The sequence below is a fragment of the Sorex fumeus genome, unplaced genomic scaffold (genome assembly GCF_029834395.1).
Source record: "Sorex fumeus unplaced genomic scaffold, SorFum_2.1 ptg000054l, whole genome shotgun sequence".
NCBI lineage: Eukaryota > Metazoa > Chordata > Mammalia > Eulipotyphla > Soricidae > Sorex > Sorex fumeus.
In genome coordinates, this window is record NW_026606111.1 from 24,214,485 (window position 1) to 24,286,138 (window position 71,654).

General features: G+C 44.9%; 1 protein-coding gene and 1 non-coding gene across 2 annotated transcripts; one reads left to right on the plus strand and one right to left on the minus strand.

Moving 5' to 3' along the window:
- Positions 1-8,792: 8,792 nt before the first annotated feature.
- On the minus strand, positions 8,793-8,899 carry LOC130033684 (U6 spliceosomal RNA). Its single transcript, XR_008793973.1, has one exon. It is a non-coding gene; the product is annotated as a U6 spliceosomal RNA (small nuclear RNA).
- A 7,792-nt stretch (positions 8,900-16,691) lies between these two features.
- Positions 16,692-40,306, plus strand: PRDM1 (PR/SET domain 1). Its single transcript, XM_056125345.1, has 7 exons — positions 16,692-17,003; positions 18,792-19,034; positions 25,340-25,459; positions 28,860-29,112; positions 34,697-35,805; positions 36,929-37,057; positions 37,352-40,306. Exons 1-7 carry the CDS (start codon positions 16,962-16,964, stop codon positions 37,922-37,924), a joined length of 2,469 nt encoding a protein of 822 aa, XP_055981320.1. The 5' UTR covers positions 16,692-16,961; the 3' UTR covers positions 37,925-40,306.
- The last annotated feature ends 31,348 nt before the right edge of the window (positions 40,307-71,654 follow it).

The following is a 71,654-nucleotide window of genomic DNA, read 5'->3' on the forward strand; positions in this document are numbered from 1 at the left end:
CTTTCTGTCTCTCTGTCTCTCTCTCTCCCTCCCTCCCTCCTTCCTTCTCTCTCTCTCTCTCTCTCTCTCTCTCTCTCTCTCTCTCTCTGAATGTGTGTCTCTATATATATGCTAGACCTGAGGTCAGCTGCATGCAAGACAAACCTACTAACCACCAAAAAATCTCTCTAACCCAGAAAAATGCTATTTAAACGTAGAGAACACCTAAAAGGAAGATATATATGAAGTAAAACAGTTGTTCCGCAAACTTAGCAACACATGAGAATCTTTACAAATTAATGGAACCCCAGCTCCCATGCCAACATGGTGATTTAATAGCTTTGGGCTTGAGCATGGGTATCAAGACAGGGTAAAGCCCCATAGGCCATTTGTATAGGCAGAAAGTTTGAGCAATACTGAACTCTTTTGTGACATGTATTTTAACAATTGGCTATCAGTGTGCTCTATTTGCTGATGCTCTTGCTGGCCCTTCTGCATCTATATCCAGACCAAGATATAATAAATTTACACCTACTGCAAGAAAAGGCCATTTCTTTGGAGCTAGGAAAGAGAAGGAAGGAGCCAACAGACATTCTAATAAATAGCTACAATTCTGCTGTTCCTGTTTGGAAAAACAACATACAGGTCTTAAGCCACTGAGATCACAAATGGGGTTATTCCAAGAATTGTGACCTTGATTCTCTCCACACTGAAGGGCAGCGTACAACCAGGTGTCTCTACCTGAAGCTAAGGTATTTCATATTTCCATTTCCCAAGTCCTCTGTTCATTGTTATATGAACAGGGATCTAACCTGCATATGCGGCAGGTTCGCATACCTATCTCTCTGACCGCATCGTAGGGATTTTTGCTGTTTGTTAGTGGTGACCTCTTGGGGAAGGGAACCAACTCTCATCCTTTGACTATGCCCTTTAGCAACAAAGCTTCCCCTTCCGGGCCCACTGGAGTAAATCTGTGCACAAATCTTCTGGAAAAGCTCAAAGGCCTCCTGGGTGTAAAGTTCCCTCCATATATTGTTGGACCCCCAAGCATTGTGAAATATTGCTGCAGAGCAAGGAGAAGATGGGGGGGGGGGCGGGGGGGGGGACGGGAATGGAGTGAGAAAGTCCCTCTTCCTTCCTGTAATTAGTCCCACAGTCAGTCCTTTCTCTGGAACCCAGCTCTAATACAACAAGAGCAAATAGCTGGATTTCAGCAGGCCCCGTGCGGAAGCCTCAGCCCAGATGTGTGTGTGGCTTCTGCCGTCTGTGTGGGGGAGCTACAGGACAACCTTCCAGCCATTCATGTCGAGAGCTCTGAGTAAACGAGAACAGAAACATGGCGGTGGGGCGGATTTCTCTCTTGGATGGTTTCAATACTCCTCATCCCACACAGACTTCCAGGGGATGCTTTGAAGGGAGCATTACGCCAGCAGGCCTTTGAGCTTTCCCGGAAGAAGGAGCCAGTGTTGTGCACAGATTTACTCCAGTGGGCCAGGAAGGGGAAATTGTGATGCTAAAGGGTGTAGCGGAGGGATGAGAGCTGGTTGTGGGTGGTTCCTTTCACCAAGAGGCCACCACCAACAAGAGCAAACAGCAAAAATCCCTTTGATGGGGCCAGGGAGTTAGAACAGCAGGTAGGACTATTGCTTTGTATGCGGTTCCATCCCTGGCACTGCATATGGTTCCCCAAACCCCATCAACAATGATCCATGAATACAGAGCCAGGAGTGGGTCCTGAGTACCAGCAGGTATGGCCTCATAAAACAAAAGTGTGCATTTGTGTGTGTGGCTGGGGGGGAGTGGGGAGTTAAAAAGGAAACTAGCAATGTGAACTGGATATTGTTGAAATAAAACATGATATGATGTAAGTATACACTTTGAGGTACACTACAACAATTAAAAATTACGTGGACAGGGGAATTGGTAGGTTATAAGATACTAAATTCAACAGGACTTTATTTTGAAAAATGATACTTGGGCAGATGAAAAAAAATGTATACCAAGTGGTTAGCAATAATTGTTTTCTTGGGGGGTTATTTGGTCACAAGGAATTATAATACCATTTAAATTCTATCAGAGATAGACTTTTGTTGAGGATTTACAAAAGTTATACCATAAAAAGTAATTGCTTGTGTATTAAAAATAAAAGTAATTTTTAAAAAAATTTTTGAAAACTGCTAACTTCCAAATAAACACGTCCTTTATCAGTCTTACTACTGGTTAAATTTCAAGTAGAACTTTAAAACCAATTTTGCTTCTGGAAACTGGAGGGATAGTACAGTGGTTGGAACATATGCCTTGCACATGACCCACCTAGATTTGATCCCTACCACCCAACATGGTATCCTGAGAACTTCCGGAAGTAATTCCTGAGTGCAGAGCCAGAAATAACCCCTGAGCATTGTCAGGTGTAGCCAAAAAACCAAAACAACAATAACAACCAACCAAACAAACAAACAAAAACCCCATCTTGCTTCTGACTTGAATTCTGCTGGTAACAAGCTAAATTCAATGAATGCATTGCAGAAAAAAACAATACATGGAAAAAAGTATCTATTATTTTTGTCTGAAATCATCTTAATTAAGAATAGGTTTTACAGCTTTGATCCTTTCCAATTATCTTTTGGGTTAGAATGTTTATTTTATAGAGTGAATCTTTTAAGGTTATTCATAATAATTTTAATGGCATAGAAGAAATGTGGACAATAAGAAATGATAAAGTAATATTTGAACATGCAGCTTCTTCTTGATTCCATATATTATTAACTACTTGAAATTAATGTTATTGGCATTTTTGTTTGTTTTTGTTTGGGACTTCACCCAGCAGTTCTCAGAGTTTACTCCTGGTGGGCTTGGAAGACCATATATGCCATAGTGATAGAATCCAGATCAGTTGTGTGCAAATTATAATTTAAATTTTATAATATAAATTAAAGTCTGGCAAGTAAACCTGCCACAATTTCTCTCTAGCTCAGGTTTTGTTTTGTTTTTATTTTTTATTTTTGGGTCATACCCAATGATACTCCGGAGCCACAACTGGCTCTGTGTTTAGGGGACCATATATGATGCTGGGATTTGAACCAAGGTCATGCCCACAGTCTTATGCAAAGCAAGCGCCTATATCTTTGAACTATCTCTTTGGTCCTAAAAACAATGTTTAACACAGACAGGTAGTTTCTAATTCAGTTATTGGCTGATTACCTTGAAGGGCTTTTACCTGACCTCTGCTTAACCCACTTGCCCTGTTTTTTAATATTCTCCTGCCCTTTGCATAAGACCTAGGCCTTTTACTCATTCCTTTCTAGTATCACTCTAATGCCACCTCCTCTTTAATATTCCTGCATTTCTCTTTGATCAGGATGCTTACCAAGACTTGTTTATTTGTTCCCAAACTTAATTACACTAGTTGTAATTATGTGATTTAATTAAATATTATGTAAACTAGTGAAATGTCAGTACTACGAATTGTTCTACCAAGTAGAACTCTTTGGAAAGACTTGATAAGTACTAGTTGAAAAATCCTGTAATTGAGATAGGCGTGGGATAAACAATTATAAAATATTGAAGCTGGTGATAGAAATCTAGGAGGATTTTGGACTCAGTGTCTTGGACTAAAGGTAATGGATTATGGAAGGGTTTGGGCAGGAAAAACATCATGAATTATAGCAAACAGAGGTTCTTTTTCAGAAGGAGGACTTGCTTCTCCACTCAACACAGAGAACATGGCATTCATGAATATTATTTTAAGTTTCACATTTTTAAGATTAGTACTCACCATTTAACATATCTGTGATTAAACCGGATAATTTAAAGATTGAGATAGGGAGATAGTCAGTGGTCAGGGATGTATGCCTTACTTGTTCAGGGAACCTGATTCAAACTCCAGTCCCAATTTGACCCCTACCCCCACTGGGTGTGGCCCTGGTAGGCCCCTAAGCACCACTGGGGTGTCCTGCTAGTCTTCAGTACTATCAGTCCTCATTGATCAGGGATCCCCAGGATTGGCTCCCAGGTCCCCTGAGCACTGCTTGGGAACCCCTTCCTAGTAATGATAAAATAGCATATTGATCCAAATCACAATGAATAAGAATGCGTCAGTTGTTTTTATTATTTACAAAAATGGAAGAAGGTAATTCTTTCCATCTTAACAAAACTTAATTTTCATAATCAATATTCATCAATAAGACAATCTCTAAAACCAAATCTTTATTAACTGAGCCATATTTTTTAGTTGGTCAGAAGGAGGCCTTCCAAGTGGTACTAACATACTCTGGGACCACTCGTGGTGATTCTTGGTCAACTGGGTGGGAGTTCAGTGCTAGGGCCCACTGATGTGGTGCTATTTGGGTTTGTAGGACTGGGGATCACCCCGGTCACCACGGCTGTGCTCAGGATCAGGAAAAGAACCAGGGTTAGCAACATGCAAAGCAGTATGTGCCTTAACCCCAATACTATCTCTCTGATCCCAGCTATATATTTAAGCAAGGGCATTTTGCTATTTAAAGGAATCCCTTAGTATCATCTTTTCTGAAGTAAGCACATTTCAAAATTCCTCATTTCATGTACTAAAGTAGATTTCTTGAAGCTACAGTGATATTCCAGCTGTGGTTATAGCTGCAGCTTTTCACTCAATCTTTTGAGACAATGAGATTTTTATTTCCAGTGATCTGTGCCACTCAGAACGAGGTTGTAATATTTAACAACAATGGTTTCTTGGGAAACCCGAGAGATGAAAAAATTTTACATGGCCTTACTTAACCAGTGAATGTCACTGGCTCTGTTAAGTCTTTTCCTTGGCCCTGGAAAGCTATTGTGTTTGTTTTCTCGTAGGATTATCCCAGTTTTAACACACTGAGAATTTTATTGCTGTCAGATGTTCATCAGGACTTCTAGTGGGAAGAAGAATGCTTTTAATTGAATGTAGACTTTCTCTTTTCAGGTATAGTTGCAAGAAACTTCTATTTACTTTATTAGCATTGTTATTATTACTAGAAAACCAAAGGAGTTGGCTAAGACTAAGACACAAATCACTCCAGATGAAATCAAGATATAAAATAAACTCCAAATATATATTTGAGAGGTCATGTGGCATTTACTTGTCATATTGAATGATAAACAAAGCATTAGAACTGTATTACTTTTGTTGTTGTAAGAAAGAATTTACAGTGATAGTGACTTGGCAAACTTGGAATCCTAACATTTCGCATGGAAGACATTTGTAACATTGAACGTGTTGATTATGTCTAAGTCAGTCTTACATTTGAAAAACACATAGTGGCTAGGACTGTAGCTCAGCAGCAAAGCACTTACCTGCCTGTGTGAGCTGCTGGGTTCCATCTTAAGCATTATGGAAAAAAAATCAAAGAAATAAAATGACTCACATAGTATAGGGATAGAAGCCGAAAAAAATGTATATATCTCTGAATCATTGGATTCAGAGATAAACTGAGTAACTGTAACATTGGATAGAATGAGCCAATTTAGTTTAGTATAGGAAAATATATTAGTTTGGTGTAGCTGAAATATAATGGTAATTTTAGGTGCATTATTTAAGACTGTTTGCACACACAAACAAATGGATTATATGCAAAGTGGTTGCATAACTTATTTATCTTCGTTTTAAACTGCCTTGCACATCCGAAAACAATTTTGCAATCAGAATTATCAGCTCACTAAGCAGCAAGGAGTTTGTTTTGTTAATTGCTCTTGTTAAAGCTAATTACTGTGGGGTGGGGTGGCTTGTAAAGGGGAGGAAGGCAAAAGACTGGCAGGGGAAATTTTTAGCAAGAGGTCTAATACTGGGAGGTGCACATGTGTGAGAGGACCAAGGCAGGCCTCCTAAATCACTAAATCACTTCTGCTTAGAGAACTTTTGGTTTTGGTGCACAAACTTTCAGGTGCTATTGTCAAATGTAGGTGCCTCCCTTTTATGTCTTTGGCATCTGATACGGAAATTTTTTAGAACTTATCTTCTTTCATATTTTTACTTATTTATCACTCCTGGCAGTGATCAGAGATCATATGTGATCAACGTATGTGATCGTATGTGATTGCCCGGCATCAAACCCTGTACTATCTCTGTGGTCCTGATTGGGATTTTCTTTTTCTTTTTTTAAGTTCTATGAACACAAACAGAATGTCAGTGTCCTTTTGGTAGAAAAGAGAAAATATCTCCTGGAGCCTACCACAATGCTGCTTTCACAGGTGGGACCTGAGAATCATTTTTTAATCTAGCCATTTATCACACATTAATCTACACTAATATAGACCAGGCCAACTGTGCTAAGTGCTGGATTTTTTGAGATGTCTGAGTTTGCTCACAGCTCAGTTAGTAAAAGAACATAAAGAGAGGTCCCTGTTCAGTGTGATGGTAGAGCATGAACAAAAAGAATAAAAAGAAATGAATCCCAGAGGCCCCATCTGGATGGGAAGCCAAATGTCAATGGTTGGGTCGAATACTATTGTCTTTAGCAATGCAGACTCCTCAAGGACCCAGCAGAAACCAAGCAAATGTCACACCCATCTCCACTGGTTGAAACTTCTAAAATGAATGTTTGTTTCAAAGAATGTCCCCAATCACTTATAAACGCAGATGTTCAACATGTACGAGCTTTTGAAAGCTATGTTCTCACACTGACTTCTCGTTTGTCCTAGTATTTTGGAAAAACTCCTGCTAAGGAATAGAGTAACATTATGATCAAGAAACATTTTCTTCCATCTAGAAAATCCCTTTTCTATTTGTGTAACTTACTTGTTAATGAACTAGAGGCCAATAAGGAAATAAACCTTGAAATTGTTTAAATACATCCGGGGTAGACACCAAGATGAATTGGTGTCACTTTTCTGATGAGTGAAAAGCTTTGAGAGAACATTGAGTCGAGCGGTGAGGTACCTATGATTAGACCTTTCTGGCTAGAGGAATATGTTTACTTTTTCCACTGGTATTTATACTAGTTAATGTGTTGCACCAGATAAATCTACTTCCTGAGTCCATCTTTCAGCTTGTTCTCTTCTCTTTGGAGCTGACAAATGGTTTGCCTTTGACAGTTTATCAGTTGAGCCCCTGCTGGGTGCTGCCACCCTCCCTCTCAGACAGACGACTGCAGGGGAAAAGTGAGTTATCTGCAATACTTTGCTTCTAGTTCCTTTCTCTAAAGGAGGATGTGTCTTTCAGGGCGTAGATTGCCATGATTTTGAGGATTTGTATTGCCTTTGCATCTGTGTTTTCTGCTCTTGTATTTTTCCAGCAATGTTCCTAGTTTGTTTTTCAGTAGGGTCGTTGTATCATTAAAAAAAAAGACACAATTTTTAATTTTTCAGAAAGACAAGATTGAACATCTTGGGTGGTTGCTTATCATGGCTGAAGAATACTAAAATTGCTCACATTTGATATACGCTGAAAAAATATGGTCACCCCCCAATTATTATAATTCCAGAGCTGCTTCTTTTGAAGAAGGCACAGGGGAGCAGGCAGATTCCTTCATTTTAGTTAACTGCTTCACAGCTTAACACTCCATTCACACTGAAAGATGAGAAATGTGAGTGGAGAGGGAGAGGAGATGCAAAATGTTTATAAACATGTATATTGACTTATTTTTGGTTTCAGTACCACAGCTCTGCACTCAGGGATTACTCTTAGGAGAAAAATACGTGGTGCTAGGGATCAAGCCAGGGTTGGCTATGTGCAAGGCAAGCACCTTAACCTCTGTTTTGTGTTTTGGGCCCCAGGATGTTTTTATAAGAAAACTTTTAATTATATATACTTTTCATTTTATTTTCAAAGAGTTATTCACAGTAATTGATTATATTCAATATTTCAACACCAATCCCACCACAATTACACCTTCCCACCACCTTTTAATTATATTTTATAGTACTTAAAAAAAAAAAGAGAGAGAGAGAGAATAGTATGATGCCCCCTATTGTCCAGTTCAGCAATTATGAACTTAATAACACCTGGGTTGTTTTGTCTATACACCAATTTCTATGCCAGTGTTTTTGAAACAGATTTGAGAGCACATATTGTGTGTGTATACATATATACATACACACAATATATACATATATATATATGGGGCAGTAGAGAGAATACAGAGGTAAGGTACTTGCCTTGCACCTGACAACCCAGGTTCAATCTCCATTACACATGTGGTCTGTCAAGCACCACCAGGAGTAATTTCTGGGCACAGAATCAGGAGTAAACCCTGAGCACTGCCAGGTGTGGCCCCCAAACCAAAATATAGCAATTATAATAGCAATAAAAATTGATAAAACAGTAGACTTTAAAATATTTAAGTATATATGTGTATATATACATACACACATAGTATTTAATATACACATACAGTATATATATACTATATACATATTGTGTGTAGAGTATATACACACTATATGTGCATAGTATATAGTATATATACTCTCTATACATACATATACATATATGATGTAAGGCTTTTTCTTTTGAAAACAACCAACAACATATTATGATTTATTGTTGAAATTATTATGAATTTCAAGCCTGTATTTACTTATCATTTATTTTGCGGTGCCAGTGTTGGAACCCAGGGCCTCACACATGCAAGGCAAGTGCTCTGCTGCTGAGCTACATCTCTAACCCCCAAGCCTGGATTTTCAATTTTTTTAATTATGTTTACTTTTTTGTCTTGGGGCCCCCACCTGGTGATGTTTCGGGTCTTATCCTGGCTCTGTACTCAAGTATCACTCCTGGTGATACTCAGGGAACCATATGTGGGGCCAGGGATCAAACCTAGGTCAGCTGCCTGTAGGGTAAGTGCATTATCAGCTGCTCTATCTCTCTGGCCCTATATATTTTTTAACATGTCATCCTTATGCAAGGGCCATGCTAATCTTCTCTGTATTGCTCCAATTTTAGTATATGTGCTGCTGAAGTGAGCGCATCCCGTCCTATATATTTTTTAAAGGACAGATTATGTCACACTCTTGGAGTGAGCCAGTGTTTGAAGAGCTGGAGTCTAGAGTAATTTTCCAGCATTAAAAATAGTATACGAGAGGCAAAAATTAATTGCAAAGATGACTTTGCTGAAGAAAGGATGCCCATGAAGACAGGCACCAAATAGGCCATTAAAGCTCTGTTGTTAAGAGAGAATTCTATCCTTTGGGGTGCCGTGTGAGAAGAAACGTTTTGTTCTGAGTAGCTGGTAGCAGTGGCTCTTTGTCTACAGTCAGTTATTCTGAGAGGCTGAGTTTGTCTTTACTCTAATTTATTAACACAGATTCAGGGCAGGAATTGCTGTTTCTACTACAGAATCAGCCAATAGCCTACTGAATAATGTCTATTACAAGCCAATAAGGAAATAACATATCCAAACCAGGGATAGATTAAAGCAAAGGGAAAATAAAGGAACAAAAGTTCAGATTTAGTTGAAGTGAACCTTTCGACCAGGTCTGTTGAGTTGACTTCCCCAACCAAGAGCTGCTGTCCAGCTGCCAGTGAGCCTATCAGATCCCGCTGCAGAGGCACTGTGTGTGACACAGGGACAGTTCCAGGGTTGGTGGATGGGTGAGACAATTTCTTACACGGGCTGCTGCTGGGGCCTTCCCTCTGCTGGAGCTGATGCCCTGTGGTTTTTCAGTGAGCTGTTCGGATCACCTCCAAGTAGCCTTGCCCAAATACTCTCATAAGTTTTTGTAAATACGTGATTCCTCAAGTCCCTTGTCCTAGATCTCCTTCTTAAGTTCATATTGATAAACACCACAGAGCACAACGCCAATGACTCTCCTGGCCAGGTTCTGTGGCTAAGACGGTCCTGGTACCCAGATTCAAAACAATTTCATCAAAACAAGTTATTCAATAGTTCAAACCACAAACAACTAGATCAGAAAAAAAAAGGGATTTGAAATCTTAAGTCACCACACAACTGCAGTATCATCATCTGCAAACAGACTGAGACAGATTCATTTCCCATAAGCACATGCAGACTTGGTTGCTAGCAGTGATCTTATGCTGGATCTTAAGTGTGCCCAGTGCCACTTGTTGAGTCTTAACACAGGCTGTAGTTTTGTTATTGACTGTGCCCAGGAGTGTGACTAGCTCCTCTGATCAAGAACCTGTGTGAGGCCTCAGAATTATTGATTTGAATGGAGCTTTCCATTCCATCGTTCACTTCCCCCACCAATATCTTTGCTTCTCCTCTCCTCAAGCTCTGAGGAATAGAAGAAGAGCACAAAAAGGAAAGGGGGTCCAGATGGGAAGACAAGAATGCTAAAAAGGTTCAGTAGGAAGTAGGTCAGGTATCTTGGAGATTAGAGGAGTGTTTCATCCCTGAAAGCAGGAGCCTGGGACAAGTAGCATTCAATTAGGAGGAATTAGAACAGCAACTAGTAGCTTGGATTTATCAGCCTTAATTGTCTATTGTCAAGCCCAGCTCTCCTCCTGAGGATCATGGTGGCAGTCTACATGCTAATACTTTTAATGGACCTCCATTGTGGGATTATCTATCTCTAGAGACAGTGTCTCTACTTTTGAAAGAAGCTCCTCAGGAGCCAGCCTGAAAAACACAGAGCTGCTGCCTTCCCAGTGATTGGTGCCATTCTAGGGTAATGCCGGGCTGCCCTTCTGCTCCGGGGCACCCTTGAAAGGGGAAGATGCCTATTGAATATTAACTGCTCTGGCCCCGGCTTCCCTGGTGTGTACTGCCCCCCAGAACAATGGGCTGTCGATGGAGACCAGATAAGGCTGGCTGTTGGCCTCTGAATCTCCACACTATCTTCTTGTTAAAAGGTTTCCTGGTTTATTCTTAGTCAACATGAGAGAGTTTTTCAAAAGATAAGGTGTCTATTTAAATGAGGGTTCTCATTGTATTCCCACTAGCTTGTCTTTTCTTCCTCACCTCTCAACCCTTCAGGTGGAACGGAAGGATTCTCAGGGACTCCCTTCAGCAACTCCAATTGGGGCATTGAATTCCACTCGGTCAACACCTACCCTTAAATGTTTTGTTTGGTTTTGTTTTGTTTTGTTTTTCCAGTAGGTGCATAGCTCTAGCCCACTTTAGAAGCCCACCTGCCTGTAGTTTCGGGCTACTGCAGTACAGTAACACTGTACTGAAAATTCTGTATAGAACTCTCTACTGGAAATTCTGGTTCTGCTCTCTGCTCTGAGCAGCAGCATATCTGCGAGCTGCCATCTGCCACGTTCGCTGTGGGATGTGAGGTCCAAGTATCAAAAGGAGGCCGAGCAGATATGACCTTTCTACCTCCTGACCTCTGGCCCTCAACTTCCTCAACAAGAAAATGAAATGTCAGGCTGGATCTTTGGTCTTCAACCCAAGCCACATAAATCCCCTTTGGGGCAGAACAGTAAGATGGGGCATCTTCATGTCTTTAGACAGATGAATTAAGTATATCCCTTGGGACCCTTCTCCCTCTTAAGTGGGCAGTGCAAACACTTGCACGGTAACCCCCTTACAATCCTGTCTTCTCACTCATCCTGAACAATTCAGCCTCTGCTCCTTGAATCCTCTCTGAGAAAGGAGGAAAAGGGTAAGAGTGCCAGCTCAAGGGGCTAGAGCACATGCTTGGTGTGTGGAGGTTAGCATCCGATCTCTGCCACTACAGCGTCAACATGTAGGCCCTGAGCACCAAGTGCGGCTCCCCCCAAAAAAACACAAAAATTGTTTAAAGAAAGGAGAAGCTGTGAGTACCATTTTCAATAAGAAATCATTTTTCCTTGATTCATTGTTCAAAATCTTGCAGTTCTAGGGGAGCACAGAATGGCAGGCCCAAGTTGGGGGATGACACTTTTTTTCTTTTTCCAAGAGGACTGCACCTGCCCCTATAGCTCACCTGACTGACCACTAACCACACAAATGCTCTTCTGGCTCCTGTTTTGTTCCCATTTTAAAGTCAGTACACACACACACACACACACACACACACACACTCAGCATACACACCTTTCCTCTTACTCTAGTAAAACACTTCTATCTATAGCCTTTAAAAAAATTCTCCTAAAATCTCCTTCTCGTCTGTATGACCTCGGGGTCTTCCTTCTCCTGTGTAGAAGCTGTTTTTCCTTTTGCAGACACTAAGAGGTGAGAGAAAACTGCATTTCAGCCTGTACCCCTCTTCTGTCCCTGTCTTTACTGACAGTTCACACTTGACTTCCTGTCCATTCCATTGTCTATACCTTTTCCCTCCAAATTTAAGATTGGGAGATACTTTCTGGGTTCAGATATTCCTTCTCCTTTCCTTCCTCACAGCCTTTTCAGAAACACAAACCCCTTGTCTGAAGAGTCACTAGAAGTATATGTATATATATATATATATATATATATATATATATATATATATCATTAGAAACAACACCAAGTATTGGAAGACTAGCTTGGTTTTCTCACAAAACGTATAAACATGATGTCATTTTCTGGTGTTACTGGTTAAGTTGGTAGCTGTCCAACTCGATACATAATTTAAAAATAAATAGATGGGCCGGAAAGACAGTATAAGAGTTAGGGCACTTGCCTTGCACCTAGCCTACCCAGGTTCTATCCCCAGCACAGCATTTGTTCTCCCAAGCCTCTGCAGTAGTAATCCCTAAGCTCAGAGCCACGAGTAAATCCTGAGCACTGCCAGGTGTAATCCAACTGCGCTCATCAACCATCAATGGTTCAATAGAAACAAGTGACACTGAGATGGGATGCTACAAGACAGTTCTGTAAATACTGAGATTTCAGACATTCCTTGGGTTTAAAAGAGGCCTCTGGATTTTTTCCAGAGTTTAAAGTACTTATCGATCCTTGCTCCAAGGGAGGGATCATCTCTTAACTGGTTCTTCTATTTGCGTAAATTCTGTTTCTCTTACTCATAAAATCCAAACTCTCACCTCACATCCAAACACCCATAGCCCTCGAGGAGGATCCCCCCCCAGTAGAGTTTAGACCCCAGAATTGGGGTGATGAGTTGCGTCACTGGAAGGGAGGCTGTGCTATTTTTAAATTGCTGCAACACATCATCGAAACATATCAGGCACATATCATACCAATGACACACAGGCCGCATTGTAACATGGCATGTGTCATACATACATTCTCTCTCACTCACACACGTACTTGTTCTTCTCGTCCGGCTTTAAAGAAAGAAAGCAGCTAGAAAGCTGAGACGGGGACTGGAGTTGAAAAGCCTGTTAAAGTTTAAAAAGCAAGTGTCCCTCTGGTTCTCAGGCTGGCTTTGAGACATGTGGGAGGGCTTCAAAGCTTTGGTGCCCCTCTTTTAGAGCTCAGGCTTGCAGTTGGTCCCCAAATGTTTACCAGCATGAAGATGCCTAACTTACAGGAAGTGGGAAATGGGTGTGGGGGGTGAGGGTGAGTGGGTGGGTAGGGAGTGGGGAGTAGAGGGTGGGGGGTGTTCTCTTGATGTGGTTAGTCTGTCATTGACCTTGTTTGGGTAGAGCAGACGTTGAATTAGAAAATGAAAACACGTTTCATCTTGGGCACATTTTATTCCTTTTTTTTGAAAAAAAAAAAAACTTTCGTTAGGAAAAAAATTATTTTTCCCCCCTAAGTAGAAGGAGGTGTTTGTTCATTGGGAATTCAATATCTCTTCCCTCTAGCATCATTTTCTTTTCCGACACAGTTACCTGGCTGCCCAGACTGCAGTTCCCAAGACTGGGGGCCTGAGGAAGGGCACAGGGACTCAGGATGGATCCCTCCTTGCAGGGGCTTATGGACCTTGGTGACTAAAAGGGGTGGGAGGTTACTAAGAGGCAAGTTGCTGCCACTGTGAACATGCCCAGTGAGATAAATCCTGAGAAATGATGATTAACAAAGGTAACAGCAGCGGGTTATTTATTTATTTGGAGGGGAGGGAAAATAATACAGTAACTGAAAGTGCACTCAGTTATTCTTTAGAAGCACACATTCGAGACTCAGTGCCAGCCTCCAGAAGCTGTATGTGTACTCAGGGACAAATGTCAACAACGCCTACTTAGTCAGCATTCTAAATGCCATGCTTAGGCCTTGTACAAGGGATGCATAAAATCAGAAAGTTACTCCCTTTTCCTTCTCCTTATCATTTTTGTGCCGGACAATATGTTAATATGATTATATGGTATGTGTGTCCTGATGATGGTGTATATTCCCTATGGTGTGTGGGGGGCAGCAGTCACACTTGTTGCAAGGATCACTCCTTGGGTGCTGGGGACATTCAGCGGCCAAGACTAAACCCACTCAGGACCTCTCATGCACTTTTCTACACTTTGGGTCACATCCCTGGTCACATTCCTTCTTTGGCTTCTGTGCCTTTCATTTTTAATTATATTCCTGCCTTTTCTTGATTGCTATCAATGCAAAAAAAAAGTAGGTTTGGTGTGGTATTTGGGGCTATCATTTTGAGACAAGGAGCATACATGTGGGAGGATTTTATCTTCCAACACCATGTCTCCAAATTTACTTTCTTAAAGTTCTACTCGTGGCCTTGCCCAGCTGGGACAGAACACCTGGAACTAATTTTAGGGTTGCCTGGCTAAGCCCCACACTGGTATTTGAAGTTTGCGTCCTCCCCAGACTCAAGCCCATTTCACCACCTCTGAAGGTGAGTGCAGGCTGATATTAATTAACAGTGAGTTGATTCACTGGCATCTTCCAGTCATTAAAGTAAATATTTAGCTTCAAATAGGCTCTTCCCACCTCAAATCCCCAAACATATTGCCTGCTCCCTTACACCACGGCGGCTGAGTCAGCCGCACCAGGCCGGTGGCTGTGGTCTAGGAGCAGAGTTTGATGCCCAGAAGGACGGGAACAACTCCATCCGCTGTAACATCTGCAGGCGAGACAGTTGAGCAGCAGGCCGGCCTTCAGGATGACTACGTTGTTTTTCTGTCCATGGTGGCGCTGAGTCAGCATCACTTAATAAACCCTCTGGAGGAGCCTGGATTTCTCTCGTTTAATTATCATCTTGGAGCTTTCTGAGAACTCCTGGAGGAAATGTTCATTCAGTTTTCCGCCCAAGCACAGCTGCTCTCTCACAAAGTCCTCGTTTCCCCTCTCGGTGCTAGCATCCCCTCTGGCATCGCTGGCATCCGCAGGTCACCAGGCAGTAGGTAAGCAGTGTGTGTTCCTTATGTTCTCCTGTGCGAACGTCATTGTTCTGGACCAGAGATCCGCGTGGAAGGACTTAGACACAAAGATCATTTCCTGGCAAAAACTCTTTTGCCTCCCACCCACCCACCCCCACCCTGCCCCCCCCAAAAAATTATTTTTTTCCAAAAAAAAAAAAAGGAGAAAAGACCTTCTAAAGATCAACTGACATATTTTTATGATTGAGTTGAACTTTTGTTTTGCTTTGTTTGTGTCTTCCTGTAAACAAATACTCAAATGTCCACTCTGTGCTATGACTAAGTTGGTATCATTAGGTTGGGACTGGGTGTGTGGGTAAGTGGGGGTGTGTGTGTAGAGATGTGGGTGTGTGCGCACACGTGTATTTAAAATGTTAGAAATGACATTGCAGCCTAAGGTTGAAGGAGAGATGAGTTTAAAAACAACCACCTATGTGAGGCAAGCAGGAAAGTGGGGGGACTTGTGTTTCTGTGATCTAAACAGTAATTGTAATGGGGTGCTGGCTATAAATGGACCCTTTGCATCATTGTTTCTCTGAATTAGAGGATTCCTTGCTGAAGGCACAAGACCATTGAAGGAAGTAAAGCATCTGGTTTGTTTTGTAATGAGAAGCAGGAATGCAAGGTCCACGCTCTTAATAATAAACAAACAGGACATTGTATGCCATCATCACAGGATGTCCTTCCTTCAACAGAGGACTGACTGGGGCTGGAGGAAAAGCCGGACAGGGCTCACAAAGAGCCCCACTAATTACTGCCTCTGTCTGCCTTCCACTTGCAGCCTTCGGTCTCCACGTTCTCTTTACACTTCACTCACACACTCCGCGGAAGTCTGGCTGAGGGCCGGGGGAAGGGGGTCGGCAAAGAAAATTTAATCTGTAGGATTACAATTTTTTCCTATTTCCCTATTTACCAAATAGTGGAGGGAGGGAAGTTAAGTTCTGCCAAACGTGAAGGTATTTTAGTTCGCAGGAGCAACGGAAGCTTTCAAGTTCGGGCGAGGGGAAAAACGCGCATTTCATAGGTTTGAGGACTAGACAGCCACCTCTAAAACGCACCAAAAAAAAGAAAAGATCATCCCCGAGGGGGTTGTACAGAGGAGGGGGAGTCACGGCACGCACGTTTTAGGTGCACTTTTTTAGGCTTCCCTTCCCGCCAGGAATGTGTGCGCCCCCCCCACCCCACCCCCCTCCTCATTTAAGCCGCCGCAGGAAGGAGGGCGGTCTGCAGTATTTAGAATACAATACTGTCCGGGTCCACGCCGAGGACTTTCAAGCGCCTTCAAAGGGAAATCAGGAGCTTCCAAGGCAAATGTTGAAATTCACAGGCTCGGAGAGGAAGCTCCCGGGCTGCTGCGGCTGCGGCGGCGGCGGCGGCGGCGGCGGCTGCTGCTGTTGCGGCTCCCCGGTGCGGGAGGGGGAGAGGAGGAGGAGGAGGAGGAGGAGAAGGAGGAGGAGGAAGAGGAGGAGGAGGAAGAGGAGGAGGGGTGGGGGGAAAGCCCTGGGCTGGAGCGCCGCCGCGCTCCCGCGAGTCCAGGTGTGGCCACGCCCCCACCTCGGGCAGCTGTAACAGGCGAATGGGAAATCCGAGGAGGGAGGGGAGGGGAAAGGAGCGCCTCTCGGGTTAATGCAGACTGAAAGTGCTGGGGCGCCGCGCGGCCCTCCAGTGTTGCGGAAAGGCGGCGCAGCGCGCAGCAGCACCTGTCCGCCGCCGGGAGCCGGGAGCGGGCGCGGGAGGGACGCGCGCGGCGGCGGTAGCAGCGGCAGCGGCAGCGGCAGCGGCGGCCGCCGGGGAAGCCGCGGGAGCCGCGGTGCGCGCCCGGACTCAGCCCGCGCGGGGACGCGGAGGGAAGGCGGACTGGGGGAGCGATGCGCTACACTGCTCTCCGATGTTGGATATTTGCTTGGAAAAACGTGTGGGTACGACCTCGGTAAGGAATTGCATCTTTCTTTCCTTTCCTTTTTTTTTTTTCTTTTTTGGAAATTCTGAAATTGATCAGAAAACTTTTTTTTTCTTTTTTTCCCATGTTGAGCTCCGAACCTCGCCAGAAACCAGAAAAGCGTCTGCTTCTAAGGCACTGTCAGACGTTTATAAGACTTTTATTTTTCTTCCCCCCCCCCCAGCTTCTCTTGATGAATCATTAACCCTTTCAGTTCTAGGCGTGATTTGACACAATTCATTATTGAAATTTCATTCCCTGGCTCCTGCCCACCACCACCTCCTCCTCTTCCCATCCCACGGTGGTGAGGGGGAAACGGATCGGGTTAGTTGACTTTTTTGATTTTTTTTTTTTTGCCCCGATGACGGGTTATTGATTTCTCTGGCATCGTGACTTGTATATTGTTGGAGGGAAAAAACAAGCAAGTTGGTTTTGAATCGTGACGGAAGGGGAAAGACAACTCCGCATCTAAGTTTTTTTTTTTAAAGAAGCGCGCCGGGAAGGATTATTTCTCAGATATTAGGGAAGAAATAAGAAATAGAAGGCTCAAAGCTTCCCTAAGGATTTTCATGATTATGTTTACATCTGCAAGAGGACGCCTTCCCTGGAAATGATGCCCGTGTTCCTACTTTTTATCAAACATGACTATCTGGGAAAACATTGCTCAAGCTGTTTACCCTTTTTTTTTTCTCTCTCTTTGGAAAGCACTTTTTCCAAACTGGGGCGCTGGGGTTGGAGTTGCGGGAATATCCTTATCAATATGCCAGTGGATGCATGCGGAGCCCGGCTTCCGGATCCCTCCTAAATTTGTCCTAACTTTAGTTACAGTAAACTGTAGCCCCTCAGTAACTTCTGGGAATTGGTACACTTTCAGATTTAAATGGAAAGTGCTATTTGTAGCTGAGGACTCCGAGACGAATTCTCTCCAGGGAATTCTATTGAACAACTTTATGTTTTGTTGTTTCTTTGGTTCCTTCCAATTTGGCACGAGATGCCCCCAAATCCAAAAAAAAAAAAAAAACCACCCCAACGGCTGGAGCTGTCGGCAGCCCCCACCCCATTTTTTTAATTTTCTTCCTCTTTTCCTGTGGTCCTAACAATTTCTGAAAGGCTGCGGCTCAGTGATGCCCCAGGATGCACCCTTTTTCATTATTGCGTGTGAGAGGATGAAAGAACTCCACAGTAGAGGGGGGGGGTGCGGGGGGGGGGGTGGGGGGGGAGTTGTTTTGAAAGTTGTTTTGCGTAGGGAGCTGGTGGGAAAGTTCAGTCTTCCCCATTTGGAAAAGGCAGGCTGGGTTCCGCTCCTGCACCACACGCGCTTTCCATTTTTAGCTTCATTCAGAGGCAGACAGAGCTCCTTCCTCTTCCTCTCCTTGTTTGTGACACTTTTCTGAGGCAGCTTTTCCACCAGGGCTGAGGGTCTGGCGGCCATGACCCCAGGCGCTCTGGGATCCAGGCTTCAGCGCCCACATTTTTCGACTGTGAGAGGTTAAAAAAAAAAAAACAGGGATTGATCAAAGGTGTGTTTCACCCCCCCCTTTTTTGTTTCTTACCCCCCCCCCCATGAGGTTGCCAGACTTTTTAATTATTTTTTTAAACCCGCATTTTAAATCCTTGCTTGTGGAAGACACTCTTTGTACGGCTTTTTGGCGCTTACTCAACAGGCCCAAGCATTCTGTCCGCATCTGCTTTGAAAGTCCTGGACTCCTGTGTTAGTCATCGGCTCTCTGGAGGGAGCACAGGACAATGGGGATTAAAGGCCTTTCCCTTCTCTTCCAGGCTGCCCCGAAGTGTAGTAGCTCCAGCGCTGTGAGGTTGCAAGCACTGGCCGAGGGGACCATGAAAATGGACATGGAGGACGCCGATATGACTCTGTGGACAGAGGCTGATTTTGAAGAGAAGTGTACGTACATCGTCAATGACCACCAGTGGGATTCTGGTGCCGATGGAAGCACCTCGGTTCAGGCCGAGGCATCTTTACCCAGGAACCTGCTTTTCAAATATGCCACGAACAGCCAAGAGGTAAGCCTCCCTGTGTATGGCGATTCTGGGGTGCCCCATCCCCTTCCTTGCATTGAGGCCTCAGATCTGGGAGACCCTGTTAGAAGCCACCAGTACTGGATCGCTTCATTCTGTTTTCCCTAGATTTCTGCTTCCCTCTCTCAGCCAGGCAGCCTCAGTACATCTCCGTCTCCCAAACTGGGCCACCAGGGCTCAGCTCTTCATTGGGGACAAGTTGACACATCTTGGAGCAGAATTGCTCAGGAACCTTGAGGAAGCCTCCGGCCACTGCTCACCCTGACCCTGGTCCCCTTCTTGTACAATAGCTTATGGAAGGGGGAGAAACTTTTTCTTGGAAAAAGTTTTTCCTGTTTCTTTTGTCTCCTTTTGGGCCGGAGGTGGCTTTACTCTTTTTTAACGAGCTGGCTTTATTAGCTGGGTTTCTAAAATTATTTTTCAAGACCTCAACGTGTTTATGAACTGCAGGCACGGTATAAAGCACACAGGGGTTCATGTAAAAGTGTCCTCTGTCCGATGACTTCAGCGCTAACCACTGTTTATCTGTGGCAGCTTCTTTGCTTGGGCCGGACTGGCAGGCCAATTCCTTTTGGGCCTCTGAAGTGGGTACACTCTTTGTTGTTTCAAAGGGGCTGAAAACCCAAACTTAAAATGAGCAAAGGAATCATGTTTACCCTTTTATAGAACTCTTAGAGCGCGGCGTGATGTTTAGCTGTGAAATAACTCGTAGAACCACCTCTTGTGTGGAGAAATCGGCCACTTCAGCTGCTCTGGCCAGTCCCTGCATGGAAGGAATGGCCCCTCCATAGACATTACCAGGAACCACAGGCCACTGTCAGTGCTGTGAATGCCTTCAGAAAGGGGTGAAAAGGAGATCATTAGCTGTAGAAATCCATAGCTTAATACAGGATTCATTACGGCCTTGTTAAATCACTTTCTTCCTTCCCTGAAGAAACAGCATTTGAAGGAGTCGGGAAGCCTCTTTGGGAAATACTTTGTCTCTTTCCTGTTTGTGTGTCTGAGTTCAGTGTTTTTGGTGAGGGGAAGACACAGCTGTCTAAAATTAAATCAGAACAACTCTGCTTTGAGTTTCATTAAAACGCCACCAGTGTGTGTGTGTGTGTGTGTGGTGTTTGTTTTCTCTGCTGAGAGAGTGGAGGCAGGTTTTATAAAAAGCAAAATTTAAATGGTAGTTGGACGTGAGCATTACCAAAAAATTAACCCTAGAGGTCAGCCTTAATTATACCTCTTCCTGAAAGTAACACTCTCCTGAATACAAAGTCTCTGAATATGTGTGGCCCATGGAAATCAATATAGGATTTGTTTGGGTATTTAAGGTTTAGTGGTGGCTTTAAAAGTACCCCCCCCACACACACACACACCACCACCCTTATATCAAATTCAGCCAAATATTAGTCTATGCCTAGGGGTCATTTGTTTGGTGACCATCCGGTTCATTTGGACTGAAATAAAGATCTCCCTTTGGTGGCTGTTCTTGGCCTCTGTCTTATCAACAATTCAGCTCTGTTAAAAGTTTTTCAGTTTTTACCATTCTATGGAAAGTCACAACTAAATCAGGTCCTGAGTGCCTTTAGATTAGGGAGTGCAAGGTTCAGAGACAGTCACTTACCCCTGGACAGGCGTTCACTCACTTCCTCAGCCAGTGCTACTTGATTGTGCTACAGTGGCCCCTCTTGGTGTCACTGTGGTTTTATTTATCGTCTTCACGTATTTCACACTGATCCTTTATTTAATGTGCATGGTGCTTTCCCTCCGAACCTCAAACTCCCTACTTCAATAGAGGCAGCGTCCCCAAAATATATGTAAATGCCTGTGTTCTGAAGAGAGGGTCTTTTCCAAACTATCTTGGGAGTTCAGATCAGGGTTTTCTTCCATATGTTTCCACATGTGATTTTTTTAGTTGAAATACTTGAAGAGAAATACAGTCTCAGTCCCTACACATAATAGAATCAGGAAACCCATGTAAATGACACTCTAGTGTCTTAAACTTACTCTAGAATCTGTCCCTCATTTTCTGTTTCTGCCTCCTTCCATTTATGAAATTTGGGAAAGGACAGCTCCCTTAGGGTAGAGAGAGTGCTGTGGTATAAAATCTGCAAACCAGTCCCAGGACAGAATTCTTTAGGATTGATGAAATGTTACATTTTCACTTCTCAGTTAGCCCTTTCAGTCCTGAGAGCCGTGGAAATAGTGGGGAAAAGCCTCTGTATACATGTAGGGTTTTTTTTTTCCCCAACTGATTTATCTTACCCTTGTGTAAGTTTTCTCATTTAAGTAGCAGAAGATGTTACATTTTGTACTGCTGTGCTGACATACTGGGGATTTTTTTAACAAGACCATTTTTTCGTTATGAATTTGTGCTATGTGTCAGCGCCTTTTTTTTTGGTTTAGAAACAAAACATACCAGCTATATTTCTGATCGTGACCCTCATTTTTAGATTGGGTTTAGAACTGTACTGCACTTTTAATGAGCCTGTTCTTACTTCCTATTTCCAGAACTCAAACCAAATATAGACATACTATTCAAAAATTTTTAAAGCATTTTTAACTGATGGGTTATTCTTTTAGGGGGGGATTTTCCCCTGGTCAAACAGAAATAATCTTCTCAGAGTACTTGAATGCAGATCAATTTAAACGTTTGTAGCCTAAAAACAGTGGCTTGTACGGAGATTGTTCATGTTCAAAGGCACTGTGGCCCTGGGGGTCTGACCTCCCAGAGTCATAGGGTGATAAACATCAGATGTATGATGGGGACTCCTCGGTGTCCATTTTGATTGAAGTCCATTATTAACTCAAGCCATCTACAACAAGTATCTCTCCCCAACATGCAATTCCCTCTTCTTCATACCGCCTTTTATTTAGGAGACAGTATACTGGGACATTACCATGTTTCCTTTAATATAAAGATAATTAAGGAGGAAACCGTCTAAAAACATCCCCATTCACTCCACCCCTTAAAACGGGTGGGGGGGGAATCATGAATTACAGGCTAAAAGACTCGATGTCCTTAGGAGTTCTAGTCATCTTAATGCAAATGTCCTTCCTTATATTCAAAATAGGACTTTAATTCAAAGTCGCTTTTTTTATGGGGTAGGATTCAGGGAGGGGGAGAGCCAGCTGGTACTTAAAATGACCTTCATGTCATTTGATGTGAGGATGTGCATGCCCCATTCAGACCTAAATGCTGCAGAAAATTCACCATTCTGAGCGTCCCTGATCCCTTGAAGGGGGAAATTGACCATAAAGAAGAAAAAGTGTCTGTTCTCCCAGACTTTCATTGAGGTCCCCACTCACTCCCCAATCCCCAAAGTTGTAAAGTTTTTATTTTTTAAAGTGGAAAATAAGTCCTGTTTTTAGCCCGGTGTCCCTGGACATCTGCATGTGTCCTGTAACCACTGACACTGATAACCGGAGTTCAGCTCAGCATCCAACGCTTGGTGTGGAAAAGTAGGACAGCAAGTCCAGGGCAGCGACCTCTTGGTGTGACACTTACAGGTGGCACACAACAGCCTGTCCCCCTGTCCTCCGTGGAAATTCTTTAGGACCCTGGTCAGTTCCAGTGAAGGTTCCTTCCTGAGCTAGGTGCACACATTGTTAGTGAGTTTTGTTCCCAGCGAGAGACTGAAGGCCAGCCTGCACCATACCCGATTTCTCTGAAGCACGGATTCGCTTCATGGATATAATGTGGCCTGGATCTTTCAGGGCTGGAGGGGAGAGCTCGGACTTGGTCTTCAACACTGCATTAAAAATACTCGGTTCTTACCTTTAAACACCTGGCTGAGCACCGCAATCTAACAGTTGCAGCTTTTAATGTCTTCTTGATACGAAGGTGTTTATTGTGTATTAGAAGGCAGAAGGACTGAAAATGGATATAAATTATGTAGGTGACGGGATTCCTTCCAACTCTAATTCTTAGGATTTTCTCTATCTATCCATCTGTGTATTTATTTATGTATACTCTGTAGCTCTGTGTATATGAAAGTCTTAAAATGTGAGGGTTCTGTTCCACTGGTAAGGATGGTCTAATATTGAGACTGATTTGTTTCAGGGATTTTCAGGGTTACCATAGACCTCTACTACCAAAGATTGTTTTCACTCACTCGCTTGTCTTTCCTGCTGTATACGTACCACTTACCGGTTAATAGACCAAGGGGTTTGGGCCCAGTCATGCCTTTCCCAAATTCCTTTGTAGGAACAAAATTCTACTGTGCTTCAAAAGCCCATAAGAGACTGCTGTATGTTTTCTCAGTGTAAGAGTAATAACTGAAAACCTAAAGGCCCATTGGTTAACAAAATGACAATTCTGGAGAAAAACTCTGACCTCCATGTAATGCTGCTTGTTGGTAATCAAGCTCTGACTCCCAAGACTGTCTGCAGGAGACTATAATTTAAGACAAAGTTGATGAACCAGTTGAGTGTCTTTCTTAAAATTACTGCTTTAAAGTGGATATGTTGAAAATATCAACTGCTAATTATTGGCTCACCAACAAATGACATTATTTGTTTTTCCTGCTTGTCATTTTAATATTATGGAATAATCACTCAAATATGAATTCCGAATGGTTTGCGTGTCATGGAAGTCAGTTCCATGAATTTCTTAAATTAATTAGGTTTAATAGTGTATCATAAACAATGAGCCTCTGAATAAGTAAGTATAATTAAGCTGTAGTGAATATTTTTATCTGAAGACTGTGCTGACAGAATCCTGTCCCCAGTAGCTATACTGCTAATAATGATCAATAATAATGAACTGCTACAGAAAGGGCAGATAGATGTAAATGAAGGCAGGGGAGAAGAAAAATGAAATAAACATCTGCTTTTCTCAGCTCTACCAGAAATTCATAAAAGACCCAAAATAACACTGGCTCACCAACTTGGTTTCAAGTTGCATTAGGTTTAGAAAAATTTTTTTTCTCTCTCTCTTTCCAGTTTGGATATAAATATGGCTAGAAAGAATACCCAATTTAAAAAATATTTATCGTTGATAAGAAATTACCTGAACTGTCACAACTACATAGATAAGCTTGTTCCATAGTGATTTAAACAAATTTAAATTTCCTTGAGATTTTATTAAGATATTTGTGGTGTGTGTGTGTGTGTGTGTGTGTGTGTGTGTGTGTGTGTGTGTGTGTCTATACTGATATGATATATTGATATATGGTATAACCAAAATCTCAAATTCTATCATGAACTGTTCTTGGTTTTTATTTTAGGGGCTACCATTTCAGATGCACACTTACACAGGAGTCACTAAGGATAATAGGCTAGTAGCTAAATAAAACAAATATTATATATACCTCCCCTCCGGTTCATTTCAGTAAGGTAACAATAAGTAATCTGTAGGCCATTTTGGACGTAAAGAAAATTAAAATGGGAAAGTGAGTAAATCAAAGCCAAAACAGAACTCTAACTGCAAATTGTATAAAAGATTATCTGCAGAGGAGTTCTTTTAAATAGTGATGAATTGCTTCCTGATTTGTGGTTGGTGATTTTTTTTTTGATCCCCATCCTCCACACCTTAGAGAAATTTACAATCAAGGAGGAACAGGCATAGTTAACATGTTTCTTTAGCAAGGCCCTACAAAGTCAAATGTGTGATACATCCGTCTGAGAAGGTCATTTCCTTAGATCTCAGAACCCACAGTTCCACTCTGTATAAATTCCATTTAAAAGAAGACGTGACCACAATCAAGTAGAAGATGGTGAAGAATGAAGTTTCTTGAAAATCTATTACTGAAAACCGGCAAGCTGGAAAGGAAAACAAACCAAAAAATAACTCATCTGAAATGAAAAACGTATATAATGTGTTTGGTTTCTGGTTCCTGGGGCCTTGTGGCACAACCAGAGAGCATTATTTTGGTTTTTGAGGTTAAAATTATTTTATTTCCTTCAAACACTATGTTTATGGTTTGAGGGAGAAGGAGAAATAGAAAGTGGGAATAGACTGAAGTAGTATAATCGTGACCATTTAATTCTGCAGTGTAAAACAGTTATTCTCTGTTCTCCTTGCATAAAAGGTAGTAAAAATATAGAATCCTCAGTTACTGCATAACAATCCTCTAGACTTTCTTTTGTGCTTAAAGTTGAGTGTTCTTGCTTTTGATCTGTAGCAGAGTTGAAAAGAAGAAACTTATTTTTTAAATTATGCAGACATAGGACCACCTGCTCTCCATATCATAATTTTGTCATTCTTGGTTGTATTACCACTTGACAATTCATTGAAATTAAAGTGGTTGGTTGATATTTTAGAATCAAACTAATTGTTTCTTATGTTTCACCCTCTTTAGGTTATTGGAGTAGTGAGTAAAGAATACATACCAAAAGGAACACGTTTTGGGCCTCTAATAGGAGAAATCTACACCAATGATACAGTTCCTAAGAACGCTAGCAGGAAATATTTTTGGCGGGTAAGTAAGGAAAATTTTCCAGACTCATTAAGAATAAGGGGGTGGCAGGGTTGGGGAGGAAAAGATTAGAATGACTGGATCATTTCCTTTTTAATCGGTATTGAACTCACCACCAGTAATTCGCACACAGGGAATTCTGAGCAAGTGTGATGAAACTGGCTTCGTGTTTGAGCCAGGAAGCATAGCCTATAGGTATTGGAGATAAAAACGTGGACTATATGGCAGTCAATTTTTGCAATTAATTGGAGCTTTTATTTGTTTTGCGAGGTCTTGGGGGGTAGTTTTTTTTTTTTTGGTTTGGGGGCTACCCCCAGCAATAATCAGGGCTTACTCCTGGATTTGCGCTCAGGAATTGCTCCTGGCAGTGCTCAGGGTCCTGTGGAATACTGGCAACCAGTTGTATTATCTGCTCAGCCATCTCTCAGCCCCCCCCCCCCCAAAGGAAACAGTTTGCTGCTTGCTTTAAGGGTAGCATTATTTGCATTTCTCCGCTAGGAAGTAGTGATGAGTCACCAAGTCTTAGATTTCACCTGTTCTTGATTTCTTGCTGAGTTAACTTTTAATTGAATGGAAGAGTACTCACAAATGAATTAATCAAAAGAAATGATAATTCTTAATTATGAAGGAAGGATGAGTAGAGGTTGGTATTGGTGGAATAGAGATGGAGAATAGAACTCATCCCAACCTAGTCCTGTTTTAAATGCATCTGCGACATAAAACTGACAGCATGTAGATTACTCCATGGCATAAGAAAAATGCTTACCATCATTCGAAAGGATAACAGCAAAAACTGCATTACGGTTACTTTGCCAGTACTTGCTCAGAACATGTCAGTCTTCTGGGTAACTGTATTTATAAAATATTTTCTAGTAGAGGCGAGATAGTTCAAGCGATATAACATGTGGAGCATGTCTGAAGCCTGAGTTCAGTTGTTCTTCCACCCCTACCCCAGTGCTGCTTCATCTCCCCCGCCACTTGGAAAATAAAAACCAAAGACTTATTTAGGAATTGCACCAAAGAAATGAGATTTTCACTATTTTCTAAGCTAAAGAGAGCAATGATTGTTTGCAAAGATTTGCATACTTAAAATTTTCATTTAAGAATTACTCATTCTTAATTTATATTTACGGCATGACTTATAATGGACGAAACGTGAGTGCATGCTTGCCTTTATTGCCAATAAAGTCTTAGAAGAGAAGGGAGTTTAACTCAAAGGTCTGAGTTAAAGCAGCCCCGCTAAAATTTCATTAACACGTGGTCATTTTTTTAAAAATTTTGTTTGGTGTCAAGAATCGAACCCAGAACCTCACACACAAGACAGGTGTCCCACTGCCAAGCCATCCTCCCAATCCCCCAGTGATTTTGTTTTTCTCGAAAGATAGGAAACCTAAGGATACTCATCCCTTCACAGTTCCAGTTTTTCCCATTCATTCAAGAGTCACTCTGGGTAACTGAATTACCTTCCTTGGGAGATCCTGGTAGAATCCAGATGCAAAGAATATTGTAGGAGATTCTACATCGCTTACAAAAAATAACATCCTGCTTTTTGCTGGCGGAAACACTAACATCTGTTGTGAAGAAAGAAAAAGTGTCATGCAGATTACACAGTTGGAGAAGAGAAGGGATGTGCGAGTTGAGAAACCAGTGACATTTCTTGTAACTGTACTTATGAGTCAGCACATTTTTAATCTTCGTGATAATAGATGGAAATGTCGTGAGGTGACAGAGAGCAGTGTTCGCGCGACGTAGGCATTATTTCATTGGCTTGTGGGGGTGTGTGTCTGGTGCCTGTGACTTCATGGCGTGGACATTTCTGTTTCTAAATGAGGCTAAAGTGAACTGTAGTCTGTGGAAAGCTGCCTGGAATCAACATATCCGTAGCTTTAGAAAGCAGTTTCCGCCCTCTGAACTGTGCAGTGAGCAGCGATGGCACCCCATGTTCCTGGAAGTTTGCACATCAGAGTAAACAAACTTGAAAACCCCTCTTGATAGCAGAATTCACCCAGCCTTGTTCCATTTTCTCTTAACAAAACACACCGCAAAAGCTCTCACAAGCTGCTTTGATGAAGCCACATGTATTTCCCCCTTCACAATTTACAGGAAGTTACTCTCAAAAGAAAGTGATTCTGGTGTTTACTGCCTATATTAAAGGGACAGAGTTCTTTTTCATCTCTGATAACGTTTGCGTGAACGATAGAAATGCATATTAGGCTGACATAGTCAGCTTGTGACTGAGAACCGGGCTGTAATAACTTGCTGTCCAGTTAGAGTGAAATACCTGCTACGAACCAGGCTGTGCAACTTTGAGGCTACCTGTCACAGATATTCAGGCATTGATTACAAATGGGTAAGGAAGTTTTTCAAGTCTGGAGTAAAGGTGGTGGTACTTGTTTAAATGTGAGTCTTTGGACAGATCCAGAGTTCGTAAGGTGTAGTCAGGATGTGTGTGTGTGTTTTAAGTTTTTCTCCTCTGCCTTTTATCTGAACTATGTGAGTGCAACGGCAACGGCTATTTATTACTGTGGACAAACTGAATTTTTTCATTGAGTTTTGCCTTTAGAGAATCATATCGCTTCTTCCTGGGCTCTTTCCCAAAACAAATGCTTACGACTCTGTGAGTGGCGTTTTTAGCCAAGCTCCTCGCAGATAAGAGGGTTCCCCCTCCCCTCCTTTGGCATAAAGGAAAAGAGCAAGGCTGGACATGTTTATCAAGAGGAAAAGTGACTTGTGGGTAGACGCAAATTCTGGCCTCTGTCCCTGCACTCACTGTTATGGCAGGTGAAGTTCACCTTTGTCCCACCCACTATTTCCACCAAAAGGCTGGGTTCCAAGTATTCATATGATCTAGTATGACTTTAGGACTTGGAGGGTTGGGGGTGGAGGATGTTTGCATAGTTCAAGCCTTGGGGCGGGGGTGTAGGAAATGGCAAGTACAGAGGCCATAGAAAAAAGTTGAGAGACACAGTTTGACGCATTTAGTTGGCTCAGTCTACTCCGTGACTCAAAGTATTCAAGTCAGCAGAATCAGAACTGAAGTTAACATGATCCATTTGCTGCTCTCGGGTGGTGTAGTCAGACTGAGGCAGCGCCTGATGTGAAATTCGGTGTTTGAGGCTGTGCTTCGATTGACCCCCACCCCCAAGGTGAAAAGACAATGAGCTTGAAATGGAAAGAGTAACTGACAATGTGGGCCTTAGCTGTTTCTTACCTGATTTCTGCTGATTCAAGTCTCCATCAGCTAAATGGTTCTTTCTGTTTCTAACTAGGTAATACGAGGGCCCCACATTCCAGAAGGTCTAGAATGTGGTGTATTTCTTCTTGCAGGTGCTGGGAAAGCTTTGCATTGCTTTGGGGCTGACTTTTTTTTTTTTCTAACACATCTGTCTTCTCTTTGGGCCAGATCTATTCCAGAGGGGAGCTCCACCACTTCATCGATGGCTTTAATGAGGAGAAAAGCAACTGGATGCGCTACGTGAATCCAGCACACTCTGCCCGGGAGCAAAACCTGGCTGCGTGTCAGAACGGGATGAACATCTACTTCTACACCATTAAGCCCATCCCTGCCAACCAGGAGCTTCTTGTGTGGTATTGTCGGGACTTTGCAGAAAGGCTTCACTATCCTTATCCCGGAGAGCTGACAATGATGAATCTCAGTAAGTGGATTAAAGAACAACAACAACAAAAAATGCCAGTAATGTCAGTTCTGCCCCTATGAGCTAATAACATGTTGTTTAATTATATGGCTTCATCTGTTGGGCCAAGTAGGTGGCTTAAACTAGGGACTAGGCAAAGGGGAGAGAAAAGTTAGTCCCTTTTCCTTATTTTGAAATTTAATCAGTTTTAAAAGTATTTTGGATGCCTTTGAGTAGATTTTTTAGAAAGGTGCAGGAAGACATATATATATGAATATATAAATATGTATGTATAGTCACATATATATTTTAGTTCTGATGTATTCAAAGAGGATGGAGAGAGTAGGATGAGAACTGTTCCTGACGTGCCAGGTATGCAAGGTAGCACCCCTGGCTTGTGGTAATATATTTGTACTTAAAAAGTGTTGGCCTATTTTGGTGCTGGGAGTTTGATCACGTTTTGATCTGCTGTGAACCATTGTTAAATTTATGTAGAAAAACATAGTTACGAATTTTCAAATATTCTAAAATAACTGTAAAGATAAAAGATATTTATCTTCCTTATGGTAAAACCCTATCTTATCTCCTCATCATTATTACCGTAATCTCTTGTCATTTTATCTTAACAAATTTTCAGTTCCTTACATTTATAAGCTTTTACTTTTTTTTTTTTTTTTTGGTTTATATTTTTAGTTTTGCTTTTTTGAGCTACACTCAGCCGCACTCAGAGCTGACTTCTGATTTTAAGCTCAGGGATCCTTCCTGGCAGGCTCAGGTGACCATAGGGGCTTCCAAGGATTAAACGGTTTTTAAAATTCCCCTTTTGGTTTAAAACTTTCTACATCCAGATGCTAATATGTGATAATTTTTTCTTTTGATATCATTTTAAACTTGAGTTGTGTGGGTCATCTGAATAATGCCCTGGTACCCACCCTTTACTCAGATTTACTAATCATTGACGGCCTAATCATTTGCTTTGTTTGAGGACTAAATGTAGGGCTTTTGTTGGTGGTGGTTGGTTTGTGGGCTGTGCCTGGTGATGCTCAGGGGTTACTCCTGGCTTTGTGTTCAAGAATTACTTCTGGCAGGGTTCGGGGGACTATATGAGATGCTGGGAATTGAACCTGGGTTAGACACATGCAAGGCAAGCATCCTACTGTTATACTATGTTCCAGCCCCACTAAATGTAGTTTTGATTCACATTTTGTCTTTGGAGATAATGTGGGGTAAAAGTCAACATAAACTTAAGTTAAATTTTTAACTTGAATTTTAGAGGCAGTTATCAAATCAGCTATGTATCCTTGTTTGGCAGACTCTAGCTCTGTGGTTAATTTGATGTTGCTCATTTCCCAGTGAGTCTATGAACTCAAGAGTATACTTGTGTTCTGAAATTTTGGGACAATAAAAGCTTTTAAGGAAAAGTAGTTTTGGTCCTTCAGGAAGAAATTTTGGACAGCTCAGAAACAAACTGAACTCCAACAAGAGCAGATGGGTACAAATGGTGACCAGAGGTGGTTTCTGTCTTCCTCTTCGGCAGTCCAAGAATCTCTTTCCTTTCACTTAGGTCAGATACCCTGGTGATTCAGTCCAATATTCCAGTCTGTGTTCATGGAGGCCCTTTGCTTAGGGCCTGGTGAAAAGGTTTCTGTTCCAGCAAGACATCCCACAAGAAGATTTGCTTGTTCTCCTAACTTGGTTGGCATAGCAAGTCACTTCCTCTAGGGGGGTTCTCTTATATTATTTAAACTTAATTAATTCATGGATTCAGAGAGAATCTTTGATATTAAAAACAAAGTGCAATAACCTTACTTGACCTGATCCACCTCGATGCCTTTACACCAGCCATACCAGAGCTTTTTTGTGTACTTTTGTCTCCTGCCAAAGAGAGGTTTCAAAGGCCTTGCATTCAGCAACTGTAATAGGATTTGAGTAGCATTTTACAGTCCAGTACTTGATTTTCCTGGTGTTTGTTGTTCAAAAGTGACTTTTATGCTTCTCGTGAAGTGATTTTTTTTGGTGGCCTCAAATATCCCTTTTTTCATTTTTCAAACTTTTAACTAAATGGGGACACAACATTTTCAGATGAGCCTTTCACTGACCAGTATTCAGAGTGAAGGCTGAGAGTTAATAATAACCAGTCGCGTTAAGCCAAGACGACTGCTGCTGATTGTGAAACGAGTTGTCTTAGGTGTGGTGGCTGATGATTGAGACTCCGATCAGGAAATTTTCCACTATTTCATCAGGCCTAATAGGTAGATGGTGTCTTCAAATGAGTCGAGTTGGGTTTCCGTGCTTCAAGCATAATAGAAGTTCTGTGTTGGAATCGCCAAGTGCGGGCTTCCGGTGGCAGTTGTGGCTTGAGAAGAGATACCAGGAATACTGAAATATAAATAAAAATAAGTAGACAGGACTCACAAATAGGCATCTTCATAAAACCGAAGGAGCGAGAGCTAGTCAGATTACCTCCAACCTACCCCTCTCCTGCTTCTTGCTCTCCCCCCGCCCTTTTTTTTGCCTGTATGTATCTTACTAACCCATCTAGAAAACAGTTGACCAAATTATAGACTTCTAAATGTTAATCTGCTTTCTCAGTTTCAGTTGAAAACAGACTTTGTTTTGCCTACTGCAGAACTTCTAGGTTCTTTCTTGTAGTCTTTGGGGGTTCTTATTATAGATCGAAAATGTGAGTCGGCATAATTAAGCCATTCAGAGCCTTCAGAAGCAGTTCACTCTTGAAATGACTCCGTCCGCCTACAGCCATTTAAGATTTAAGAACAAAAACAGATCTTGATTTTCTTTTTCATGTTAACTCAAATTGCTGCTGAGTGGGAGAGTTAGAAATGACACTGACTCCACTGATTACTCAGCTGCTGAAGGATGATTTTTTTGAGATGGACTTTCATAGGACTACATAATTTCCAGCTTAGAATATGGCCGGGGGAGGGGGGAAGGGAGGGAGCTAATGTTTCCCTGTGGATATTGTTTTTGGAGTAAGATAGGCATCTGTTTTTGTGAAGGCATACGCGAGAGCAAACATTGTGGATAGGTGGCATGCCAGGCACGGCTGTTCTACATAGAGAATATACAGTCTAGCTTTCTTGCTTGTGACTCCCATCATTAGCTTAGTTTCAGTTCAGCGATTGGATTATCAAGGTTCTGAATGTGAGCGCCTAACTGAGAGTAAGGCTCTGTGCTAGGAATGGAGTTGGTCGTTTTCCTGCAGACTTTGTTGAAAAGAACCAAAATAACCACTGGAGAAGTTATGAGACTTAGATCGTTTGCCACAGGAAAATGATAGAAAGTGGTGACAATGAAAATCCTGTGTTTTTGCTCGATGGGGGTGGCGTCTCTCTTGTTAATGATGTGCCGGGCTCTGTGCAAATCCTTCCAAATCATTTCTTTTTCGCCTCTATAAAATTCCTTCCTGTAGCTGTGAGATGCTCGGCCTATCAGCTTCCCAAGTGAGTTGTCTCTTCCTCAACCATTTCAGCTTTAAAAAACAAAAGTGACAATTTGAACTTCCTGCCTGCTGGGCCTCATTGAAAGACTGATATTGGCCTGATAAGGGGGTATTTATTTTGGTTTAGTGGCTTCAGAAATCCCTCTCCCTCCACAAGCTTTCCATCACTGCCCCCATCAGCGTCTTCCCTGATAGCAGTGGCCTGGCTGTGTTTATTCTGGGGCTGCCGGCTCACCCGGGAGTTACTGATAACAGCTCTCGCCAGAGATAACATTCTCCGAGGGGCTCGCTCATGGCATCAGATCCCTCAAGCCTGTCAGCCAAGAGAATGCATTTGAAGAGTTGAGAATCTGGAGTTCCATCCAGTGCATTTCTAGACCTATCAGCTAGCAAACCTAAAAAGCTGGGGTGCTTTCTCAGCTCATTCAATCGGGGAGGCTTTTTTCTTTTTTTCTGGGGTGCTTTCTCAGCTCATTCAATCTGGGAGGCTTTTTTCTTTCTTAAAGATGACAAATGACTATTAAGGGGGGGGGGGGCGGGACAGGCTCCAGCATCATCTGCCATACCTGTGCCCTTTGTATTGATGGTATGTGGCAAGCATAGCTGCCTTTCAGACCTGTATGCACCCTTGTAGCTCTAAAGCCGGGCACAAACTCTTCCTGCCTCTTAAACCATCTGCACGGACCAATGATGGCTGTTCTGGCCCCTTACTCCAAGAGCAGGTGTTGGGTGGGACCTGCATTCCTGCCCAGTCTTCCTCAGGCAGGCTGAGCCAGGAGATGGAGCCTTCTGGATTCCCGTGGTGCTTTCCTGAAGGGCATCCCTGGTTCAGTGTGTCGGAGGCATGAGGCTGACTAGCAGCGCAGAGCATCATCAGCTGCCTGCCCCACCCCCACCCCCAGCCTGCTGCCCTCCCGTGCAAGGCTTTCATCTCGGCTGCCTGTTTTCTTTGGTGCTCTAAGTAATTGAACTGGCTCTGGGAGTACCTGTTGTGGTTTGGCAGCCGGGCTGTCTCACACCCCTTGTGATTTCAGGGGAATGCAACAAGGAGCCTGGTTGGCCCTGGCAGGATGCCTGGGTGAACTCCCTGTGGTCAGCAAAATCAAGGGGCAGGGTGGCACCCACAGGGCTCACCTGTCCAGTGGGCCTCAGCCATTTGAACAAGGATTCAAACAGGAATTCGGTGAATGCAGGCAGAAATGGACGACTGCTTAGGATGGGAAATGAGAAAATAAGTCTTTTGTTTTTGTTTTATTTGGGGACTGCCCCTGGTGGGGGCTTAAGTTTCCTTCCTAGCAGTGCTCAGAGGACTGTATTGTGTGTCAGGGATGGAATCTAGGTAGGCTGCAGGTCCTTTACCTGCTGTTCTACTAACTCCAATACTTAGAAATGAGCCAGAATCTTTTACCTCTCATTCTCAGGGTGTGTTGATTTCCCTTAAGTAAACTGCTAACATCACAGTGGCTCTGGGTAGTCTGTGACACACCAGCCCAATATTTTTCTTCTTTTTATTTTCTTTTGGGGGGGGGCCACACACTGCAATGGTTAGGGGTTACTCCTGATAACTACACTCAGGAATTGCTCCTCAAGGTGCTTGGAGGATCATATGCATGGCAGGGATTGAACTCAGGTTGGCTATGTGCAAGTACATTACCCTTTGTGCTACCTTTCTGTCCCCATCTACCCTAGTATTTTTCTACCCTCTTTTTTTTTTTTAATCTTGGTCATGGGGTTGCAGGCCATGCCCAGCCATGCATGAGGGTGCTCTAAGCTCTCAGGTCAAAAGCTTCTTCTGGAGGTGCCCATGTGTGTGACACAAGGAGGTGAGCCCAGGCCTCCGATATGCAAAAGCATGTCCCCATCTTCTTGAACCATCTCTCTGGCTCTTCCATCCCTGTTAGGCAGTATCTCCTCACAAGAACAGCACTTTCTGGCATAAAGTGGAAATTAAATCATGCAGACACTGCTAGGTGAATGGGTGCTGGGGAGTGGACTGTGCCGGGTTTGGAGTGGCCTAGGACCATCATGTGTGACAATCTCGTTTGGTATCTCGGGTTTTCTCTACAAGAGAGAAGCACTGTGGCAGTTTCAGCGCCAGTTCTCTTTTTCTCTGAATGACCCCCTTCCCTTTTTTCCCCCCCTCAGCACAAAGTCAGAGCAATCCAAAGCTGCAGAGCATGGAGAAGAGCGACCTTTGCCCCAAGTCCATGCCCAAGAGAGAGTATAGCGTGAAAGAGATCCTCAAGCTGGACTCCCCTCCCTCCAAAGGCAAGGACCTGTACCGTTCCAACATTTCACCCCTCGCTCCGGAAAAGGACGCCGAGGACTTCAGGAAAAACGGGAGCCCTGAAATGCCCTACTACCCTCGGGTGGTTTACCCCGTCCGGGCCCCTCTCCCAGAAGACTTTCTGAAAGCATCTCTGGCCTATGGCATGGAGAGGCCCACCTACATCACCCACTCGCCCATCCCGTCCTCCACCACTCCCAGTCCCTCTGCCAGAAGCAGTCCCGACCAAAGCTTCAGAAGCTCCAGCCCCCACAGCAGCCCGGGGAACACCGTGTCGCCCCTGGCTCCAGGCCCTCATGAACCCCGGGACTCGTATACCTACTTGAACGGGCACTATGGCACTGAGGGCTTGAGCTCCTACCCCGGCTACCCACCTGCCCCTCACCTTCCCCCCACCTTCCTCCCCTCCTATAACCCTCACTACCCCAAGTTCCTGTTACCCCCCTACGGCATGAACTGCAACAGTCTCGGTTCTGTGGGCAACATCAACAGCCTCAACAACTTCGGCCTTTTCCCACGCCTATACCCCGTCTACGGCAACCTCCTTGGCGGAGGCAGCTTGCCTCACCCCATGCTCGCCCCGGCCGCTCTCCCCAACTCGCTACCTTCCGACGGGGCCCGGAGGTTGCTCCAGCCTGAACATCCTCGGGAGGTGATCGTGCCCGCACCCCACAGTGCCTTCTCCCTCACCGGGGCTGCTGCCGCCGCCAGCTTGAAGGACAAAGGGGGTAGCCCCACCAGTGGCTCCCCCACGGCAGGCACAGCCGCCACCTCCTCCGAACACGTGGTGCAACCCAAAGCTACCTCAGCAGCCCCCAGCAGCGACGAGGCCATGAATCTCATCAAGAACAAGAGGAACGTGACCGGCTACAAGACCCTGCCCTACCCGCTGAAGAAGCAGAATGGCAAGATCAAGTACGAATGCAACGTGTGCTCCAAGACCTTCGGGCAGCTCTCAAATCTGAAGGTAGGTCTTGAAAAGAGCTCAATGGAATGTTCCACTAGTGTCCATGACGGCCTGGGAGTCTTTCTTGTTTTGGGTTTTGAAGTCACACCCAATGGTGGCTTAGGGGAGTCACCCCTGGCCATGCCTGTGTTACTATGCAGTGCCAGGGGTTGAATCCTCCCACGGGTAAAGCACATATTCAGCCCCACTGAGCCATCTTGTCTGTCCAGCCGTACCTTGGCCTGTTTGGAGCTCAGTTGCTACTGTTGGCAATGGCTTCCCTGGGACCAGGATTCTGACTCAGTGGTAGAGGGCATATGACACATCTGGCCCACTAGAGCTAGTGGTTGGCTCCCAGGGGCAGGGGGAGCATGGGGTGTATGGGAGAACTGGTATCTCCGTGAATGAGACCCGGAGAGAAAGCATTCGCTGTGGGCTGAACTGCTTTTGTCAATTCCAACAAAAGTAGTGGACTTTGGACAAGTTTCTTCCCAGAGCAGCTGGGGCAAGCTCCTGGGTGACTTGAGAGCAAAAAAGAGTGGGGACAGGACTAGAAGCTCCATTTAAAGTCCCAGTTAACCTGGTACGTTTTGTTCATTTAGCACAAACAAAACCAAGCATCTGGAAAGGCCAGGGCTTTGTTCTGTGCAAGATTTCACCTTGATGTTTTCCATTTTTGGTTGTGGGGGAGGTAGAGGAAGGAACACCACTCTTGGCGGTGCTCAGGCTTCCTTTATTGCTAGCTCTGTGCTCAGGGATCACTTCTGGTGGTATTTAGGGGGGCTATCTGCAGTGCCAGGGTTGGAACTGGGGTCTGCAGCATGCAAGGCAAGTTCCTTAATCCCTGTCCTCTCTCCAGTCGCTCATCTTAATGCTCTCTACTTCCCCCATATTCTGCTTGGTTTGTTGTTATTTTTGTGGGCGGAGGTGCAGTGAGTACCCGTGTTCAGGGACTCTTTCAGTTTGGTGCTTTGGGGAGCTGCCTCCCCAAAAGTGCATGCAGAGCGTGCACTCAGCCCCCTGGGCCACTCTCTGACCCTTGATTCCTCTTTAAAGATGTCAGCATCTCCAGTAGCCAAGTCTTCTGAGCAGGAAGGTTGGTTGGCTAGTTATGGCTCAGCTAATGCGTGTGGCTTCTTCCCAGGTCCACCTCAGAGTGCACAGTGGAGAACGGCCTTTCAAGTGTCAGACCTGCAACAAGGGCTTCACTCAGCTGGCCCACCTGCAGAAACACTACCTGGTACACACAGGAGAGAAGCCACATGAATGCCAGGTGGGCAGGATTTTCGGGGTAGAACTTCAGGCCTTGGTATAGAAAACACTCGCTCGTGGCAGCCCGTTGTTCCTACTGGTCCCCACCCCAAGTGCTGACCGCCCTGTCGCTGCTTTTGAGCGGAAATCCTGACGCTGCAGCGGGTGGGGAAGAGATCGGGGAGATAAATACCAGCTTGTGGGCCCAGGTCGACCAGTTGGCTTGATGCCATCCCAAAGGTGTGGGGTGTCACGTGGGAGGTCAGCCCCGGCGCCTCCCGTGGGCCTCCCCGTCACCTCCCCTCTCATCCCGCAGGTTTGCCACAAGCGCTTCAGCAGCACCAGCAATCTCAAGACCCACCTGCGCCTGCACTCAGGCGAGAAGCCGTACCAGTGCAAGGTGTGCCCTGCCAAGTTCACTCAGTTCGTGCACCTGAAACTCCACAAGCGCCTGCATACCCGGGAGCGGCCCCATAAGTGTGTGCACTGCCACAAGAGCTACATCCATCTCTGCAGCCTCAAGGTCCACCTGAAAGGGAACTGTCCCGCAGCCCCCGCCCCGGCACTGACGCTGGAGGACCTGAGCCGCATCAACGAGGAGATTGAGAAGTTTGACATCAGCGACAACGCGGACCGGCTCGAGGACGTGGAGGACAACGTGGACGTGACCTCCGTGGTGGAGAAAGAAATCCTGGCCGTGGTCCGGAAGGAGAAGGAAGAAACGGGCCTGAAAGCATCTTTGCAAAGAAACCTGGGACCCGGACTCCTATCAGGGTGCAGCCTCTATGAGTCCTCGGACCCGTCCCTCATCAAGTTGCCTCACAGCAACCCGCTACCTCTGCTACCTGTAAAGGTCAAACAAGAAACAGTCGAACCGATGGATCCTTAAGATTTTCAGAAGACTCAAAGTGTTGTGTTGTGTTTCTTAACTTATGACTGGGCGAGCCAGGGCACATGTGGCTTGTACGTAATTCCAGTTTCACAAAGCTCTCCCGCCGTAGATGGCCTCCCCAAACCTCGCTGGAATTAAAGAAGGAACTCCAAAGTTACTGAAATCTCAGGGCATAAACGAGGCAGACAATATATATACGTATTTTATATATATATATACATATATATACTTATTTACACCCCATCTATATATTTGAACCTGTGTATTTTGAACATTTTGTGTGGATATGTTTGCATAGCCTTCCCATTAGTAAGACTATTTCCTAGCCATAATTATTTTTTCAATGATAATCCTTCATAATTTATTATACAATTTATCATTCAAAAAGCAATAATTAAAAAGAGTTTACAATGACTGGAAAAATTGTTTCTAATTTGAGTATATAAATGTTATATTTTTTTTTTGTCTTGTGGCCATTCTTTGTAGATAATTTCTGCACATCTGTTTCCGTATCTACAATGTTGGTAAGATTTAGTAGGCAGAGACAATTAGTTCATTTGACCTCCCTCTATAATAATGGTTTGGTGTCGCCACGGTCAGACAATCGATGTGTTCATCTTGGAGTCATATCATTTGAAGAGCATTGTGTAGTAACTTGGGGGTATGTGTGCAGAATTACCCAATAATAACTTCTGTAGGAAAATCAAGGGAATCGCAAATATCCTTGTAGATAGTTCAGTTCCCAGCCGCAGTTTACCAGAAAGACAGAAAGCCTTGCCAATCTGTGTCTCTCCAAAAATACAGGGTCACCTCCCCCCACCCCAAAGTCCTGTGACTTTTGCATCCCAATGTATTATCTGAAAATGTGAAGAAGAAATGCCATGTTTGAAGTCACTCGAAATGCATCCCTCAGCATGAGTGGCTCTGTATATGAGGTTTGGGGGCTTGAGTCCACATGTTGTTTCTTGTTGTTGATTTTTGTTGTTGTTTTGTCCAAATTGCACAAAAATGGTGCTCTGCCAGGAAGGATTTGAGGTCGATGAGGCTCAGGCCACTCTTCAGCAACAAATAAGTGAAAAAACGGGTATTCTCGTTGTCTTTGGGTAAAAGCGGGTAACGAACATTCCTATCCCCAACACATCAATGGTGTTTTTTTTTTTCTGTAAAACTCCGGTTTTCCTCAGTATTTGTATTTTTACATTTTGTGGTTAATTTAATGGAAGATGAAAGGGCATTGCAAAGTTGTTCAACAACAATTACCTCATTGAGTGTGTCCAGTTTTGCAGGTATTGGTGTCTTATAGAATGATTTGCTACCCTCGAGGAGAAACCATGTGTACTCCAAAAAGGTAGAATGTGCCATTCTATCTTCTACTCTGCTAAGCCCAAAGATTATGTGTTGGCATTCAAGGTGTAGCAAAAGAGTGATGTATATTTATAAATCTATTTATACCACTATACCACGTGTATATATAATATATTTATAACCACTTAAATTGTGAGCCAAACCATGTAAAGGAACCTACTTTTCCTAAGGCAAGAAAATAAAAACTCACCCTTTCTGAAACTTTGCTCAATACTTCCTGACCTCACGCTGACACAGGTGCATGTGGGCATCTCCTGCCTGTTGTAAGACCCCACAACCTTAGTGCCGAGGGTGGGGACGTAATGACCAGGGAAAAAGAGTCCATCATTTTCCACGGTTAAGAACCATGGCTTTATTTTTGTTGGGTCACGTAATTAACGTGGTCACACCAAATCACAAAAAACTTACATTACTACTTTCTTCTCACCATTAACTCCTCTCTTCCTTTTTCTCCTTCCTAAATAACTGATGTATCACTAATCAAGGTGGTTCATAGAGTCAGCATTGTGTCATGGCAACTAATGTCATCTTGCAGAAAACAACTGCAGGATAATCCAGGGAAACCTCAGAGCCTTACTAATGTGTTCCTGTAAGTGGTAAAAACTATTTGTTTTGAGCCTCAGTGTTCAACAAATAATCCTTAATTGCAACAAACCAAAGCCATCTCATTGACATGGACACCGAGTACTTTGCATTCCAAACTACTTGTTGGTTCTTTTCTCCTGCTCTGTTTTCTTAAAGTTGCAGGTGTTTAGCGATGTCTACCTGTACAGTGGCTTTAGACTCCTTGCTTCTCTTTACCTGTGACCCTTCCCATCTAGGCCTCTTACATGTGAATGTTGAGCCCACAATCAGCAGTGGTTTTATATTTTCTTCCCTCTCCTCAAAGTTAAAACTGACCAAAGTTATTGGCTTTTTACTTTGCTAGAACAACAAACTATCTTATGTTTACGTACTGGTTTACATTGTTATTTATGTGCAAATTGTCAAAATGTAAATTAAATATAAATGTTCATGCTTTACCAATGCTTGTTTTGGGTCTTGTGTGAAGGCCAGTGAACAACATCATAGGGGAAAGGGCGGGGGTTCCCAACAAATCCTGGACGGGATCTGATTATGTCTCCCCTGGCCCTTGAGCAGGGGTGATTCCATGATCTCCTACTCCCACCTCCATTAGGGATAATACATGTGAGTGATTTCACTACCTTCGTCTGTGGTCTCACCTATCAACAGTGTAAAGTTTCTCTTTAATTACGAGCTAGAAAGTGTCCTCTCAATCGATGGGAGATTAGCTTGCTTGCCTCTGTGACTCTGATTTGGGTGTGGGGTGGTGAAAAGGTAAGGAAGATCAATTCAGTCCAGAAGTGCCTTTTACGGGTGTGTGTGTGTGTGTGTGTGTGTGTGTGCGCGCGCGCGCGCGCGCGCGCTCTGCCCATTAGGAACATTTTTGCTAGCCCCAAGGACATCACAAGGAATGCAGACATGAGTTTCTATATAGCCTTTCTTTCCTACATCACATCTGGGAAAAAAGATACCACTTGCACATTTAAAATTAATTTTTCAGGAACTGAAAAGGTTATAGTGGATAGAGTGCTTGCCTTGCACACCACCAACATAGGTTTGATCCCCTTCACCATATACAGGCCCTGAGCACTGCCAGGAGTGATCCCTGAGCACAGAGCCAGTAATAAGCCCTGAGTACTGCCAGGTGGAGCCCAAATCCCACCCCATTCCCCTAAAGAAATGATATAATCAAAACTTTAATTTTTAATACTATGTTATTTGTATCTGGGCATTATCAATACCAAAGTGGGCTTGGGTCAGAAAGTCCTGAGCAAGGCTTAGGAGATGAGAGGATGTCTACTGGTTTGTGCACTGATGCTCCAAAAACAAACCCATCTTCGTGCACAAATGAAAAATCAAGTATATATGAGATGTGAGTAGGAAATGCTTCCTCAAAAATGCTAGAGGCCTAATAAAAAAAGAGAAGCCCATTGCGTTGATTCTCATGCTTGCCATATCACCCAAGACAAAGTTAATCATGCCACGCCAGTGGCATATTAAGAAGAGAATGTTCCTTCTTACGTTTGGACACTCAAAACTCATTTTTAAAAATTGCTTCTTCTTTATATTCACTTAAACATCTGTGCCAAGAATTTGAAATGCTGCCAACATGTAACTGTGGAGTTAAGAAAACCAGAACACTGTTGTCATAAACGTGCCAAAGAGTGCTGGTTGCACCACTAAATTCTACAGAACCACTGTGGTAATAATTTTGCAAAACAGCCCAGTAAGATCCAGAGTGTAGCACTTACGACCATAAATCATATTTTTTTCCTTGGCAAAGCACATCTTTTCTTTTTCTTCTTGAAATGCATATATCTTGGGAACACTTGTGGATTTACCGGTTTAATGAAACATTACATGAAAAGATAATATTCACTGGGAGCTCCAGTCCACTCACCCTACAGCCATAATATTGGATAGAGGCTTCATGCAGCTGTCTGTAGGCAAGTCTGAAGAGCTCATCCTTTCTCTCCTTGAAATAAAGTTTTATTCAAGGATACCCGTGATTGCCAGTCACAAAGCAATACACAGAACACACACTTCCATGGACCTATGGACTTAGTTCTGGAATTTTTTCCCTTTGTGGTATAGGTAAACAATCAAAAGCCCATAAGTTTGGATGGGTTGTGAGTGTGTGTGTGTGTGTGTGTGTGTGTGTGTGTGTGTGTGTTGTGTTGGGTTGTCTTCTTTAAAAGGGGATAATATAAGGCCAAGTGATATAGCTCAATTGGGAGAACCCCAACTTGGCAAATAACCTGATTTCAATCCCAAACTCCACATGACTTCAGAAGCACATCATATGTATTCCTGAGGAATTCTGAACACTTCTGGGAATGGCCCTCAACTTGAGGACAATTGGGGTGCCTCCCACGGGGTGATTAAGAAGTTGGGGAGGCAGTAATTCAGCCATCCAGGGAAGAAGGGTTCCACCATATCCAAGGCCAGAGGATGTGGTTGGGCCAGGCAGTGCCAGGACCCATCAGGTTTACTTCGGTCATACTTGAGGGTCTCCAGGAACACTCTTGGCAGTGGTGCTCAGGAGATGGTATGATACTGAGGATTGAACCTGGTCTTGCATATGCCCTAACCCATATCTGTCTCCCCAGACTGCCTCCCAATCTTGTTTAAAGGGGTTTATTGGCACAAGCCAGAGCAGGGAAAATGGCCCCCCTTAACCTTCATGACAGCAGCCAGCAGGCAGGGGAGTTCTTGTGGGCGGACTCCGCTTTCTACTTGAGTGTGAGTTTCATTGTGATGATTTGCCATCACAGACACGGGTGGGCCCTTGCATCCCCAGCATACGTGTAGGTCGGGCGACTCTCTCACTTGCTGATACTACAAAGCACAGAAGCCTCAGAGGACACAGAGTGCCAGAGAAGGAAGGTGTGGGAAAATTGGGGGCTGACACTCCCTACCCCTCCCAAGCCCCCAAATAAAATTAAATAAGTTAGAGATAGCACAGCGGGTAGGGCGTTTGCCTTGCACGCAGCCAACATGGCCGACCCGATTTCGATTCCTCCGCCCCTCTCGGAGAGCCCGGCAAGCTACCGAGAGTATTCGATATGCCAGACACAGTAACAACAAAGTCTCCAATGGAGACGTTACTGGGCCCGCTCGAGCAAATCGATGATCAACGGGAGGGCCTTTACTTACTTACTTACTTACTAGAGATGTATAAGGCCGAGGATTTCTAAATACAAAAAGATCCCTGTAGGATAACCTAGCCTGGAAATAAGGCCTATACACAGAAGGAGACAGCTGAATAGAATAATGACTAACAGGAAAGAGAAAATGGGATTGTTGAACCAGTCAAGAAGAGGGTTTCAGTTCCTATACTCAACTATGGAGCTGTTCATAAAATGTCTATCTCACTGACCACTTAGAGTCAGAAGACTTCAGGTTCTCCTGAACAGTGGCTATCTGGGTAAACCAAGTCGAGAGTTCTGGGGATGGATCCAGAGATATAATACAGTAGGTAAGGTGCTTTCCTTGAGCACAGCAGACTTGGCATCACATAGGGACCTCCACCAGGAGTGACCCCTGAGTGCAGAGCCAGGAGTACGCACTGCTGAGTGTGGCCCCGAAACAAAACAAAAAGGAAGATTTAAAAAAAAAAAACAGAGTTTGGGGGGGACAAACAGAAATGTTTCAAACCCATGCCCCCCAATCTCCATCACAGACTTTTTTCAAGTTCCAAGTCCTCAGCTCCCTCAAGTCCATTTGCTCAAAGCACTGCTGACAGCTGCTCCTGAAATAAGTGAGAATGATTTTAATCTAAATACAGCCTTAATCATGTCATTTAGGCAAAAAGCACAGCAAGACTCCAAAGAGCTGTTTTTAACTGAATTTATGCAAATATACTCCCCACCCAGTTGTGTACTATAAATTGACAAACTCTTTCCTACTCTGCTCTGCCTTCCAGGTTTGGTGAATGTTGAACCCCATGTGGCCACACACCCATGTCTTTCTTTCTCACTTTTAGAAACTTTTGTTAGCTTCAATGTCAATGTCTTTGTAGATTTTTCCTACCCCCGTTTTTAAAAAGGTAACAGGTTATTCTGCAAGTAGGAAATTCTTGTAAAAAATTACCCAGGGTCAAGGCCATCCTTAGAGATAGTAGAGTGGGTAGGGCACTTATTTTGCATGCAGTTGACCAGGTTTAATACCCAGCACCTCATATGTTCCCTGAGTCCAGCTAGGAGTGATCTGAGTGCAGAGCCAAGAGTAAGCCCTGAGCACTGCTGGGGGTAACCCCCCCCCACCGCCCAAATATATAAATAAATACATCCTCCAGAGTGCTAATGAAATGCTAATTGTTTTCATGGCATTGTGGTAAAACTCATTTTGGAGATCTGAAGGATTCACCTGTGGATCATGGAAACAGCTATCCCCCAGGAAGAAGAAGAACAGAGCAAAGGAGAGGAAGTGAGATGGGAGCAGAAGGGACTTTGACTTAAGTCACAGAAAGATGAGTGCCTCCCTTGAGGATCATTAATACCATGACTTTCTTTTCATGGAAAAAAAGGAACACACTAGAGGAGTCCATTTGCTTGGAAGCACAGGATTGACAAAGTGCCCTTCCTACATCTATGATTCAATAACTTCCATCAACCTGAACGTCCATAGGAGTACTAGGAGAGAGTTGGCGCTTCCTTAATGAGACTTTATTTTTGTATCTTGATACAGAGATAAAGACAGATCTGGGGAGCTGTCTAGTTCTGAGCAATCTGGGCTACCCTAAGATGAAGGACGCTGTTATCTTTGTATCACCAGAGCAGATAGAGCGATTTCCTTGCATGCAGTTGATTCGTGTTCAATCCCCAGCACCCCACATGATCCCAAGTCTGCCAAGAGTGATTCCTGAGCACAGATCCAGGAAGTCAGTCCTGAGTACTGCTGGGTGTGGCCCCCAAAGAGAATAAAACAAAACCAAACAAAAAAAGATTTGTAAATAAATTTCCCATTTGAGTTCCTTCCCCCCACCCCCGACCCCCTGGAACCCGACCTCTGAAAGAGGTGTGAAGAGACAAGGTGACTCCCCACCTGTCACCTGCAGAGCCCACTTTGCCCAGGAGAAGCCTGTTCTTCCCGGGTGGGGTGAACCGGCTTTTCCTCCCTCCCCACACCAGCTCTACTTCCCCAAGTACCATTTCCCATCCACACAGAAAAAGGAAGTAGGATACACCCAGGCCCCTTACTGTGCAACCCTCCTGGTTTTATTGCATCCTCAGTTTTAGTTCATTGAACCTGGGAGAAACCAGCTAACGACCATCAGTGACTTCATGACAGTGGTTTTGGCTTCCTGACAGAGTAAAAGAATACCCAAGCATACTCTGGAGTGATGAGCACCTACTCTCCTACAGAGAACAGTGAACTTGGGGGTCAGGAACTTAGTTCTAGTCGTGGGTCAGCTCTTAGAACGAGGCCTAGAAAGTTTTGAGAGGCCGAAGATAGAGTATAAGGGCTAAGGCACTTGCCTTGTGCGTGGCTTACCTTAGTTCAATCCCTGACAAAGAATTGAATATGTTCTCCTGAGCACCACCAGGAGTGACCCCTGAGCCATGGGTAAGTGCCCTGGGCACCACTGGGGCACTGGATGCCAACTATCACCCTACACCCCCCCCCCCCCACCAAAAAAGTCTGAGACTTTGGGAAGTCCTGGGCCCTCAGCCTTTTCTTGACTTTTAAAATGAAGGGATCTCCCTCTCTCTCTTTCTCTCTCTCTTTTCTCTCTCTGTTTTTGTGTGTTTATGTGTGTGTTTGCACACATGAGTATATGTGTGTCTGTCAGTCTGCCTGCCTCTCTCTCTTTTCTCTCTCTGTTTTTGTGTGTGTTTGCACGAGTGAGTATATGTGTGTCTGTCAGTCTGCCTCTCTCTCTCTCTCTATCTCTCGTTGTGTGTGTGTCTGTCTGCCTGCCTCTCTCTCTGTCTGCAGTCAGTCTCTCTCTCTCTCTTCTCTTGTGATCTCTTTCTCCCCCCACCACCCACCCTCTCTCGGAAGTATTACGTCTCTTAACATGCTAAGATTCCATCGTTTTCCTTATTTCCTTTTGGTTTGTTTTCCTTGGAACTCTGATTGTTGCTATAGGCAGATACTTGTAATTTAGAGAGCAGATGTCAGACAAAATGGAAATGAGGGGCAGACTTGAATGAAAACAAGTCTTGTGGCTTCTTTTGGCAAAAGAGTTTGGACTCGCAAAAGGTCCTGCTAATTTGTGAGAACCATGAACTTTCCCCAGGAATTAATATGCTCATCTGAAAGAAATCAAGATGCTTTTAATGGAAATAACGGTTGTACTTAAATCAAACTTCTGCTAAAGTGCCATGAATTCTAGGATGTTTAGTTTAGTAGATTTTTGTATTTCTTTCTTTGTCCTTTATTTTCAGGGGGGGGAGGGTGAAAAGACATGCTCGTAGAAGACTGGCAAAGATTTGCGTTTGGTGCCGCAAAAAAAGTTGGAGGGGGTGGTATTCTGAGCAGCTAAAGAAGAAAATAAGACCCCGATAAAGAAGAGGAGCCGAGAAGCTGGGGAAAGGACGCTCTTTGGTGAACAAGGCCTCGAAGCTGCTCTAACCGTTCAAGGCTGAAAAAGGGAATAAAGAGAAATGAAGTCGAAAGAGGGAGGATGAGAGAGGGCAAGGTTAAGCCGCGACAGAAACCATGAGCAGTTAGATGTGAAAGGGGTTGAAAATAAGTGAAAAGTGAAAAATCGCTTTATGAATAAACCGTTAAAAAAAAGGCGAGTAAAGAAACACTTGTGCTTCCAGTTATTACTGAATCACAGACCGGTGGACGCCGAGGCTGTGGGGCGTGGGGCGTGGGGCTGGGCCCCCCTTAACCTTCATGGCAGCAGCCGGCCGGCAGGGGAGTTCCTGTGGGCGGACCCCGCTTTCTACTTGAGTGTGAGTTTCATTGTGACGATTTGCCATCACAGACACGGGTGGGCCCTTGCACCCCCCGCATACGTGCATGTCGGGCATCTCTCTCACTTGCTGATACTACAAGGCACAGAAGCCTCAGAACACATCCAGGACACACAGAGTGCCAAAGAGGGAAGGTGTCGGGGAACGAAGGCTGACACTCCCCACCCCCTCCCAAGTCCCCAAATAAAAGGAGAAGAAGACAAGAAAGAATGAGGCAGGGAAGCTTCAAGCTGCCTTTGGCTTTGGGCAAACTGAGCCAGGCTTTCCTCAGTGCAGTGCCCCATCATTCCTGGTGGAGTTTCCCCATCAGCCCAGGCTCAGGGCCCAGGGTTGACCCAGCTCAGGGACATAGCAGGGACACGGTGGCCAATGACATGCCAATCATCGGAGCAGAACTGCCGCCACCCCAGCACGCTCCAGGGCGAGCCGAGCCCAGCCCAGTGTGTGAAGAAGCCAGCCTGTTCTTCCAGCACAACCTGCCAGCCCGGCCTCCAGGAAGAAGACAGAGAAGCGGAAATGTTCAGGCCCCAGCAGAAGACAGGCCAAGCCTCCCGAGGAACATCCCAGGGCCGGAGCTATTCACCCCTTCTCGTTCCAAGAGCAAAGTGCATTTCCATCAGCCTGCGCGCACACGTACAGCCAAAGTGGGTTTCGTGCTTCTGGTGGGGGTGGCGGAAGGGGTGGGAAGTGCGGTCAGATTCCAAGGAAACTTGTGTGGGAGCATTGCACAGGCGAGCACTCTCTTCCCTTAACACACTTTCCTCTTGCGCCGACTGGAGGGGCACAAGGAGTCTTGCAGGGGGGCTGGGATAGGACAGCCTCTGAGTACATCTTGACCTAAGTGACCCAGGCAGCAGCAACCCTCTGCGCACAGCTGGTTGTGCAATGAAAGGCTGAGGTCTCATTTTCATGAATGCTTCATTTTTACTAACCCGGATAAGAATTTAGTTCTGTACATCTGGCCGGGAAGCGGGGGGACGGAGGTTTTCCTCAAAGCTCCACATGGAGTTTGGTATCTGCTTTTGCTGCAGCTGCAAGAGGGACCAGGCTTCATGCTGATGGCACAGATAGAGGCAGTGCATTTTCCCTCCTGCAGTCTTTTTTTTTTGTGTGTGGAAGAGGTAGAGAGGATTGGGCTTGGAGAGGCAGCCTCCCGGAAATAGGGCTGTTAGAGCTGAGACGACAGAGGAGAGGTCCACATCGCTGGGCTGGGAGCCAAACTCCAGGGTCCTGACTCTGCTTCCGGCTTTGGCAGGTTAGACAATGCTGTGACCCCTAAGCTGGGCAGGGTCGCCAGGAATCACTGGTGTTGTTTTTGTTTAGGACAGTCTGGCCTAAGCAATCACATTTTATTGCATCAAGTTACTGTCTTTTGCCTTGTCAGAAGCGTGATTCTTAACTAGGTCCACAGAAGAAAAACGAACCAGGAACAAGGACCAGCAGTAGTGGGATGGCCATCATTCCGAATCCCTCCCACTCCATGTCCAGAGCCATGCACATCTCTACAGCCAAGCTCCTTACAGGGGTCTCTGTTCTGAAAGGTTCCAAGTGCTCTGGTGGTGACCAATACTCCTGCATAGTGCCACTCTGAATTGGCATTCCCATATGCATCAGCGAAGGATGAGGGTTCGGCTGATGAAGTTCTGTGTCTGCCTTGGGTCAACAGTATTCCACAGGGGAAACTGAGGCAGGACACTAATCCCACTCCATCAGAGAGCCTGCCTCTCCCTTGATACCTGAAAATGGCAGCTGAGCAGCACAGGGGTTCTCAGATAGGAGGCATTGGGCAATTGCAAAATAAAATAAAATAAAAATAAAAATGTTCTTGGCCCAGAGAGATAGTGCAATGGGTAGAACAATTGTTTTGCATGGAACTGACTCTGGTTCCATCCCTGGTATCACATGAGGTCCCCTGAGCCCCACCAGGAGTGACCGCTGAGTGCCAAGCTCTGAGCACTGCTGAGGGTTGTCCAAACCTTACTCCTCCCACCACCAAATACGAGATGTTCATATGGGGAAAGTGGGTAAGTTTATTTCACATTAAAGCATGAATTTTTTTTTCAGAAGAGAGGAAGCATATAAATGGACATATTTTCTGCTGTGAGTGCAATAAAAATACTTGGTTGTTTGAGGATGAGGTGTGCTCTGTTTTAAATATTGCCGTGGATAGTTAACCAGCTTCCATGGAGGCTGGGCTGGAAGCTGAAAGAGCCGTCTGCTCCACATTTTTGTTTCCAGGCAGCCTAATCCCAAAAGGCATGATTCGTCAAAGAACTATCAGGAGACTTTCAGTATGCCCACCTGTTAGACAGCTTTTGCAAACTTACAGCAATTCCCAAGATTTATAGCCACAGAGCTTCAAACTGGTAGTTTTTGTGTTCTCTAGTTTTGACCTACACGTGGATCCCAGACTAAAATGACATTATCTGAAGCAAACCATCCAGCCCATCTAAGATAGGTTACAGCTGTTTCAACCCTTTCTCCAACTTGGGTGTAATAGCATAATGTATTATAGCTCATCCATAGCCTAAAGAATTATATGCTCTTAAGAGAACTGGCTGTGTGGAGAAACAAAAGAAGAAAGAAAGGGAGAGAGACAGAGACAAAGAGAAAGAAAAAGAGAGAGAAAAAGAAAGAAAGAAAGAAAGAAAGAAAGTCATTAAAATCAGCTATATGACTTAGAAATGAGAGGAGCACAGGGGCCAAAGCTATAATGCAACAGGTAAGGCGCTTGCCTTGCATGTGGCCAACCTGGGTTTGATCCCTGGCATCCAATATGGTCTCCTGTGCACCACCAGCACCAGGATTGATTCCTGAATGCAGAACCAGGAGCAACCTCAAAGCACCTCTGGGTGTGGCCCAAAAAGCAAAGAAGAGAGAGAGAGAGAGAGAGAGAGAGAGAGAGAGAGAGAGAGAGAGAGAGAGAGAGAGGCATCCCTCTGTGCCCATCCCTAAGCACAGAGCCAGGAGTAAACCCTGAGAGCACCATTAACCCAAAACCAAAAAAAAAAAAAAAAAAGGAAATGAGAAAAGTATCTTAAATCCGAATCTTATTCACATGAGAGAAATGAGAGGAGAAGCTCGGTGGCGAGGGACAGCAGGTGCAGGCAGACTGGCAGGACCTGCTCGGCGCCCTGGACACTTGTTGAGCTTCTCCAAATGACAGGCAGAAAGGCATAGATTTCTGCAAGAGAAAAAAAAAGTGGGTGTGGGGGGTGGGGGTGCTGGGTAAGGCTTGTACTGAAGGTGCAGACTTCCTTCCGTGCTTGGTTTTTCTCCCATCTGAAGGGTGTTTGAAAGTTTTTCCTGTGCTTCTTAACTGAGCAGAAACCACATCACGTCTTTTGTCACTGGCTTTGCTCACCACTGGAGACCCTGGTGGTTAGAGAGGGAAAGTCCCTTCAATGGTGTGTGTGTGTAGGGGGGGGTGGGGGGGTGTAGAAGCTGTTGGGGGCCAGGTCAGGAAGGAAGGGGGGGGGAGAGAGGGAGAGGGAGGTCGTTTCCTCCCTGGGTTAGGCTGTGGTAGTACCCACCCAGGCTAATAATGATCCAAACTTCAGAGTAGCAGAATCCCTGCTCATTTGGAGGTTTTAGAGATCTTCAGACCCGGGCCAGAGTTCCCTGGCTCTGAGAAGCCAGGCTCTCTGGAAGAGGGCAGACACAGGGACTTCTGCAGAGCCAGAGCAGAGCCAGCTCCTCTCTCTTGCCACATGCCCAGTGGGTTGGCAGGCTAAGGACAGCAGTCAGGGGCCCGAATGCACATTTAGAGCTGTTTTAAGGCAGTGTCTTGAATGGCATTCCTTTTCTTTTAAATTTAATGTCGTTGGGGTAGGGATGGGGTGCTCAGGAGCCAAAGCTGTGCCTGGATCAAACTCAGAGCCTCACATATGCCAGACATGGGGTGACCTGCTGGGCCTGTCTCTGCTCTCCCCTATTTCCACTCTTGTTTGTTTTGGGTCACACCTGGCAGTGCTCAGGGCTTACTCAGGGGTCAATCCTGGGGAATTCAGAAGACCATGTGTGATACTGGGGATTAAACCAGGGTCACCAGTGTGCAAGGCAAACATCTTAACTTTTGTACTATCTCTCTGACCCTTCACTTTTGTCTTTACATCGTGGTTAAAATAATAATAATAATAATAATAATAATAAATAAGTAAATAATGTACCTTACAGAAAATACAATTCTGAGGGCAGGGGAGCTAGCACAGCAGGTAGAGTGCTCATGTTGTCCCTGGTAGTCCCGGGTTCAATCTCCACAAACTATTTGGTTCCCCAGAGCATTGCCAGAAATAATTCCTGAATGCAGAGCCAGGAATTACCCCTGAACATCACCTGATGTGAGCAATCCCCACACCCCCCAGAATGTGCCATCATCATTATTTCAAGTACAGTGTCAGAGTATTGGCTATTGGCACTGAGTGTACAATAGAGCTCCAGAACATTCTCATTTTGCAAGAACTGAACTTGCAAAAATGGAATCAAGCCCCATTGAACAAGGTCTCTCCTCTTTGCCTCAGTGCCTGGGGGTTGGGGGAAAACCACTTTTGATCCTATCCTGTGGCTAATCATGAGTGCTTTTTTTTTTTTTTTTTTTTTTGCTTTTTGGGTCACACTCAGTGATGCACAGGGTTTACTCCTGGGACCATATGGGATGCTGGGATTTGAACCCAGGTTGGCCGCGTGCAAGACAAACGCCCTACTCACTGCGCTATCACTCCAGCCCCACATGAGTGCTTTTTTTTTTTTTTCTGACCAAATAGATCAACTTGATTTACATGCCCAGGTCAGCTTTAAGTTCCTGCACCAGCTGACCTGTTTGGAGAGCAGTTGAGATTCACTCTGGCCATGAATATTCATTACAGGCCAGGCGAGGGAGGGAGCCTGTTCCCTAACGCTTGTCCTCAGCACTCCAGCTGGGCTTGGGCAGTTTATGGAGTTGTTATTTGCACCACCAAACCAGTCAGGAATGAAAATAACAATCAACTCCTTAAATGTTTACAAGCCTCTCGGGCTATTGCGCATGTAATTTAGAGCTGCCATCTTGTCTCCCTCTGTCTCTCAGGGGAATGGAATGTCCTCTGCAGCAATTTGTTGGCTGTAGAAACACGGGAAGGTGAGAACCTCCAATTTTCCAGCCGGGCTTGGGTGGCCAGGGGTCTTGGGTGGCTGGGGGTGTGGGTTCTCTTTTCTCATGAGCAGCAAGTCCCTTCCAGACCAAACCTCCGGGCCAGGCGGCTCAGACACCCCCCAGCAGAAGGCAGGTAAGGACTCTCAGCCAATCAGCGCCACCAATTTGTCGTTCCCTGAAAATAGAGTCGTCCCTCCAGCCCGTCCGGTTCCCGCCCCCCTCACCCAGCGCTCGGTGGCCTTTGAGCAAAGCCACATTCCGGGGGGGCGTGGCTCGCCGGCTGCCGCGCGCGGCCGGGGTGGGGGGCGTGGCGCGGGGGGCGTGGCGCGCCTCGTGCCCGCAGCCACCCTTGAAGTGTTGTTGTTACACAACAGTCATGAACTCTGGAATGTCTCTGGTCATTTACAGGGTGACTGTGTCACTCTAATGAATGACACCGTCAAGCTTCAAGGCCCAAAATGAGCTTTTTTTTTTTTTTAATTGACCATTTTCTCCCGCCCTGAACACCCGCTGCCACGTTCTTTACGATGCATTCTGTACTCCAAAGACACCGCAAGAATAGAAATTCCGCGAAAATTAAACACGGGAATCGATTCCAAATCATGCTCCGATGACCCTAGAGAAGCCTTGAACAGTGTGATCGTACTCTTTGCAGATAAGCTTTCTAGAAACTAGCTTAGGCACCTCCTGGAGTCACTTTTCATCTTCTCTCACTCTTGACTTTTTCCTTCTTTGGTTCATTTCCTTCTCGTGATAAAGGAAGAGGGCAACAGATTAAGGTTCCAAAGAACATATGATTCGTGACTCATGTCTACTTTTTATTCCAGTATTCATTTTAAATGGCACTGTTCCAGTGGAAGAAACAGAAAGTAAACATGTACCTTACATACTGATTCTGGCGCTTCGTAATAAAAGGATAATTATGGAAAAGTAATGTCTAGCATTTGATATTTGCTGTGTAGTTTATGCTGGTTTTTCATGGTCCTGTCTCATGGTATTTCTTTCTTATCCTCACAGATATCCTCTGGTGTATTTTCTTACAGCAAACAAACAAACAAAAAAGGCCTAGAGAAATAAATTAAATTAGATGACACAGAAAGAAAAACCTATAAAGCTAGTGCGCATAAAGTGTTCCACAGTAGTAACTATTCTTTTTAATTTTTTTAATTTTTTTTTTTTTTTTTTTTAGTTTTGCTCAGGCTTTACTCTTAGATCTGGCTGAGCTGGGAAGACCACATGGGTGCTAGGGATCATAGTTGTTGTACTACCCCTCCAGCTACAGATGAGTACCCTTAAGGAATTCGTTTAGTGTCACCCAACCAGTAACTGTATTCATTACAACTGCTAGTAACCTTCTAAGCCATGACCCTGATTTCTCTCTCCACCCCAGCATTGCAGTTACTGTCCAGAAAATACACAGCCCTCTAAATAGAGAATTCTAAACGTACTCTGAAGCCTTCCTCTGTTCTGCCCTGTGAGAGAAATCAAGAGTTTGAGGATCCATTACATGTAATTCAGAGGGTAGTGTTCTTTAGACCCTTTTCTTCAAAGGGGGGGATGGGGGGAAAGTGTTGAGAAAATCCTCCCTGCTTATTTTTTAATTCCTCCATCAGATAGGTTGATCCAACATATGAATCCTAAAGTACTTTTTTTAATTGGCCTTAAATTGTGGTTTTTTATCCCACTAATGAAAGCTAAACCAGCAGTCACTCATTTGCTCACTGAATGAATGTTTAGTATTTGTCTATTATACTTCAAATATCAAACCAGTCTAGGGGTGAGGCTCAGGTATGAGTAAAAATGGAAGCCCTGGGGGGTACTGAGAGATGCTCAGTGAGCACATTCTTTTCCTTCTGGAGACCCGGACTTGATCTCCCTGCATATGTTCCTGGGATAACTAGGAGCAGACCCAGCACAGAATCAAGAGTGACCCCTGGCCGTTGCCAGGTGTACCCTCAAAACCAAAAAATTTAAAGAAATAAAAATGGTCTCCTGATCTCAAAGAATTCCTTCCTTCCATGGCAAAATGCTGTGTAGAATTTGATTTATTTTATTGGCCTCTTTTAAATGAATTAATTTTATTAGTTCTGCCAAAATTATTTGAATTGAGTTATTGAATAAGAAACCCTATTAAATGATTTACATTTTATCTTATAGACTTTTGGGGGTACCTCCTAACTATAACTAATCTTTGACTCAAAAAAGGTTCTGGCTAAATTTGGGTTTGGATGTCTACTAGAAAATACTATGTTCTACTTCTTACATCTGTTCTAGCCCTTCATGGCATCAAGGCAGCAAAGAATTCTCACTTATGAAAAGTGTTATTACAATGTTTTAATATTTTATTTAAATTTATTTCATTTATTTTTGTTATTATTCAGTATGATTTAAAAGTAGGTATTTAGCTTCTTAAGACTGGACTACAGCATTCTTCATATATTGATCATCGGAAATAAGATAAACAAAAAAAGTCATAAACAAAAGCTCTATGTTTGGGGGACTTTTTAGAGGCGGCCCTGGTCCACACCTGGCTGTGCTCAGGGGTTGTTCCTGGTTCTGTGTTCAGGGACCATATGTGATGCCTGGATTCCAACCAGGATCATGACTGACACAGCCTCATGCAAGGCAAGTGTCATGCCTCTGTACTATATCTCTGGCCCCTCAAAACATTCTTTTTTTTTTTACATAAACGCTCTATGGTTCTTATCCTAGTACCTCTATAAAAATGGTTTTAAAAAAGAAATAAAATCACTTTGTGGTTCTTATGAGCACCACCCGTGGATCTCATAAGGTTTCATAAAATCATGTCATTGTTTTGTTTCAAAAGAATGCACTCCAGGACATTAACTGGCTTAAGGGGTGTTGGTGTCAGGAAAGAGAAGGCATACCCTCCTGGGGGGCGGTGGAGGGGCAGCAATGGAGAAACAGGTTATCAAAAACCCCGTCCCATTCCTGCTTTGGACCTTTCTAGGACTGTGCATATCTGTAAAACACAGCAGTTAAACCAGATGACCTCTTAAGTCCATTTCTACAAATCACTGGATGTAAAAGCTTGTTGCTCATTTTCATAAAGCTGTGTTAACCTGAAGAGATCTTGTCGAAACATCCGCAGGGAGCACTCCCTTCCAGTGGCTCTGCCCAGCGCGGTGTTTTCGTCAAGGTGGAAGAGAAAAACAGGGTGGTGTTGCCCTGTAGCTGTTGGCACGGAGCTTTGGGAGGACAGATGACTCAGCATGCAGCACTCTGCCCTGTGGTCGGGGCTGCTGGTGCCCAGGTGGGCCTTGTTATGAAGGAGCTGCCAGCACCTTGGGGTGAGGCAGGAACTTGAAATGTAGACCATTTGTAACCTCTTGGATTCCAGGACACTTTGCTCAAGCCAAGGAGTGTCACCTTCCAACAGCTCTGAAAACTACCACCTTAGATAATTGGGCTCCTCAAACGATTCTTGCATTTCAGCACCACGTGGCAGCCACATTTTCTATCTCCTGGTGTTGTGTGGTTGGCTTGTTGACTTCCAACCCTGTTGATTGGCTTGGATTGGTTAGGAATACAGGTAAATGGAAATATTCTCCTTAGAGAAAACTGGTCTTCTCTTTTGAGACAGACACACAGGAGGAAAGAGAAAGAGCAAAGGAAAGAAAGAGAACTCTTTTTCCAACCTGTCAACAAAGGCCATGGGATACTCCCGAAGCAAGGGCATCCATGCCAGAATCGCTAGCTAGGAAGCAGTCTTGGAAGCCCTGGAAAAGTTTCAGGAAGACTCATACCACACTTATTTGAATGGAAAACAATTTTCATTTTTAGGGGACAATACATTGTGAAATATAAAGCTGTGTGATCTTGAAGTTATGAGATGTCGACATAATTGTTTAGAGATCCACCAATCAGACCACACATTTCGTAGTACCAGGTTATAATGAGTGTTCATTAAACATCATGATAACAACACCCTCCTTGTTTGTTAACAAAGGGGCATTCTCCTCATATATCACTGCTGACAGTCAAGGCTAGACAATTAAAGTCATCTACTCATTCTCTCTTTTTCCTGATTTATTTCATAGCTGTCATGGGACCAGTGAACATTTTTCCTCCTCCTGAATGTTTCTCTTCCTTCTTTGTGTCCTGCTCCTTTTAAAAATCTTCCTCTGGGTTGAAGTAGATTTCCTCCTGTGAGGAAATGTGTCTCTCCTGATCCATCAGGCACTTTGGGTGATGCTCAACTTTTCCAGGTCACTGGGCCACCGTTTTCTGAACCGGAGTCACCACTTACCAAATGACAAGGTGATCCATCTTTCAAGAGGAGTTGTTTACACACTTCGAAGAGTTACCAGTAGCGTTAGTTCTTCTCTGCAAAACCGGAAACATTCTACTTTGAAAATATATTTTGTTTTATATTAAATATCCCCCTTGATTTTTAATCAATTTTACTGATGTTTATTTTACTGTTGCCCTCTGACTACTTCTCTGTGATTTTAGACAAGTCATGCAACCATTGCGTTGTCATATATTTATCTCTGAAGTAGCTCAAGAGTATCTCTAAAGTACTATCAAAGGGATTTATTTTTTGTTATTCAATACTTTCAAAACTCAAGTTATGTGTATGATGCCACAGTTGACTTTTTCAGCTTTTCCAGTATCATTGTACAGCATCTGTCTCTTCCAGTTTTCTGAAAATTAACAATTAAATAGAAAAGAAGATATTAATATATGAAAATAAAATCCTTGGGGACCAGAGAGAAAGGAGATAGGTAAGGTGTTTTCCTTGGATGCAGCCAACCCTGGGTCAATCCCAGGAATGACATGTTCCTTTAAGCACAGAATTGGGAGAACTCCGTGAACACCAAAACCAAACAATTAAGTAAACAGAAACAGAGATAGCAGAGAGGGTAAGGGTGCCTGCCTTGCATGTAGCTGGCCCCAGTAGGTCTACAGAACCACATATGGTCTCCTGAGCACTGCTAGGAATATTCCCCAAGCACAGGTGGGTGTGGCCCAAAAGGCAGGAAAAAAAATTAAACAAATAAATGAAACAAACAGCCCTGGAGTCTGTGCTAAGGAGGGCAATGGCTTCATTCCAAGTGCTTTCTGGCACATTCCCAGAGGCTATGGCAGCTTGTCAGACCTTTGTCACCAATGATGATAGTGCTTCATCAACTATTAGAATGTCAGTGATAGGAGGAACCCTGGAAGTTATCTCCAACTCCCCCAGCTTAGGGAAGAGTGACTTATCCCTGAAGCATGAGCAAGAATCTGGAATTGTGACCTTGGCCTTCATTTTCCGAGCCCTGTGCTTTCTTTATGGCTACTCCCTAGAGTCATGGCACCCTGAGATTCTTAGTAGAGACCTGGCTGAACCATCACGGCTGTTCCTCTGAAACCAGCTAAGCTCTGGGGGCAAACTCTGCAAGTCAGGGCCAGTGCTTCTCTAGGCTGCTCAGACAGGATTTGTGGTAAGGAGCGGGTTTCCCCCCAAGTGGTTCCCTCTTCCTTCTAGAGAGAAGGTGGGTGAACACAGTCCACCCAGGAAATAGTCCCAGAATATGGTGTCTTCAGGAGACCCAACCACTTCCTCATCCTAGATCAAGTCCAATTAAGAAATCTCAGCATCAAAAATTTTCACCCCCAAACTATCAATTTTTTGTTTGTCAGTAATGAGTTATACAAAAACACCTACCATCTCAATCTGGAAAACATAGTTTAGAAGTAAAGGAAAATTGATATTTTTTCCCTGAGGGGGAGAAAAATAATAGAACTTTCGTAATAAGTTTAGGGTTTAAAATGTCTTAAGATCTTAAAACACTGTTAGAGGACTTTGCCTCTACAAAATAATGATTTCATTCTTGTAAACTATGATACTATGATTTAAAATATAAATTTAAAAATTAAATTAAAAAGTGAAAATGTCCCAAGAGCCAAACGTCCTTTTCCTTTTTTTCTTTTTACTGTTCATGTGAGTCCCCTTTCTTTATGTAGGAGTCAAGTCTCCAAAAGCCTCAGAACACCGAGGTCAGGATGGCAAATACCTCATCACTCCTGTGTAACGCTGATACCTTTTACTTTCTATTTACTAAAATGAGTTTCCTCTTTTATAATGCCTTCGGAAAATAGACTCTGGACTTGGAGTTTATAGGACAAGAATGAGCTTATCTTCGTCCTGGTCATGAATCACTGCCTCTTCCCACCCATTTCCACAGACACCTGACTTAATTTAGCCTCAGCTAATTCCTCCTGCTGTTTTCAGTAGAACTTCCGCCACCGAGCAAGCAGCATGAGTCAAAATAGGTCATCCTCCTCATTTGACTGCTCAGTGAAGGAAGGTATTTGTTTGGAACAAAATGTTTACAATGAAAACCACCAGCCATCTTCTTGTGCCATGTTTTGATAACCTGGAAACAACATCGTGGTGAGCACTGCTCCATATTTGAGAAGACAGGGACCTTCCAATGTGTTGACTTTCTTCACCATTATGTGACTAGATTAAAAGCTTTGAAAGTTATACTTTGTGTCAGAGAGAAAGCATAGCAGGGAAGGCACTTGCCTTGCATGTGGTTGACCCAGGTATAATCCCTTGAGGAGGTCCCTTGAGCCCTACCAGGTCTAGTCCCAAAACAACAACAACAACAAAAATCCTACTCTGTGTGTATCCCAGGCCTGGAGGCATAAAAAGATTGTCCTCACAGAACCTAATCTTCATTCTGCATTCAAGGGTTTTGCTGTCCGATGTTTAGTAAACAACTCAAGACTCCGCTTCCTTATAGATGAGTTGGTATTTCATGAGATCTTTAAAGGTCTGCCCAGCTTCTGAGGTCCATTCAGGCTTTCTTCTCTCTGACCTAGCCGAGATGACTTTTATTTCTAACTTAACTGCAGAACTTCGCCCTCTACATAGGGAAGTCTCCCAGAAGGGTCAGGCGTTGCACCACTGCTGACGTCCCTGGGGAGCACTTTCCTTGTTGGTTCTGTTCTCTTGGTGATTTGCCCTAATCTCTCACTCTTCCACAATCCTTTGCCAGATGTGGGCCAGTCACCAAGTCGCTGTCATTAAGGACTTACGGTTCTGATGTAGGAATGATCTCCTATAGACGACACATGGCACCTAGAACTTCTTTTCTCCTTCTCCTTGTTGGCGGTCCTCTTTTCTCTTTTTTTTCCATTCCAGAAAACAGAAAGAAATGGTGGAGGGATACTGATTCTTCTGATCCGAAACTGTTTTTGGTTCTGGCTTATTTTTCTCCCTGATTGAAAATAGAAGTTCGGGGCTAGAGCAATAATACAGTGGGTAGGTCGCTTGCCTTGCATATGGTCAACTGGGTTTGATCCACTGAGCGCGCTAGGAGTGATTCCTGAGTGCAGAGCCAGGAGTAATCACTGAACACCACCAGGTGTAGCCCTCAAACAAAAAAAAAAGAAAGAAAAGGAAAGAAAGAAAGAAAGAAAGAAAGAAAGGGAGGGAGGGAGGGAGGGAGGGAGGGAGGGAGGGAGGAAGGAAGGAAGGAAGGAAGGAAGGAAGGAAGGAAGGAAGGAAGGAAGGAAGGAAGGAAACAGGAGTTCTTGCTCACCCATGTCAGATTCCTAAAACTCCTAAAACACTAAACATTTTTTTTTATTTTTAGGTAGCAAAGTTTATTAATAATTTCTTTTTTTTCTTTTTTTTTATTAGTGAAACACCATGAGGTACAGTTGTAGATTTACAATTTTTTGTACTTGGGTTTCGATTATACAATGATCAGATACCCATCCCTCCACCAGTGCCCATTTTCCACCACCATGGATAATATCCCCCCCCACCCCCATCCCCCATCCCCCCCTGCCTCTGTGGCAGGGCAATCCCTTGTGTTCTCTCTCTCCTTTTGGAAAACACTAAACATTTTATCATGAAGGTAAATCACCTAGCTTTTGTTGCTGGTGGGAAAGGGGACATACCCAGCTCTGCACAGCACTTATTCCTCGTACTGAGCTCAGGAATCACTTCTAGAGGAATTCAGGGGATTGTAGGTGGTTCCGAGACTCAAACCCAGGTATCTGTGTGAGGCAAGCACCATAACCCCTGAATTAACCCTCTGGCCTATCTGGCTTTTAATACTATGTTGTTCTGTCTCTCAACACTTGTATGCTGCCTGAACACCTCTTGGTCAGTTCTCTCTCTCTCTCTCTCTCTCTCTCTCTCTCTCTCTCTCTCTCTCTCTCTCTCTCTCACACACACATACACACATACACACACAAACACACACACACATATACACACACCTCTTAAATTTGAAAACGATTCATCTGTTGTTATTTGGGTTTATGGATATTAACCCCCTTTAATCAGCCTATATCTTTGAGTCTGGGTAGAGCTGACTGTGGTAATGGAATGAAAAAAAGGCAACAAGGGAAGAAGAAAATCATGTGTGTTATTTTGTTAATAGATAATGGGATTATCTATTGAAAGACCTTATCCAGGGTCAGTGCCACAGTGGGTAAAGAACTTGCCTAGCACACGGCCAGCCTGGGTTTAATTCCTTGCATTTCATACAGTGTCCTGAGCACCAGCAGGAGTGATTCATGAATGCAGAGCCAATGGTAAATCCTGAGCACCACCAGGTGTGGCCCCAAAAACCAAAAAATAAAATGAAATAAAAATAAAGGACCGTATCCATTTAAAACTTTTGAGGTAGCACTTTTAGCCAATAAACCATTCCTAGGGCTCTGTCGTACAGAATTAGCTATAGTCACCACGCAGTACATTACATCCTCACAGCCTATTTTATAACTGAAAGTTTGTACCTTTTAAGCCCTCTCCACTATTTCTTCTATCCGCCATAAACTAGTTTCTAGTGATCATAATTTTACATCATCCAGTGACAGATCCTCAGATTATGTAAGAGTAATTGGCCTTGGTTTCGTGAATCTCTCAGGTGTGTGTGACTATTGCAGGATGCCCTGCCTACCCAGAGTATAGGTTTCATGGATGGTTTGGTAAAGTCAGCTATGAGCTGTGATTATTTTGCCTACACACAAAATTTGAGTATTTCTTTGGAGGGACTGGACTGTGTATAACCTCATCTTGTTGTTTATTTTGTGTTTGGTCTTTGTGTTGCTGGGGATCAAACTTAGGACCTGGCTCTTGCCTTGCAAGTGCTTATCTACTGAGCTATATCCCTGGCTTTTAGATCCCTCATCTTTTATAGACTGATATTTTACTTTCTGGATTATAGAAATGTTTATTTCGCCAGAAGGAAATAACCCTGGTTGGTGGCATATTTTTATACAGTGATTTAATTTACATTCAAAAGGTACCTTTGAGTTACAAACTAAGTGAAATAACATATTTCAAAATCAACAGATTTTTTTTTTTGGATCACACATGGAAATGTGGAGATGCACAGGGATTACTCCTGGCTCTGCACTCAGGAATTACTACTGGCGGTGCTCAGGGGACCATATGGGATGCTGGAAATCGAACCCAGGTTGGCTGCGTGCAAGGCAAACACCCTAACTGCTGTGCTATCGCTCCAGTCTCAACAGAATCTTTTTATTTGCTTTTCCAGTTTATACCCAGTTAAGAGCCCACAGAAATAATCACCACTTCAATATTTGGTTGAAGAGCATTTTTTGGGGGGGGCTCCCAAGCAGTGCTCAAGGGGCTCAAGAGGTCACTCCTAGTTATATTCATCATACTGTAGTACTATTCAAACCCTGTGGTGCTGGGGACCACCTGGATCAACCCAGTGTCAGGTATCAAAGCAAGATAGGACATATGCAAAGGATGCCTAGCTCCTTAAAGAGCATTTAAAAACTTTCTATTATGAACAAGCAGCCACAAGAGTAGAGACAATAGTATAATGAATTTCCATGTACCCTGCTTCCAGCTTCAGCTATTAACATTATTTTTGGCAGTCTTAAACTTGTGCTTGTATGAAACTATTCTATCTGAATTTTCCAGCACCCTAGAAATATTGAAGGTGGTCATTAGAGTAGTAGCCAATCAAACACTAATTCTCTCTCTCTCTCTCTCTCTCCCTCCCTCCCTTTTTGGGCATTATGGTTTGCATAAGCGATAGCACAGAGGTAGGGCGTTCGCCTTACAAGCGGCCAACATGGCCGACCTGAGTTCGATTCCTCCGCCCCTCTTGGAGAGCCCGGCAAGCTACCAAGAGTACTCGATATGCCAAACACAGTAACAACAAAGTCTCCAATGGAGACGTTACTGGGCCCGCTCGAGCAAATCGACGATCAACGGGAGGACCTTTACCTTACCTTTACCTTCATTTCATTTCATTTCATCATCCTGTTATTCGTCGATTGCCTCGAGCAGGCCCCAGTAACGTCTCTTTCATCCTAGCCCTGAGATTATATTCAAGGCTATTTAGGAGAATGAGACCCATAATTGATCTCACCTTTACCTTAAAGATTTAAAAAAAAAAAAACACAAAAAAACTTGAAAACCCAAAGTGTCCAATATTCTCTCATTTTACTAATGCTGCACCAAGAATTGGTCCTTTTAGGAAGAATTCTGTCAGTGGTCTTTCCTACTTCCCACTTATGTTCTAGGAACAGTGTTAGACATGACTTTTATCTGTAATATTTGTGACTTGACAAAAGTGGTCCCTATCCGTCTTTTGGGACTTCTCTGCAGTAGGCTGTAGATGCATTGCCGGACTTGCCAAGAAGAAGAGAGACTGAGGTCTTAGCAGTTATTCTCTGAGGTCAATGGTATAAGGACATCTGTCAAGAACAGATGAAGACTTAAGGTCATTGTGTCAAAAAGAACCTGAAAATTCTGTCCCACACCCACCCAAGTCATGAGACCTAACCATGAGTGAGGAGGACTTGCTGGTTTAGATTTCGGGCCACTGTATTTGGGGGAGAACAGATCTGGAAGAACCAGCCTGCCATCAGAAATCCTGGATGAAAGTAACAGAAGATGTGAGTGTGTGAGCATAGGAATATACGTCTGTGAGTGTGTTGAGTGTGTCTGTGTGTGTGCTGTGTATGCTATGTGTGTGTTGTATGTGCTGTATGTATATCTGTGTGAGAGGGAATCATGGAGGACCCTCCATTTGGACCTCCATGTCAGGGGATGTATTAGGGGATACCCCAGCCTCAATGGTTATGTTTGAGCTCAAGCGCCAGTTAGGGAAGAAAGGATGCAGGATTCAACCTCGGGCCTCACTCATCACATGCCTCTGTTCTACTACTGAGTTCCAGCTCCAGGCCTCAGCATTTAAACTGGCGAGGACCAGACACACTCCACAGCACATAGCAATGGCTCTGCATCAAGCAAGAGGGCCAAAGCCATGGTGTCTGAAGCAAGCAAGGCATCACTGGATGTGTCCCCACCAAAAAATAAATCAACAAATTCTGTTCATGCCACATTGCACAGGAAAAAGCAGAGGACCGGTGGGAAGGAGAGCCTGCTTCCTTGGCAGGATGTGGGCTCAAATCTTATTAATCGAAATGCTAAGAACTGCAGTCACTTTAAGCTCACACTGCCGAGGCTGAGGTGAATAGCCAAACTGTTTGAAAAGGAGGAAAGCTCTAGGGAAGTTTATGTGTGTGCTAATTATTGTGTCTGTAGTGAGTATTTGTGTTCTGTTTTTATTTTCTTATTCCTTTTTCAGGCTTTTGGTTTGTTTTGGGGGGCCATACCCAGTGAAGCTCAGGGGGCAAGCACCTTACCCACTGTAATATCTCTCCAGGTTCCTCTCTTTCAGGCCTTTGAAAGTTCACATTGTATACTATTTTTTAAAAAAAAGGACCCAATACGTTTTGTTTTGTTTTTTAACCCTCAAATCCAGTTATAGCTGAATCCATTTCTCCCTCCTGCAACTCTCCCACACTTCCCCCAGAGGTCCCTATCAGAGTGGCCGCTCACGAGAAGGGCCCTCAGTGCCAATCAGCAACTCTAGAAAGTTGGGAGGACCAGCAAGGTGGGCAGTGAAGAGGGACGGGGCCCCAGGGAGACCAGAGTTCCTTCTCTCGGGTCATGCCTGGACTAGTCCCTCTCCAAGGCTGCTCCCCAGTGTGGCCTCAAACAGGAGGCTCTTAGAAGCCTGAGGCCTCGTGCAGACCCTGAGTCTCACTCCATGACCTGGCTTGGAGGATGCGGGGGGGGGGGGGGGGGGGGGGTGAGGCCTCGGGACCCCCAGCATTAGGGTCTGAAAGGAGCCTGGGGAACTCCACACCTAGCTTGGAAGATGCAGGGGTGAGCCTCGGGATCCCCAGCATTCGGGTCTGAAAGGAGCCTGTGCAACCTCTCTTTCCAGGTGTTTCTCTGGCCCGGTGATTCTTTCCTGAGGAAGAGACACCAGCCGGGCTTTCCTGAGACGGGGCTCCCTGCGCCTCACCCCGCACCTCAGCGAGAAACCCGCGCATTCTGGTTCCACAGAAACTCCGCGTGGCCGTGGGTGATGTAAGGCCGGGTCTCCAGGGGTGACGGGGCCCCGCCGGCTCCTGCTTCACCTGCTCCCTGGCTGACGCGCCGAGGGCGGGACCGCATGACTCGGCTGGGCATCACCCAGGCCTGGCGCTGTGCTGGCCGGCAGGCACCTCTGGGCGCGGCCGGCGCCACGCACAGGGGCGGGGCCCCACTTCCCTGTCAAAGCGCCTCCTCGGAGATGGGCTTTGGCTGGAAGATTGCGTTTGACATATTTTTTTTTTTTTCGAACCGTTTGGTTTTCTTTATTCAAAAAAGGCTAGTATTTTTTTAAAAATGAGTCTATCTGTTATATAGTTTTCTATTCCTTTTTTTAAAAAATATTTTTATTAAAATAGTTACAAAGCTTGCATGATTGAGTTTCAGTCATATGATGATCAAACACTCATCCCTCCACCAGTGCGTATTTCCCACCCACCACCAATATCCCCGTTTCCTCCTGCCACACCCCGCCCCCCACCCTCTCCCCACCAACCCCAGTCTACTCTCTCTCTCTCTCTCTCTCTCTCTCTCTCTCACACACACACACACACACACCCTTTTGGGCATTATCCGTTGCAATACAGATACTGAGAGGCCCTCATGTTTGGTCGTTTGCCCACTTTCAGCACACATCTCCCATCCAAAGTGACCCCTCCAGCCATCATTGTGGTCCATGGTTGGAAGGCTGCCTCAAGGGCTGGGGGAGAGAGGAGTTATGTCTTTTGACCATCTTAGGACACTCAAGGCCATTCCCAGTGATATTTGATCCATGCAGTGCTCCTTGGCCCTGCAGTGCTGAGGGCCACCAGGGTCACTCCTGCAAGGCTTGGGGAGCGACTTAGTGCCCGGATTGAACTAGGGAACTTGTGCATGTCAAGAACCCCTGGCCCTTTTTCTTGAAAAATGACTATTATTGTTGTTGTTGTTGTTTTCAATGCATGGTTCCTATGGAGTGGAATCTTCTTTGCCCTTGAACCACTTGCTCAAAGTCTCGCCAGGGTTGGGCTCAGCCTTATCCTGACTCCTACTGCCCTGGTCAGCGAGCTAGCGCTGTCTGAGTTCTCCACCCTGACCAGGTACTGCGGCCTCTGTGGCTGTAGGGAGCCCCCGTCTGTCTGATGCTTCTTCACCAGGGATGTCAGCTGGTGATTCCTTGCGCCTCTCCAGCTTGCTGAGCTGTATGCCGAGGTCTGATAGAGCAGGAGATGGGGAGCAAGGACCCCAGGGCTGAGCCAGGCCTCCCTCTTGGCACAGATGAAGCTGCTTGCTGTGCATCTCCTCACTGGACAGGAACCTCCAGGGGTCTAGAGGGCTGGAGGATCACCCCAGAATATGAGCGAGCCCCTTCCCCACTGAACCACTGTGTGTGTCTGTGGGAGGCTGGAGAACTTCCATCTGGGGAGCTGGGTAGAGAAGTGAGAAAGGGTGCGAGGGAGGGGACCCACCTGACTCTGACCCAATCAGGGGGTTCTCACCAGATATCAGAGTTGCCCTGAAAGCTTCAAAGTAAGGGAGTCTCAAGGAGGTACCCATGTTTCAAGATTAGTTTACAGTGAAGACTGAAGTGGTAATATAGCAGGCAGGACACTTGCCTTGCGCCTGCCCAATCAGGGTTTGATTCTGGCATCTCTTATAGACAGCAAGCCCCACCAGGAATGAGCCCTGAGCACAGAGCCAGGAGCAAGCCCTGAGCACTGCAGGGTGTGGCCTAAAAACCAAAACCAAAACAGAAAGTGATCTCACAGTGACAGTGACTGTGAGAGAAAGAGGAGGGAGGTTCCTGAAGGTGTAAAAAAGGGTGTCGGGGACCCGGAATTCCCACCTGCCCTGCCCAGAGAGTCCTCCGTGAAGGGGCAGGACGCTGCTGGTGGGGGTTCCCAGTCAACAGAGAAAGGCAGCTGCAGAGAATCTGGTCAGTGACCGGTGTCCACGCCAGTGCAAGAAAGTATCACGGCCTGCTCCAGACCCAGCACCCTTCCCAAGTCTACGGAATATGAGGGTAGAGCTCCCAGAGGAGCTTGCTCATACACACACACACACACACACACACACACACACACACACACACACAGATGCCCTGACTCAGGGTGATCCCTCATTCTACTGAACCATTTTCTTTACTTCGTTTTCACCACAGTCATTATGACAGTTACTAATACTGGTCCTAATCACAGCAAGTGTCAAAGATAAATTTCTGGGTAGGGTGGGGGCCCCACCTATGATAATGAAGACCTAAAAAGACAGTATTCAGGGCCGGAGCGATAGCACAGCGGGTAGGGCGTTTGCCTTGCATGCGGCCGACCCGGGTTTGATCCCCGGCATCCCATATGGTCCCCTGAGCACTGCTGGGAGTAATTCCTGAGTGTAAAGCCAGGAGTAACCCCTGAGCATCGCTGGATGTGACCAAAAAAGGAAAAAAAAAGACAGTATTCTCCATGGGGCTAGCATAAATGCAAATTAGGCCATCAGAAAGAATTTCTTTGTAGGGCTGGAACGATAGCACTGGGTAGGGCGTTCGCCTTACAAGCGGCCAACATGGCCGACCCGAGTTCGATTCCTCCTCCCCTCTCGGAGAGCCCGGCAAGCTACCGAGAGTATTGATATGCCAAACACAGTAACAACAAAGTCTCCAATGGAGACGTTACTGGGCCTGCTCGAGCAAATCGATGAACAACAGGAGGACAGTGTTTCTGAATTAGCATAAAGGGAGCTTTCTTCAATCCCTACTACACTCTTATTTTTCATAGTAAGAACATCTTTTTTAGAACTCGTTTTTCTTCTATGATTATATGGACTTTAATTTGGAGGGTCGGCCATGTTGGCTGCATGCAAGGCAAACGCCCTACCGCTGTGCTATTGCTCCGGGTAGGGCGTTTGCCTTACAAGCAGCCAACATGGCCGACCCGAGTTCGATTCCTCCGCCCCTCTTGGAGAGCCCGGCAAGCTACCGAGAGTATTCGATATGCCAGACACAGTAACAACAAAGTCTCCAATGGAGACGTTACTGGGCCCGCTCGAGCAAATCGACGATCAACGGGAGGGCCTTTTTTTGCGGGCTGGAGCGATAGCACAGCATGTAGGGCGTTCGCCTTACAAGCGGCCAACATGGCCGACCCGAGTTCGATTCTTCCGCCCCTCTCGGAGAGCTCGCAAGCTACCGAGAGTATTCGATATGCCAGACATAGTAACAACAGAAGTCTCCAATGGAGACGTTACTGGGCCCGCTCGAGCAAATCGACAATCAACGGGAGGGCCTTTACCTTTACCTTTACCATTTATTTACTTTCCCTTATTTTTCTTTGATTTTCAAAGGTTTGTTGTAGTTTAGGTGACATGGCTACACTGTGTTAACATTTATGGTTTTAGTACATAAAGTAAGGGTTCATCACCAATACCACAGTGCCTAGGACCCACCACCCCATCCTGTGTCATTGGTTTGCTTCTCCCTTAGGGATTTTTTGGGAAACTTTCTTCTTCCCCCACTTTCATGGTGTGCAATCAGCCTTTGGCCCCAAGTTCTGGAACTGGTTTCAAGTGGTTCCAGGTGCATTCTGGTCCTAGGTGTCTTGAGAAGTAAGTGACAGTTCAGATTCACCCTAGTCCAGCGCTGCCAGCAGAACTATAGCACAAGCCATTCTTATGTGAGATTTTTACCAAAAACTATGTACCATTTATTATCTAAACTCCAACTTTTCAGGGTCAGAGAGATCGTACAGTGGGTAGGGGGCTTGACTTGCTTGTGATCCGCCCAGGTTTAATTCCCAGCATCCTTGTGGTCCCCCAAAGCACTGTCAGGAGTAATTTGTGAGTGCAGAGCCAAGAGTAACCCCTGAGCATTGCCTGGTGTGACCCCAAACTAAAGAAACAAAACAAAACAAAACAAAAACCCAAAACCAAAAAACCCCTCCAACTTTTCTAATTGCCAGGTTAAAATAATAGTGAAAAGAACAGGCAATGTAGTTTTAATGTTTCATTTAACCTTGTGTATGCAAATTTCATTTTAACATAACATCATCATCATAGCATTATCCCCAGAGATCTGTGTTTTATTGTGCGAGAAGAGGGGGAGATTCAGCCACAGCCTGCAATGCTAAGGGATTCCTCCTGGCTCTGTACTCAGGAATCCCTCCTGGAGAGGCTCAGGGGACTGTGTGTGGTGCTGAGGTTCAAACCTATCAACCACAAGCATGGTAAGTGCCTTCCCACCGTACTATCATTCCAGCCCTGATATTTGCAGTTCTTCTGTGGTTATCCTACAGTTTGGAAACCTAGTACAGAGTTGATCCTGACAGCACATCTTGGAACCCACCACTTGGTATATGTGGCCTCTGGCCACCACAGTGCCTGGCACCGGTCAGGGGTACCACTCGGTAGGGACCTGGCAGGCCAGTCTCACTGAGCAGAGGTCCCTTTCCTGTACATGAACCACCAGAGCTGAGTCATGGCAAGTGAGGGAAGAGACATTCTGAGTATTTCCTTTTCTTGCCAACTGGGCAGAACAGAGGTGAAAGGATGGAGAGGGACAAGGGCAGAGAAGGGCATGGCCTTCCTGGGTTCCGAGGCTACCAGCGGCTGAACCGACTCAGACGTGCTCAGGACTCGGAGCTGATGAGGCACAGGGTGGCAAGCCCCAACAGAATAGAGAGAGGAAGAGGAAATGAGGCAGGCGAGAGCTCTGCTATGCCCTGATAGCTGGCCGAGGGAGGGATCAGGGACTGCGGGGTGTCCTTAGCGCTGTTGGCCTTCGGCTCACGAAGCTGCCGGGGAAGAAAGGAGCCAGCGAACCCACCAGAGGCTCACGCCACCGAGCATCTCGGGGAAAGGCAGGGGCTGCCATGGGCCCACGGCGCCCAGGAAGCTAAGGGTTCAGTGGTCCCAGCACCCTCTTTCCACTCTCATACCACCAAGCCTTGGGGTGGAGGTTGTGGGGAGCAGCGGGATGAGGGAGATCTAGGCTTTCCTCCAGCGTTCACGGAGAACCCTGGAAAGCACCCACTGTGTGCGGATGCAGCCACATGATTTGCCGGGCTGGTAAGTGATTAAACATGACAGCGAGGTGTGTGACGCCCGCTGACTGCTGCCTGGTTCCCCGTTCCCTGTACCGAGGCAGTGAATCAGCCCCGAGACTGTGAGTCACCCGGGGCAGGGCGGCTGCACTTGGCCTGCAGCTTCCTAAAGAGAACTGGGACCTTTCCCAAATTCCCCAGCGCCGGGCCGGGGCTGCGCGCGAGGTGAAAACGCTGCCTCATGCCCAGCAACCACAAGATTTGCCTCCTCCTGCCGGGGAGGAATTTCCCTGTCGAGGGCCACACGTGTGAAGTGTGGGGCTCAGTGAGGACGCCTCTAAAAGTGAAAGTAGGTGCCAGCGTCACCAGGCGTTGGCCACCGGGACAGAGAGACTTGGGGTCAAATGTCAGCCTAGGTGCCATCCCGGGAAGGCGCCAAGCAGACCTGGCGAGACATGACTCATTCTGCTCCCCCCACAAGCAGGACCCTCGGGTGTAAGAGGAGAACAGGGATGCCAACAGAGAGTTATTTGTCTGCAGGCCAACTTCTTGTCTTAGTTGGTTTTTTTTTTTTTTTTGGAGGGGATGGGGGAGGCCACATCCAGCCAGTGCTCATGGCTTCTTCTTGGCTCTGCACTCAGGGATCACTCCTGGTAAGGGTCAGAAGACCCTGTGAGTTGCCTGGGGTGGAACTAAGGTCAGTGGCCTTATCCCATATACTCTCTCTGGCGCAGAGGCTGGTTTCTTTTATTTTTTTTTCTTTTCTCTTTCTTTTCTTTGCTTCCTTTTCCCTTCCTTTCCCTTTCCCTTCTCTTCCCTTCTTTGCCCTCCCCTCTTTTCCCTTCCCTCCTCTCCCCTGCCTTTCCCTCTCCTCCCTTCCTTTTCTTTTCCTTTCTTTTTTCTTTCTTTTCTTTTTTATGACACTGTGTTAACTAAGTTGTTCGTAATACAGATGCTTCGGACATTCAATGTTCCAACACCAAGCCCACCACTGGTGTGACCTTTCCTCCACCAATGTCCCCAGTTTCCCACCCAACACCCTAGCCTGGCCCCTAGCAGGCACAAACAAATTTACTGTGTATTATTTGGTACATCACAGAGGCAAGTGGAATTATCAAACCTTAAATCCAACAAAATTCAGTTTGGGAAGTCATTGTCAGAATCTTTACTGGGCTGGTTGGTGCTTGTTGAGCCATCTGTATTATTGTTTTAGGGTCATTGAGCTTCGTGGTCTTCTGTGAAACTTTCCCTTAAGATTTGCCCAGACTGACAGTGAAGGGACTACTAAGTAAATGATGGTTAGAGGGCTCGCATGGGATGGGAGATGCTTGCTGTAAGTAGACTATGGACCAAACATGATGGCCACTTAGCAACTGTATTGAAAACCATAACACCCAAAAGGAGAGAGAGTAAAAGGGAATGTGCCTGCCACAGAGGTAGGGGAGGAGGTGGTGGGGGATGATGTGGGGGAGGCAGGAGGGATATTGGGAACATTGGTGATGGAGAATGAGCACTGGTGGAGGGATGGCACTTGATCATTGTATGATTGAAACATAAACATGAAAGTTTATAAATCTGTAACTGTATTTCACAGTGATTCAATTAAAAAAAATTTAAAAAAAGGTTTGTCCTGACTAATTTCTAAAGAAATGACACCTGGCTAGGCCTGGGAATGGGTGAAGAGCCCAGAGAAACTCTAGTCAGGCAGTGCTGAGGAGCCCCCTCAGAGCCCCTCTATGCTGAACGCAGTGCCCCTTCCCCTGCAAAAGTCGGGGAGCCACTCAGATGGTACACACACAGTGGCAAAGGTGTTCACTTCGTTATGCCGACTACCCCTCTCTGCCACAGAGGAAGAGGCTGGCCTCAGAGTTCAAAGTGGCTCCAAAGCTGGAGATCTGACTGGGCCGACGAGGTCTCTCAGTTCTGCTTCTCAAAGTCGTCAGGTTGCTGCCCAGGCATGGTGGAAGGTGAGGAGGGCGCTCGGCAGCAGGCTCAGCTGACAATTACGTTTTATGACAAGGCGCGTATTATGTTGATGGTTCCATTTCTGGTGATGACCTGCTATTAAAAAAGCATCTCGAGCAAGATGATTATGGGGACATCTGACTTCTGCCTCGGGAATCTACTCTCAAATGTTCAGGGAACTGATGTTTTTCCTGGACTTATTATTATCGTTTTCTGATGGTGGTGATTATGTCAACAGCCAATTGTCCAACAGTTCTTTTTATTAGCCATTGCTCACAGCTCCATTGTTTGAAGGCAACCAGATGCGGGGTGATACTCATAGGGCACAGAGAGGTCAAACACTGCCAAGAGAAGTTCTCTCCTG

Bases quoted from the DNA above. Each gene is read 5' to 3' on its own strand.
- PRDM1 (XM_056125345.1), top strand. From the start codon at position 16,962: ATGTTGGATATTTGCTTGGAAAAACGTGTGGGTACGACCTCG. The intron at 19,035-25,339 runs GTAAGCCTCCCT...CACCCTCTTTAG, and splicing joins ATGCCACGAACAGCCAAGAG to GTTATTGGAGTAGTGAGTAA. The intron at 29,113-34,696 runs GTAAGTGGATTA...TCCCCCCCTCAG, and splicing joins GCTGACAATGATGAATCTCA to CACAAAGTCAGAGCAATCCA.